Source organism: Erigeron canadensis, chromosome 7 (genome assembly GCF_010389155.1).
Source record: "Erigeron canadensis isolate Cc75 chromosome 7, C_canadensis_v1, whole genome shotgun sequence".
NCBI classification, from domain to species: Eukaryota; Viridiplantae; Streptophyta; class Magnoliopsida; order Asterales; family Asteraceae; genus Erigeron; species Erigeron canadensis.
The window spans coordinates 2,182,413-2,251,134 of record NC_057767.1 but is presented as its reverse complement, the minus strand read 5'-3'; the positions used below and the strand labels follow the sequence as shown (position 1 = coordinate 2,251,134).

Genomic DNA, 68,722 nt, shown 5'->3' with positions numbered 1-68,722 from the left:
GTGGTTTGTTGCTTACATGTGATATCTGCTCTTCTTGGTTGCTTGTTGTATACAATTCAAATACGTTGGAGTAAAATGGCAGAGAAGACTATAAAATCCACAAAAAAGCTAGAAGTATAGAGGGCAAAATGAGCAGCTCAGGTAGGTTTGGTTGATTGCCAAAATCTGTGTGGGTCAAAATCGGTGATTTTTAATACAGGCTGAAACAGTCGGGTTGGGCTAACCCATCACCAATTCTTTTATTCATTTTACAAATTATATAGATACTTAATATGTCATGTATGATTAAAAAACCAGTTATAATAATATTTGAAATTCTTTTCAATCAAGTTATTTATAGAGAATCTGTGCATTTGAATGCAAATGGGTCATTCTCCTTTTAGTTAAATAACATTCATATATTGAGTCATTGACCCCTTTTATATGCAAATGGGTTAATTTTGCCACACTGAGGTTGAAGTAGTAGGACTAGGAAATCAAACAATATAAGACACAAAAAGTTGATATTTTTCAGGATTTTTGAATCTTCTTCTTTGTTTGTAAATTGTCAATTGTGATAACTAAGATGTATTTGATGCAGGGATTAAATTATGTTGCTGCATTATTGTTACTCATGATGAAAACGGAAGAAGATGCATTTTGGATGTTAGCAGTTCTTTTGGAAAATGTATTAGTCAATGATTGTTGTTCAAATAATTTATTAGGCTCCATGTAGATCAAAGGGTTTTCAATGATTTGCTGAAAAAGAAGGGTCAAAGTCAAGTGCCACATCAGCCAAACTGATGACGTGGCATCAGTGACATGGCACTTAACAGGCTCCGTCTGTCAAAAATTAACGAGATACCCTTTATTAGGAAATTTTTGAAACTAGGATCCTTTAAATAGATGAAAACAAAATAGGTTACCTTTAATAGGAAATTCGTGTAAATAGGTTACCTTTTTATGGATTTTTCCCTTGATGTAAAGGTGTTTGATTTAAAATGGGTAGTACATATATTTTATAATAAAGGACTAATGGTGCAATATAATATTAAGGCTTTGTGGTAATTTATATCATTAAGAGTAATTTGGTTAATTCGCATGTCTTTTTTTTAAACTTTCAACATAAAGGTATAATTTTTATAAAGCAGTATATATGGGCTATGAGATTTAATTTTTATGGTCAATGTTGCTAGGAAAATTAACTAATGCTTGAATCGAAGTGGTTAACACGTTTGTTTTTGCTATTGGGATGATAGCCCAGTGGTTAGGACGTATACTTTTGTTTTGTCATTGGAGTGATAGTCCAGTGGTTAGGGAGTTTTGGACTTTGTGGTTTTTTCCTAGGGGGTTAAGGTTTCAAATTCTGCCACATGCAAATGTTAGTAATGTTATACCCATCTACACATGAGAAAGCAAACCCTTTAGGGCATTGTCATGATTCGAACCCAATGTGAACACATCAAAGTTTATGTGTTCGATCCTTCTGCCTTGCGAAGACAAGAGAGCAGTTTGTGTATGTCTATTCACTTTGTACGTTATTCCAAATAGTACTTCATTTAATAGTTTAATTTAAATTTTAATGTACGTGTTTTGAAACCGACTGGCAAGATGGAAGGTAATTTTATGAATTATGAAAGTGAAACATACATTTTTTGCATATCACATTATCTTTTGAAGTAGTTGTATAGTCTTCTTAAAATTGTGGTTCGTATCTAATTGATTTCTTATCTAATTTTTAGTATCTGGAAACCATGAAGTATACATGGAAAATACAAAGTTTGAATATTGCTCAAACTGATAGAAAGAAACTCGAAAATCAGAAAAAAAATCCCAAATAGTCGGTCCATGAGTCAAATGTCCATCTCTTGATATGCTTTATGATTTGATGGATTCCAGTAACACTCTTAGACATGGCCCATGGGCATGGTCCATTAGTTAACTTGGCCTGATTTAAATGAAAAGAAGTATTTTTAATTTTTGAACATAAATGAAAAAAGGTTTTAGATACAACATTGTTGCTTCATGAACAACGTACTAAGTAGGTTTCTTTTATTTATTTTTTTTATTTTTTATTTTTTATTTTTATCTATACTGCTGAACTCCCTTCTAAAACTCTAACAATTTTTTTAATTTCATACGTTATTACACCACTCTGCATCCTACTGAATACTTTAATTTTCTAGTATAGACTAACTTATAGTTAATTCTTTATACTTACCGGTCTTCATTTCTTTGTCTTTCATATATATCTTGTAAAGGCAAAGAGCATGTCATACCATATACTCCCCCGTCCCATATTAATTGACTTATTTTGAGTTTTTGAGTCTTTTTCTTTAAAATTTGGCCGTGAATATTTTTGTTTGTGTTATATAACACTTGATATAACATATACGAATTGAATGAGTTTTAAATGTATTTTTCATTGATACAACTTTCATCAATCAATATATAACACAAACAAAAGTATTTATGGTCAAACTCGGAAGAAAAAGATTTGACCAGTCAAAATAAGACAATTAAAATGGAACAGAGAGAGTATATGATTGACTGATTTATTTAGTCTTAACTTGTTGTGATGGTTGATATATAGTTTACCCAAGCTCTTTGACATACTCGCGGGTAGAATTGCAACTTTCGGTTAACCGGATTTATATATAATAACCGAAATCGTTTTTTTTTTTTAAAAATAACCGGTTTCGGTTAACCTATACCGGTTAATAACCGGTTTGTGTTTGGAAAAACCTTAACCGGTGTAATCGGTTCCGGTTAATAATAACCGGTTAACCTATTTCCAGTTTTTTTTAACCGGACACATCATACAAATGATTCAAAAAAGTTAAGTTATTAAAGTCTTACCTTGGAACCCATCTCTACCGACTTCCAATCCATCCCTATTAAAAAAAACACTCCTGCGAGTTTTGTCACATGGATTCAACAAATCAAATCAAATCCCATCAATTTCTGGTTCTATTATCTGAATCTTCATCGGGGGTTCTTGGTCCTCGTCGTCAACAAATCAAATCAAATCAAACAAGATCACACACCAGGAAAAAACCCAAACCGGTAAACTTGAAGATGGAGAAGAAGTTGAATGGGTTTTTTGTGGGGTTTTTTTATGTCATCGATTGAATAGGGAAGAAAAGGTCTAGAAAAGGAGTTTAAGGAATTAAGGCAGCGGTGAGTGTAAAGTAAAAGGTATGAGACTGGCTAGTGTTAATCAGTATATATATATTATTTGTGTATGTATGGTAGGTTAACCGATTAACCGGTTTTTTTTAAAAAAAATTAACCGATTACCGGTTAACCGGTTATGATCGGTTTCTATTTTCAAAATGTCAAATCGATTCCTAATTGTCGGTTTTTCCTAACCTATAATCGATTATCACTGTATAGGTTACTAACCGGTTACGGTTATAGGTTAACTTTTGAATCGGTTCGGTTAATCGGTTTTTTTGTACACCTCTACTCGCGGGGTACTGATTTCCTCTTGCTTCGTATGTCGGGCCAGGCCTGTACATCCCAAGCGGCCAAGCCCACATGACCAAAAGACCGCACATTAGTTTGCCTTCAAAATATGGCGTATGAAGTTCAATTCAAGTAAAAAGAAAAAAAAAGGAAGAGGTGGTTAGTTGCAAATCTTTATTAAAGGCGATATAGAAAAATGATGCATGTAACATGGGCCTAGTTTGAACTTTGAGTAACATAAAGCATTTTAATTAATCAACTAACATGATAGTTTAATAATAAAATATTTATATAATAATAATAATAATGTGAACGTGAATAATGTCTTTAAGTTCAACTCCGGGCAGGCCCCCAAAGTGCGTAAGTTTGAATGCATTCTTCGTCGCGATGGACGGACGGTCCCAAACAATTAATCAATTAAACCCTATTTTATTATTAACTAGGTTTAGCCCCGTGCATTGCACGGGATAACATAAATTTCTATCAAATAGTTCAACAAATATTCAATATAAAAAAAAACTGTTATCAAAGAACGAATATATTTTTTTATGTAATGAAGTAAAATGTCAGATGACAAAGTAATAAACATTATTAGAAGGAAAAATTATAAACCTCAAGATAAATCTTCACTTTTTTTCATCCTCTCTCATCCCTTCCACAAGCAATGAATATTTCACCATTCTCTCACCGTCTATGTAAGAATTAATCTTGACTCAGTCATATTATTTAGTTTGAGTTGGTTTTATTTAAGTTAGTATTTGAGTTGGTATTAGTGTTGCTTCAAATAAATGGTATAAATAAATGGTATAAAGTCATGGGGTTGACCGAATTATATGCAATTGAGAATATGGACGTTATGGGTCATACCCATGACCAATTCCTTAGATAGAGTTGGTAGTTTATTTGCTTATTTTTAGGATCACATGAGATGTAGTTTTGCCTATTTAAGGCTTACTCTGTCATTGAATGAGAAGTAAGTTTCACTTTTGTTTTCTATATTTTTGTGCGTATTTATACTCTCTTTTCATATTAACATACATAATATACATACTGAGTGAGGTTGAGAATGATAAAATTAAAACAAAGAAAAAGATAAAATTAAAAAGGTAAGAGGGTGAGGAAGAAACCAGATTTACACCACCATCACCACTTTGCTACCCACCCTTTTGGTACCTACAGGGCGGGTGATGTTCCAACTGGTCACCGGTTGATCAACACCTTGCCTCCTTAAGTATTACGTCCACCCTCAAAGAATTAAACATAGTGTATATAAAAACATAAATTCAATTTAAATTAAGACAACATTTTTTTATGTTCCAAGTAATCTAAAGTTTATATTTTTGTAATATATTTATGTTGGAAAATAAAAAATATATAAAAAAATTATATCTCAAAAGATATTATATTAAAAAAATTAAGAATCATTATTATTTTTTAATAAGAATTAAAAAGATTTTTAAAATATGGAAACTTTTATAAATTTAGAATATGTCATTAAAATATAAATAATATTTTTAATAATTTTCGTGGGATTTTTAGACCGAATATCTATCATGTTTTCCAAAATATAAACAAAAATCTCATTAGATCAAGTGGTTTATGTTTCACATAAAAGACTTGAGGTTGTAGGTTCTAATCTTGTTTATGACTTTTTAATATGCTATTTATTTATAATTAATAAAAGCTATGTGGTTGTTGACTGGATGATGATTTGTTAAGTATGTACAGGTGTCAACTTACGTGTCAGTGTTTAAGAGACTAACGACATGAGATCGCCACGTAAAAAAAATATGATGTGGTGAGCTCACATCATCAAATTGAGATAGAGTATTATATAGATATAGACTTGCGTTGGATTTTTTTTATCATTATTTTAGCTACTAGTAGGATGGGTACCCGCGTGACATCTCTCTATATATGTTAATAATATATATAGTCGTGAAAAGTTGTATGTAAATTAAACTGAAAAGATACCCAAAAAGATTGCGAGAACAAACTCAAAATGCAAAATGCAAGCAATAAAATGAATAAATAAATAATATATATTTATATAGTCAACAGAATGGAGGAAGGGTGTGAGATGTATATATATGTAAATAAAGAACTAGCTTCCCCGTATTTGTTTTATTATTGATTAGTAGTAGTATTTGGATCTAATGACAGTACCTTCACATTCAGTGGTCTTCTTTTTGTTGGTCTCCTTCTTGTTCAGCAGTTGGATTGTAGTGTGTCGATCGATTGAAGTAGAATCCCATCATCATCATAAGCATAATAATAAGAATAAGAATGCGGCGTTATTCGTGTTTGGAGACTCATACTTTGATCCTGGAAACAACAACTACATCAACACATCCACTCTCGACCAGTCCAACTTCCCTCCTTATGGCGAAACATACTTTGGCTTCCCCACCGGCCGCTTTTCAGATGGCCGTATCATTCCTGATTTCATATGTATGTAATTACTTAATTCACCCTCCCACCGGCCCTCCCTTCCTTCCTTTTTACTATATATGTCGTACATTCTTAATTTGTCTCATTTCTATTTCTATATATATATGTGTGCTTACTTTCCACCTGCCTCTAGCTCGTTGTATATGTATATTCTCATAACTACTCCTACTACTACTACATACATATACCGCCCATTAATTAAATTTTGAAAATTATATATTTATATATAGCTGAATATGCAAAGTTGCCATTGATTCGTCCATACACGGAGCCCGGCCTGAGTTGGGAAAAGTACATCATATATGGAGCCAACTTCGCATCAGCCGGAGCTGGAGCTCTTCTTGAAACCTTTCACGGATCTGTAAGTACCATTCACTCACTCTTATCCCCACCATTTATAAACACTTAATCTTTGACGAATTGAGATCATATTTATTTACTTTTAGTAAATATTGTACTAGTAACTAAGCACTATTGGATTTGGATACTGTATATATCCTTATGTTAAGGTTCAACAGACTACTACTAGCTACTAGTATATACTAGTACTACTTTTCTAATATATTAATATAAATCATTAGTTGTTTCTATTGATATGATGGAAAAAGGAAAGTTGTTTAGAGATTTGGCTTTCTAACTGGAGGTTACACAACATTTTTAGACCACTCATTATGTTTGGTGCATTACCAACCAAACCACTTTTTATATGTTGACCCCCCACACCCACACTTTTCCCAATCTCTTCTCTTATAGACTAATTATTAATTATTTTTCATCTAATTGATTGAGTTCACGCCTTTCTCTCGCTGTAAATATTTTATAGATTAGCAATGACCAAATATTTCAAAACACGACCGGAAATTAAACTTGATACTTCAAAATTTAAGTTTGGGTCGGGGTGAGCTTAGCAGGGCATGAGGCGGGTTTCCAAATAATTAACGAACACTGATATTTCAAAACAAAATCAGGTCATGTTTCGAGTTCGGTAACGAGTATAAGATGCCACAATGTTGTGGTATTTCAAGTTTGGGATGACACTATCTTTAAGGGGGGTGGGAGTGGATACCCCAACCCCAATCTTCCCCAAATTTCCACATCACCATCTTTCAATAAAAACCTTCCACCTCAAACTTCCCCAATTCACCCCAAATCATCCCAAAATGGTGGCGCCACTCACCCCAACCCCAATTTCCATATCATCTTTTTTATTTCCATTTATTTTTACTCTATAAATTTAAAACATTTAAAAAACATTTATTAATAAATAAAAAAGTACATAATAATACTTAAAAAAAAATTACGACGGAACCAAAAACAAGTCCAACAACTATTCAAATGAAAACATTACACGAACGAAACTAAAAAGGGCATTGCCATCCATGTCTTGCGGCAATTTCGCGTTTCTCGCTAAGAACGATTTCCAACATCACGGGATCGGTTATATGAGCATGCGAGTTGGTGAAAAACAAGATGTCCCGCTGTCTTGCGCGCCTCTCATCCGTCTCGTGTTTTTCATCCAAGTATCTCGTCTTCCTTTTGGCGTACTCGCTAATGTCATCCGCCACAGTTGAGGAGGCGGATCCGGATGCGGATGCCTTCTTTTTTCCCTTTTTTGCTGCCGCTTCCAATGGAGGGTTTGGGTCTTCATTCATGTCGGGAATGAAGTGCCCGGTGCTGGCCGTCTCATATTCTCCAGATTTCCTTTTTGAAGAGTCGCTACGTGAAGGTCCCATGTCTTGGTATATTTGGAAACATTCTTGCTCGGCCCATTTGTCGTGTATCTTCACAACATCCCATGCGGCGTGGTGAGGAAATTCCTTCTTGGTGCGGGTCTTGAAATCCGCCATAGTGACTCTCATAATATCCAAGTCGTTGCACCCGCTTCCCTTGGCTTGTTTCTACAAAAAAAGAATACCATATTACATAATAATTATTATTAACAACTACGAACAAAACTATATAATTATTAACAACTACGAACAAAACTATATAATTATTAACAACTACGAACAAAACTATATAATTATTAACAACTACGAACAAAACTATATAATTACTAAAAACTAAGCAAACTATATAAGTAAGAGTACCGCTTGATTGTATAGCCCGTTGAAGAGACCCATGGTGGCGTTCATTTGTTTCCACTTTGGCGTTAACCCATGAATGGTCCGTGTGGTCGGGCCGACAAGTGAGGTGTAATGCTCAAGTACACGACGCTAAAAACCATCCGCTTTTTGTTCATTTCCATATTTTTTGCATTCGGAAATTTGAACCCAAGCTTGTGCCAAAGCAACCTCTTGTGCCGGCGTCCAATTTTCACGTTTTGTCTTCGTCTTTTTCCCGCAATCTTGGACTTCTTGCACGTCATCATCTTTTTGAACATCGTCTTGTTGGGTTTCCGCTACAATTTCAACTTCTTCGTCATCTTGATGAACATCTTCCTCGATCGGAATAAAATCGTTCATTCTATCCATGTTTAAGAATTGGGCGTTGGTTTGCGTAGATGGGCTTGAACCGTAGCCAAACATTTGTGGAGACGCCGGTTGTGGATAATAAGCGGAGGAGTTGAAGGTTGAGAAAATTGATATGGTGATGGATTAGAATAAGATTGATTTGGAAGAGGTTGAGAATATTGATTTGGAGGAGGTTGAAATGATTGAGAATAAAATTGATTTGGAGGAGGATTATTTGGTGGAGGCATGAATTGATTTGGATGAAAATTGGCATGCATTTGTGGATCATTTAAGCGATATTTTGATTTGTTGAAAGGATTTTTTTTGGTTTTCTTTGGATCCATTGGTAATGGGTGTTTATTTTTTATAAAGAAGAAGTGTTTTTTTTATATAAAATTGGAGGGTTTTGGATTTGAAGTTTGTGTTGTGTTATGTTGTTTAAAAATTGTGTTGGATATATATAGTGAAAAGAAAGATGGGTGAGATTAAAAAAAAAAAACGGTAACAACATCTAGCCGTTAGCTAGGTCCCATGTCCATGTGGCAGCTTCTGGTTGGTTGTTTCAGATCCAATGGGCCCCCCACGAATTTCTCTCTCTTCGGTGTTCCATCCCCAAAACCGCTCCCCTTTTCCCCACCCCACACCACCGGCGGCGGTGTTCCCATGCGGGGCCGCCCTTCACCACACCCCACCCCGCTTCCACTCCCATCTCTCTAACAGCCCAAACCACCTATCAGATATTGAGTCCGCTTTAGTCTCAGCAGCACGGTTTTGCAAATACAAGTACAATTCACTAAAAAATAATACTAAATAGGTATTTCATAACAAAATATAAGTTTTGAAGTTTACAAATAACAAAACATAACATTAAAGTATCATAAAATAATTTTTAAAAAATTTCATAAAAAAATAATCAAAATACTGGTATTACAATTCCGGTAATACCGGCCGGTATTGAATAGTGAAAATGTTTGACAAAATACCGGGATAGTTGTACTCGGGTACCACCCGGTATCCGGCATTCCGGGTAATACCGGCTGGTACGTACCGCTATTTAAAACACTGTCTTAACAGCCCAAGCCATCATATTAGATGCTCTTCGCTTTGGTCGCAACCTCACAATGTTGCTTCTCTCAAAGCGTATCTGATAGGAAGGTATCCAGCCCCTTATAAGAAAGATTTTGTTTCTTTTCGCGACCAATATGGGATGTTACACTAATATTATGCCTCATTGCCTTTCCTTTTCTTAGATGGCCAAAAGATTTAAAAATGATCACAAAGATAAGACAGTTTAACTGCATAAAATCTGAATCGAGGGCTATAATTTAATATTAAAATTGTTACACTATAATTTTTGTATTAAATCTATTTTAATATTTTCTCTTAATTAGTGTCGAGAAACATCTAGTTATTTGGGAAGTTATAATATTGATGGAAAGTCAAATCAAATCAAATCGTGTCTATATTTTAGGAAATCAGATCCGGAAAGATCATACTTGTATTTAATCAATGGAATTATAACTTGTTAATTTAGTTAATAAGCTTCCTATACATATAACTTTAGTATAACATGTTAAATTAGAGATTCTTTTTCCGTACCATATTAATCTTTTCACCTAAACTAACACTTTATCCGCGCAATACGGCAATGGTCGTAATGCGGTGGTGAAGGTGACTGTTGATGGTAGTCGAGTGGCGTAGATAATTAATGTTAAAATGATTGATGTAAAAGGTCAATGGAGATATTTTACAAGATAAAGAATATAATTTAATCATTATGTTAAGAAGGTAATGTAGATGAAATTTTTTTATTTTTTTATTTTTTTTAGAATGGCAATATATTATTAAAATAAACATAACGTCATCTAGCAAAGCACTAGATGGCGTCAGAAATAGTACACTTGCAATTACAAAGTCATGGATAAGCGACAAATAATACTATCCTAGACTCTTCTTAAGACTTGAACGGCGAGGTATGCAAAAAGGGTCAAAAAACTCGCACCATTAGATATGAGAAAAACCCTCATCGACAGGGTCCGAGCCACCGGTTTTCACCCTGTAGATGAAAATATTTTAAAAGGCACTAAAGTAAAAATGATATATATTTTTCAACATTTTTAAAAATAAAGTGTTATTTCTTTTATAATATACTATAGATAAATAAATATTTGCATGACACATTTTTGTTGCAACTAGACACATACTCGCACAGTGCAACGAAGATAGTGGTATAAGCGGCAGTGTGGTGATAGCGGCAATGGGTAGTGGTGGTGGTAACGGTGGCAGTGTAGTTATAATGTAAAAGTATTGATGTAAAAAGAGGTGATACGTGTAGGTATATTAATTTTTACGGGCTGGGCGATTTATATTGTAAATTATTTATTAGTGGTATCATAGGTATATAAGATGGAAATGTTTTTTTTTTAATGAATAAAAAAAATAGCATAATAAAAGAAATGAATAAACACTTTTTATTAACTTTTTGAGAAAATGAAAAGTAGTGTAGATCTTGCTTTTAAGGATAAACACTTTGCTTATAAATAAAATTATTTTTTTCGGTAAATAGAATGAATGCATGTGATAAATTGGTATGTAATGGTAGGAAAGTTGCAGATACATCCAAGACATAATTCAGGCTAAACTCCAATACTAAAAACAATATAGGCCAATTTAATCAATGGTCCTATTATTATAAGCTATACATGTATTGTTTCAACTTTTTAGTAATAATAATGGATGGTGTACGTATATTATTCAATGTAGTTTGTCAATCATACATCTTTCTGCTCAATCTCACTATTCTAATTAGTCAATAATTATATATATATATATATATATATATATTATATGGAAAATGATCCGTAATGTAGACTTTATCTAAGCTTAGGTGTTGCCACTTTAAAAATAGTTATCAATTAAACTTTTAAATTTGATAAATATACATACCCCTTGAATTTTACATAACCTCCCATGAATTTTACATAATCCCCCCCTGCTTTACTTAAGATATGTACTGCATGTTTTACCTAACCTATCCCTATATATATATATAATATATATATATATATAGGGTGAGGTTCATGTGAGAACCATTCACATATGTACAAAGGTGATTTTTATTATAATTTGATATGTTCATATGTGACAAATTTGTTCACATACACCATTCACATATGAACGTCAAGTTATAATTTAAAAGTTTTCATGGTTCTTCCAATTCAAATGGTTTTTACTTGAGCCTTTTCCTATATATATATATATATATATATATATAATTAAACTGACATTATTTTAAAGTTTTAAAGTCCATGGCTTCCTAGTGATTTTTTGGTGATGGGCTAAAAGCCTTGTGACCATAAGGTCATGGGTTCAAACCTCACATAGGGTGTTTTCTCATATTTAATGAGTTACCTAGTGGTGATATGATCGTATGATAACCTGAGAGTCGATGATATTCCAGTGGTCTGTCACTTATCCAAATTTGTCGTTAAAAAAAATTGCAAATCATAATGATGAGTCTCACATCTATAATAAGTCAACCAATTAATATATACACATTTGAAAAATAGATTATCGATCATTTTCCAAATGAAACGGTGAAATCGTTAAATTCTTACCAGAGATGTCAAATTCAAATTTAAATAAAAAAAACAAAAGAAATAATAAATAGAAATGATTATTTTTACAACAAAAACCATATGTTCTAATGTTATGTCTCGATCGAGTTATCATAACTCTTTTTTCTTGTTTTCTAAGAAAAACTTAGGAAAACTAAACAATTTATACAAAATATCCATCATGTGATTAGACCCACAACCCAAGAGTGTAAACGAGCCGAGTCGATCCGATACAGTGTCAAGCTCGAGCCCGTTTCAACTACAAAACTCGAAGATTGAAACTCGACTCGAGCTCGACCGAGCTTTAATTTTCAAACTCGAACTCGAGCTCAACTTATGTATCGACACTTTCAAGCTCGACTCCGCTCGACTCGATTAAGTATTAAATTAAGTTTTAAGTCAAAATTAGTCTTATAAGCTCGACAATTTCAAGCTCGACTCGATTAAGCTCGGCTATGTAGGATAGTAATTATGTAAAGTCATATAATATTAAAGGATAAAATTGTAAATAAGCACAAATTCGATTAAGCTCGCGAGCTTTTCGAGTAGGTTATTTTGAGGCTCGAGCTTGACTCAAAAATCTACTCAAGTAGCTCGAGCTCGGTTTGGCTCAGACCGAGTCAATCTTGAATAATTTACGAGTCGATTTCGGGTGGCTCACGAATTGTCTCGTATCGTTTACACCCCTACCACAACCTATAGCCAGGTTGATATATAGGTTATCATCCATACGACGAATCATTATAATATGACTTTTGGTATCATCAAGATATATATGCCGTATAATTAAGTGCTTGATCATATCATATGGTGTACGTGTTACCATTGGTCAAATTTAAGATGACATCATTAAATTAAATGACATTTGAGGGTAGTATCATGAGCGTTAAACTTTATCCATATATATTTTTATGAAACAAGTTTACATTTACGACAACATTATGCTATACTCAAAAGATTGATGAAAGGCGAGAGTATGAATTCTAGATAAGATTTAGTTAAAAGGAAAATGCTAAACGCAATCTAAAGGTTACACTTAACATCCATAAAATAATTGTACCTTGGATATCTAAATTTTATGTTATATATACAATTATTTAATGGCCCTACTCCCTAAAGGCTAGGTTCAGCATAAATTAAATGTACTTGCTGATCATCATCATGTGCTTTTTTAATTAACAGGTAATCAGTCTTCAAACTCAAATAAGGTATCATAAGAGGGTAGAGAATCGGTTGAGAAAGATATATGGCAAGACTGAGGCCAGAAAGATATTGTCAAAAGCTGTCTACTTGTTTAGCATTGGAACAAACGATTACATAAGCCCCTACTTGATTACCAATTCCACCCATTTCAACTCCACCAAGTCTGATCAGCTCATAGAAATCGTGATCGGGAATATAACAACCGCGATTACAGTAAGCGCATTCACTAGCTTAGTTACATGACAATATATTTAGAATTAATTAGGACGACGGAGTAGTAATTGTGAATTTGGTTTTCAAGACTAGCTGCTGATTTTGACATGCAGGAGTTGCACAAAAGAGGAGGCAGAAAATTCGGGTTTCTCAATTTAGGCCCATTGGGTTGTATTCCCGGACTCAGGATCATTCTGAATCCACCAAGTGACTCTGGTGGGTGCATTAAAGCAGCTTCATTACTTGCAAAATTACATAACCAAGCATTCAGCGAGGCTCTCAAAGGATTAGCAAAGCATCTTCATGGTTTCAAATATTCGCTATACAACGCCAATAGCTTCCTCCAGCATAGACTAAAACATCCATCAAAATACGGTAAAAATAACGTGCAATCATATAGCATGTATCATCTCTATATCTCTAGCTATCTACCTAGTACTTGTTAACTATATATGTATTTAGTTGAAACTAAGTAAGTAATTAGTTGCCAACTAACATTAATTATGCATGTTTAGGTTACAAGCAAGGGAAAACGGCTTGTTGTGGGACAGGGCGGTTTAGAGGAACATACAGCTGTGGAGGAAAGAGGCCGCCAGTAAAAGAATTTAAAGTGTGTGAAAATCCTAAAGACTATCTGTTTTGGGACTCTTATCATCTCACTGAAAGAGCTTACAAAGAAATGGCCTCTCAAATGTGGAGCCAAAAAGCCAACACAGGAACTTACAATCTCAAGACTTTGTTTCAATTGCAATAACATCATCTATATATCGATTACGAGTACAATTTTTTGTAACTATATATATCTTAGAATTAATATAGAAATTTAACTGTATTGATCAATTTCATTATTACTGGATGTATATGTATATATAGACATATTCAATCTTATCTTGTAAAGGAAAAGGACTACATATGAATATTGGTTTGACTATATATATACACATCTATTTATTTTAATATGCCCTATCCTCCAATTTCCATGTGGTGCGATTGATAGACAGGGTCGAGTCAACTAAATTATATATGGCTTATAATAAAGTTGAATGAAAATATATGGTGAAAGACTAAAAGCTGAGCACTAATATAGCTTTATTAATATTATTAGACATATATAATTGATGGCTACGCTCATCCTGCTTGTTTCTTGTGTGTCGTTGATATGATAAGTATTTGTTTGTCACTTTCTATCCATTACCCAACACCTCAAATGAATGGAGTACACTTGAAAAGATTAGGGATCAAACTCTTCTGATCAATAATATCTTTGAAAGGTTTGTTCGACTTCATTCTTAGAGAGAAGTACCTTGTCAGACCATAATCCTTTCCAAATATGATATTATCACGGATAGTGCCAGAGCGAATACAGGGAATCTACATATCCAAGCAAAGATAGGTCAATATATAGGTTATAAATCTATGACTCAAAGAAAGTATGCGCTCATCATATTTAGTGAAGTTATCATAGACCCACTTGAATATATAGATCCCTCCATAAGCTTCAATAAGGATGATTTACCTGAACCAACCTGAAAACATGCATTTCATTGTGTAAAGCTATTAGATATCCTCCATATACAACAAGCATGCAAAATATTTATCTTACATGTGTCTTTTTAAGAGTATGACTAAAAGTCATTATTAGGATATCGAGTACAGCCAAATGGTAATCAATAGTAATAGTCTAGTAAAGGTGTCAACGTCGACCCAGTCTTGTAAATGGGTTGATTTGGGCTATAAAGTATAAACTATGTCAAATAGGTGAAATAAAATAACTAAAGCTGAATCTAGAACGGGATAAACGGGTTAAAAGAGACCCTTTTTTAATACATACAACCTCCTAAAAAATGGTCAGATATTGAGATCACTATTAAAATGAACAAAAATGTGCTTGATTGATGGTCAATCACTCAATCCAGCCAAAAGAACTCCACTTACTTTGATACGTTATCCAACCCACCAGGCCCTCTCATTTTCCAGCTCAAGATATTAGTCCATAGTAATTTAAACGAGCAAACGAAGTGGTAGACTCCTAAGAACAGAATTGACCTCTCCAATAACAGCAACCAAAAAATCCTTTGGAATTACAAGATTCACATGATTCAGAATCGGCTCATTGACTTCCTGGTCACAGTTTGACCACGCATAACAGACATCTTTCATGAAAATATCCATGAGGTTCATGCTCATGACATGAGAGGAACTTGCTCAGTCGTCTTGTAAATATGACTACCTGCGTATAAATTTTAACAGAACAAAAGTCATTGTCTGTTAACCAATAAACTTTATCTTGAAGCTGTTCGTTGACAAGAGAGCATATGCATAACTCATGTCTATCAACCCATTAATGACCCATGGGAATGAGTTCATCGGGAGTATAAAATTGTTATATAGAGCAAGACATGTAACAACCTGCAAAATTCGACGGTAAAATCAACAAAATTTCAAAATGCTAATAAGAAAAAACCGCAAGGAACTCCATGTATTGAATTAACTGTTTATTATACCCTTGCTAGGTTAAATTGATTTCCCATCATTTCATAAAGTCCAAGTACTTCCTTGTCTAAAGGAAAGAGGTCAGACATGAAGATTCATTGCATTAGGATGTGAGGCAGTTTCATGATCGCAAAATATAGTCTAAGCTCCGACTATGGGTGGCAAGGTGGACGGATCGTGTCAAAGCATGTTCCCGTCAAAACGGGAGTTTTTTTACAAAATTGGTTTGGGCCTTGGGGTTGACTAAAAACACTTTTTGTCCACTTCTTTTATAAATAAAAAGGTTTCAGTATTTTTAAACTTTCCAGAAAAGTGATTAGAAGCTTTCATTTGACAGTTTTCTTTTAGTTTTAGAGCTAATTTTTTGTATTAAATGTTTGACCCGTTAAAGGTAGCACATAACCTTAATCTAGCTATTCAAATATCGATGAATTGAAATGCCATCTGTATCAATATACCTTAATGTAGAGAGTAATTCTTACTGACAAATATTTGACTTCTAAGGATCATGTTTTCATCAACCAGCTAGTAAAAATAAGCTCCCAACCATACATTTTCAAAGTTTGAATGGTTGTCAATAGCTCTCCTGTCCTTGTAACCCTGTCACAGTATTACATGTCATAATGTAGACTTATAACCTAATATAGAACTTTATCACAAAGACTTCAAGATACAATTGTCTTCAAAAGACAACTATTAATAATACGTAACAGAAAAAATTGGTTTGGTAACTACTAGGAAGATATTTGCAAAGGCGCACACACCTTTCATACTTTTGCTTCATCATGTTTGTAGCGGCACTGGCAATCAACTCAGCAATCCATTTATTTAATACAAGTTTGTAACTTCATTAGTATGAATACATAGATATATCATGTACTATAAAAAGAGAATCTCTAAAAGGAAAACAGATCAAAGGGTCGAGGTTTACCCACAAATTAATTTGAGATGTATTAAACTCAGGCTACTAATTAGCTTAGAGTTTAAGAGCTTTATGAGGAATGGAAGGCTACATGGAAAATGAATTAAAGGACAATGATGATGCAGAATTAAATGATCAGGAAGGCTAGATGAAGATCAACGCATTTTTTACAAAAGAACAAGAGATGTAAACGACTGACATTAATTTCAATGAAAGGTGTTTGAAGGAGATAGAAATGAGATTGACAAACACACACATACAAAATACATAGTTTCAAAACAAACATACTTCCAATACACCTAGTTCCATGCTAGATTAAAAACGATTATTAGAAGAAGAAGAAGAACAACAACAACAATCGGACATGTCATGATACATAACAAACGGCTGTATCATCATTGATTGCTTTCAATACCCAAGGAAGTCCAACGTACAATGCGGTATGGGGATCCTTAACGGCAGCCATGTTGAAGATATCCCCCATCAAGCATAGCCCTAAGCGCCAGCTTCATGAGGCTTACGATCCTCAATCGGAAAGAAGCCTGACATGACAAGATCGAGAAACATATTCATAAAGGAGCTGATGATGATGATGATACATATATGGGAATATAAAAGGAGTATATATATATATATATAAAAGGAGTATATATATATATATATAGGGAAAAGGGAATATAAGGCTGTCCGGCACCTAAGCTTAGGTATGGAACCCCTCACATACTAATATTTTATTATTTCTTCTTTAATGAATAAATGCATGGGCCCCATGATTTTTATGGATTAAAAAAACAATATGTGAGTGTTCCACACCTAAACTTAGATACCCGACAGCCTTATATTCCCATCCCCTATATATATATATATATATATATAAGGTGATGTGGTATATAATAAAAGGAAAAAAGAGGTGGGCGGGCGTACCCTGAGAAGGTGAACAAGATCGCATGGTGTCAGACCTTGGAGAAATTCGGAATCGAATTCTCTCAACTTGGCTGCAAGGAGACCCAGATCCTCATCATCGTCCTCGTCGTCATCGTCGTCCTCGTCATCCTCGTCGTCCTCGTCGTCGTCCTCGTCCTCGTCGTCGTCGTCGTCCTCGTCGTCATCATCATCCTCCTCATCCTCATCCTCATATTCATCCTCCTCATCATCCTCATCCTCATCCTCATCCTCATCCTCATCATCCTCATCCTCATCCTCATCATCATCATCATCATCATCATCATCATCATCATCATCATCATCATCATCATCCTCCTCATCCTCATCCTCATCATCATCATCCTCATCCTCATCCTCATCCTCATCCTCATCCTCATCATCATTCTCATCATCATCCTCATCATCATCCTCATCATCATCCTCATCCTCATCCTCATCATCATCCTCATCATCATCATCATCATCATCATCATCTTGATGGGCTTTCATGATGTTGAAACGTCCCACACAATATTTATTAACCAATAAAACCCTGTCCATTCGGATATTCAATCTTCCAATATAGCCTATATCTTTGAAATCCGCCACACAATCACAACAACAACCGGATTCAATCCCTGCGCGGGGTTTGGGGGAGGTAAGTTGTAGACAGTCTTACCTCTACACAAAGATAGAGAGACTGCTTCCATAGGTACCTCCGGCCACAAAGGAGTGCAAGACGGAAAATGAGAAATGTTTAGGAAATCATATCTGTTTGCCAAGAATCTGAAAAGCAGAAATACCTGTCCGCTGTGTCCGACTACTATGCGGGTCAAACGTTTATCAATCATGCATCCTACCGATATCTTAGAAACATGTTTGACAATACAAATACCAATACGAAAGCAACCATATTGGGCATATTAAACAACATAAAAGTAGCAAACTTCTACCTAAGTCGAACAAGTAGTGGGAAACCACCAAGACAAACATACATATAAATAAGAAAAGACAAAACCTGAAAAGATCCCGATTGAGCCAAGACAAAACCTGAAATCCGCCACACAATGATAATAATAATCCCCATCTATGATTTCCAAATTCCTACAGAGGACTACAGATTCATAGAAACATCTCGGATTCAGAAACGCAGCCACACCGCCCGGACAACAAAAACCAAACCTCGGCTCCTCCTCTTCCTCTTCTTCTGATGATGATTTGCAACCACCCTTATGTTCCATGGTCGGTCGGTCGGTCGGTCGATTAGGTTTTTGATTAAAACCAAAAAAATTATCGGGACCGATTACGTTTTTGATTTTTTTTTCTTCCCTTTTTTAAAAATAACAGTAAATAATTAGATAAAGTTGATTTACACCTAATGGTACTCCATGTGGGAGCCCATGAGACCCAAATGGAAGCCCATGAAAAAGAAGAACCCAGATGGGAGCTCATGAGACCAATCCACCAAAATAGAATTGGCTTGCATACCGGCCTTATTTAGATAAGTTGTTACACAAATTATTATGTCAGTAAATAAAGTTATCGGGACCGGTTACGTTTTTGATTATTTTTCTCTTTCCTTTAACAGTAAATAATTATGTCAATAAATACACCAAATGTTACTCCATGTGGATCGATCCTCCAAATGGGAGCCCATGAGACCAATCCACCAAAATGGAATTGGCTTGCATATTGGCCTTATCTTTTTATCTTTATTATTACACTAGCTAATTACCCTGGTTTCAACCCGGACTTATTAATAAAAATTTTATAATATCAAGTTACGTCGATATATAAGAACTATGAGATAGTTCAACCCTACTCATAATCTTAGAATAGTATACCTTATATTTCGAATATATATAATTAACTTATTAACCCGCATAACATACAGATAATTTAAAAAATCTTTATTGATAAACTATTTAGCTGATAAAAATTTAAAATACCATATTAGAGTTTTCAAAAGAAAATAAAAAATAATTTGTTTAATAAAAAAAGACATCATAAATAACAAATATAAAAATGAAATAAACTTAATGAAGGAAAATGCTTATAATATCATAACTAAATTAAACAAAAAAAATTAAACTTTAAATAAGATGATGTCATAAATTAAGAAATTAAAAAAGAATTAAGTCATATAAATAAGTCTGATAATGACAAGTAATAAGCATTATTTAAAAAATAATGATGTCATAAGAATCTTGTTTTATATATATAATATAAGAGATTATAAAAGTTATATCATGTTGTTGAAAAGTTAGAAAAAGAAGAGTTTGAAAATGACTAATTTGCCCTTAGTGAACCCTCCTTTATTAGTTATAAAAAATTATCTAATTGCCCTTAATGAACTAATTTTACACCCTAAAGTTTTCATCTTTTAAAATATCTCCATTACCACTTTTACTTTTACATCTACACCATTTGACACCGCCACCACTTTCGCCGCCACCATCAAACCGTTGTCGCTGCCACCACCGTCCCATTGCGTGGATATCGTGCTAGTTAATTTAGATAAAGTTGTTACGCAAACCATCCCTCATTCAACATTATTAATTAATATTGATTAATATATCCAATATATCCTTATCACTTTAATTTCTTAACTTTTTTCATGCATTTTATTTTTTTTGTTAATAAATATGTTAATCAAAGAAAATGAAAATACCTAACATCCATTCACATAAAAATTCTCCAATTTTAATTCATCTTTAACTAGTTAATTATTCCGGGTTAAACCCGGGTATTTCTAAACAAGTTTCGTAAATACATGTTTATTATCATAATGAAATATAAAAAAAAACGTAAGTAAAAATGTCTATATTTTAAAGGCAAGTAAGCAATGTTATTATACATTAGGTTTATTTTACATTAGGCTTAAAAAATTTAAAAACTTATAAATGAAGGGACTAAAAATTTAAATTCAAAAGATGATGTCACAAATTAATTATATAAAAAATAATTAATTAACAAGAAAAAGTCTAATGATGCCAAATAAGATTTTCTTAAAAACATATTATTTTATCACAATCTTACTTTATTTATATAAGAGATTTTACCTTCATTCATTTTTTCCTTTTTCTTTAATAAATAGATGTTAAATTATATCTAATAACTTTTTATCCGATTATGTTCAAAAGAATAAGTCTAGGTAAACATGATTTTTGTCATCATATATGTCAATTTATTGTTGTCGTTCTAGCCACTTCAGAAAACATACGCGCATGAAGATCACTCTGATCATAGATTTCGTCGATTCATATCCGATCTCATTACCCAAATTAGGTTCTCCTTTTAGAGTTGGGGATTGATTATGTGTAAGATAATTTTTAGGTGTGTGTGTTGGGTTGTTGTCGACTATAAAATCCAAAACCGAATTGATGTGTTTAAAAATACATGCTTTAAGATCGGAGTTGGGTCTTGTTGAGATTAGTAATTTTGTAGGTTTTAAGCTAATGGTGTATTTCATATGAGAGGTGGTTAGTACAAGTTGAATGACGATGATAACAGAACTTTGTTTAATATAAATCAACTAAAATAGGAAAAGAGAAAAAAAAACCAAACATGTTGAACACATAAGGGTAAATTAACTGAAAAAGAAAAGGCTATGTAATGTTAAAAATACACCGCTTAGATAAATTTTAAGTTACAATGTGGTTTAGATAGCCAATTTTAATAGTAAAGTGACCTAAATGATCATAAAAAAAAAATTATATAAGTTGAACATTTTATGAGATATTCTCTCTCTATATATATATAAACCGTATATCGTTTTTCGTGCCACACTATTTGTAAGCAGTATTAGTATCTGTCGTTAAATATCTTGCAATAACAGTCCTTATTGTTATAAGAATTGACGGTTGTTAAGTTCTGTGTGGGTGTTTGCAGGGAGTAACGATAACGATTGCAAATCAGGTACTTTTCGCTAAAAAGAAGTTGGGTCTTTTTCTTCAACAGGTGTTAATGATCATTAAATGTTATTTTAGTGTCTTGCAGGAGTTACAAAAACTGCTGCAAATCAGATATATTTTTCTAATGGGCGTTGGAGTGTAGTTTTTTGTGAAGTTAGTATTGTCTATCTGTCACCCAATTTAACAAAAAAATATTTTTGCATTATATTTTTAACTATAGTTGTCGTTCTTTTAGTTTTCGGCTTTTTAGCTAAACATATTTGCATTATATTTTCTATAATGATTAATATGGTACTTTTCATATTATTTTTTTTGTATTTTACATATAACTGTACAATCTTAGTGCGTTTTCATTTTTCGTTTTTTTACCTTTTTGGCAAAAAAAAAAGTTTAGTTGCTACATGATTAGCTTTTTTTTTCTTTCAATTATTCATAAAATTTATACATGATTACTATATCTTACGTTTGTACACGACAATACATATTCTCACCTGCATAAGGTCTATGAAAGCAACGTTATGTCTTGCGAGGCAAAGTCCGGGTGACATAACTAGTAATGTTATATTTTGATACTTTTTTAACTTATTATTAAACTATTAGTCAATTAATAAGATATTGATAACTATTATTCAATACTGGACTTATGCCTGCGCAATGTAGTGGCGGTCGGGTAGTGGTAGCGACGACGGATGGCGAAGGCAGTGGTGACAAGAGGCGGCGGTAACGTCAGGCAGCTGTGGCGGTGACGGTGGAGGAGACGACAATGGAGTCGGTGATGGTAGTAAATGTAAATTTAATTGATGTTAAAGGTGCAGTGGTGGTTTTGTTATTTTAAGGGTTGAGAGATCTATATTATTGTAGGTATCTTAGGCGAAGACATTTAAATTTATGAATAACGAGTGAGATCTTTTCTTGGTTTTCAAAGGTTGAAAGTTTTTTTTTTTAAAAAAAAGAGTCATTTGCTTTATTAGATATGATTATTAGATAAGACATATGTCCGCGCGATGCGGCGGCAGTGGCTGGCGGTGGTGGCACCGACGAGGGTGATGGTTGTGTAGTTATTACTCTAAATCTATTTTTTCTATCGCTTAGTTCTTTTCTTTTGTGCTTTATATCCGTAAAATCATTACCAATATTTTTTTTTTATAAACTACTAAAACAAGTTTATTCTTTTGATATATGAAAAAATTTCAAATTTTAGAAATTATTTATTATCTAAATATTCTAATCATATTTTCGTACAAAAACTATAATTATGAAAAGTAAAATCAGTTTTTACCTATTTATATTTTGATTGTGTTTTAATATTGTGATATTCATTTTATCATCCGTTTAAAGGTGACATTCTTTTATGTATAACTAGCATTATGCCCGCGCGATGCGGCGACGGTTTGGTGGTGACGACGAGGTGGTGGTGACGGTGGCCGTGGTGGTGTTGTTTATGGTGGGTGCAACTGTATAAGTAATTTGTATAAATGTAACTGATGTAAAGTGATAGTAGATATAATTTAAAAGATAAAGGATTAATGATGTAAATTAATTTATAAATGGTAAAATAGTCATTTTCCATCTAACACTTTTATAAGAGAAAATGTGATAATTATTATAAGATAGTATAGATAGTATAAAGTTTGTTTCAAGATAATGATTTATTTATCGATCTGAATTGTTTATGTTGTGTTAGTTATTTATGTGATTTTGATTTAACATTTTCCTTTAGCCTACAAGTTCAAAATATGCTTTGTACTTGATAGTTTTAAATACACATATATTATTTGATCAAATGTAAATTTTACATACGTATAATAATTTATATATATATATATTCTTTTACTAGAGTTTTTCTTTATATTATTTATTAAAGTTTTTCTTTATATTACTCATTGATTTTTTCTAATGTGTTTAATAACAAGTAATATTTTATTTCATCGGTATACGATAATATTGAATATTTTTAAATATGTTATTATATAATTGTTTATATGTTATATATTTATTTAATTACGCAAAATTCTATAATTTATCACAAAATCCCATAATATATTGAAACGAAATATACAAAATATATGTTTTGAGTTTATCCGTCCATTGGATGAGACTGAAAACTAGTACAGTATATTGCATATTCTGCATACTTTTTTTCCATGATTTTAAATAAAAACACTTATTAACTTTTCTGACTATGTGTCTTTTTGTATCTACAAAGTATTATCGTTATCAGTATCAGGAAAATGATTAACCCTTTTAAAAATTCTTTTAATGATGTAATTATGACATTCGGTGGAATCAAAAGATAAGAATATATAATCTATCTATCTATATATATCTATATATATATATATATATATATATATTAAAACAGTAGGATCCTAGCATTTTAAAACATTCTTCCCAACTTAAAGCTAGCCTTAAACATTGCCACATAGGATTTTGACATACGTGGCATCTTCATATTTTTTTATTAAAAAATAAGTTATAATCTCACAATTTAAACTTATGTTCAGCAATAATATATATCAAAGAACCAAAATTAATAAAATCTATACCTTACCTAAAAGGCTCAAACTAATAAAATATATTGGCAACCTTTATATTTGGAATTCTAAATATCTATTAGTTCATAAAATATTTATTTTTGTTCATTCACAAATATCCATCTATATTTATACTTTTTATAGTTGTAAATTTTAAAAAAACAATATCAAGCTCCCTACTATTCCAAGTTCATCACCTTTTATTCTACGAGTATATTTTACATGGTTCTTTCTTTTGTTTTAAAGTAGTACTCATATGGGAATACCATTAATATAAATTTTAATTATATATTTTATTACATTTAATTTACTTTGTTTTTAATTTATGTAGGTTTTTATAGAAAAAGTTTATTTATTTTCAATGAATTGATCCAATTCACATCGATAATTACTTGTTTGAGGATTGTAAGGATTTAGATAACTCAATTGTTTTAAATTTATTTTAGAAAAAAAAAGACTTTTATAATGATTTGTTTCGTGTTGGAAAAATGAATCGAACTGCCAAAGATGATAGTTTCAAGAATAATTGCACAAAATTATCATACCTCAAAATTTAACCCAACACAAAAAATAAGTCAAAAAGGTCCGATACCTAACATGGGTTGGATATATATATATACAAACAGTTTAAAACCACCGCACGTCGTGCGGGTAAAAAAATATAGTATATATATATCTATATAATTATTAAAACAGTAGGAATCCTAAGGATTCTAAAGGGTCTAAAAAATAAAACCTATTTTATAAAAATGCCACCTAGGATTAAAACTTATGTGTCATTCTCATACATTTTCCTCATTATTTCATGGTAAAAAAGTGATAAATTTGATTATATATTAAAAAAAGGTTAAAAAAACAAAAAACAAAAGACAAACAAACCGTCCAAATAGAAAACGGCGAAAAAGTAGTATACCATAGGCGACAAAGTAGTTCAGCATTTTTATACATTGTATCATATTCTTTGGTAATTATTTTCTTTTTCAATATACCAATAATAATAATCATAAATTAAATTAAATTAAAATAAAAAAAATAGATATAATTCTAATTGCATAGATACATATTCATAGATCTATATCCCGTATATATTCATCACATATATATCCTCTTTTCTCATAAGATCTAATCTTTCAAATTATATAAACCCTTATATTATAGGAATTCAAATCTTCATAATTAGGAATATGATATCATTTACGCAAAAAATACATCAATGTTCATCTTATATATATATCGATCAAAAGTTTTTGAAATTATCTTCTCCTTCTGTATCTCTTTTTTGCTCGAAATCTGTAAGTTTTTAATTCATTTATTTATTTATTTTTTAAACTGTTTTTTACAAGTATATCATGGTTGAATTAGCTGCTGTGTAAGTTCTCATATTGATTTAACAAAAACATGTAGTTTTAAGATTAATTGACTTATTAATTATTATCTGTTATCATGGTTGAATTAACTGTTGTGTAAGTTCTCAAATTGATTTAACAAAAACATATAATTTTAAGATTAATTGAGTTATTAATCAGAAAAAATAAAAGGCAATCAGAATGTTCCAGAAATTAACCATGAAGGCATGAACTATAACATAATTGATTTCCACAAGATAAACATGTAGATTAACCATTTACTAATGCATAAAATAACTTTTTTAATTAGCCGCGCATCGCGCGGGGTAAAATAGCTAGTATCTATAATAAAAGAGTAGGTTGAAGTACATTTGACACCTCATTCTCCCTTGTTATGCTTAATACTCCATCCTAATCCGCCTCATATATTGAGGCACGCTCTCTTAATTTCTTGATTAACTTCTCTAATCTAAAATCCTAAATATAGGTTTGTTTTGATTTAAGATTTTTTTTTAATGATTATTAGGTTATTTATCAAGAGGATTTATCATTTCTCATAAATATTAACTAGATTAATACCCGATCGGTGACCGGGTAAAAAGACAAATTGATATATGAAACGATCGGGTAAAAAGATAAATTGATATATGCATCATACATTGCAAAAAATATACGTCAAATTATTAGAAAATGTATTATGAAAGAGAGAAAAAAAAAACATATACTTTAATTGTAAAGATTGTTCTATTGATATTTTTATAAGTCTTATGATATTAGTATTTTTTTTTTTGGCATGTTTATTGATATATGAAGTTTAATATGATAGATTCAATATAAAGTTCAGATAAACTTTTACACACGTGTAATTTTGGGTATATCATGTTAAAGTTGTCAATAGTCAATCTAACCCGATACTCAATTTGAAGAAAAACAGTTTTAGGTCAAGTATCTCAACCTGCCAACCCAACAACTTGATTTTTTTCATGTTAATTCGGGTTGGCTCCTTTGGTTGTCAGGTCCACCTAGTGGTGTACAAAAACGGTTTTTTACTCAATTCGACCCGGTTTTTTGGTCAATGAGGCCAAAACCGGATTTGACCCAACCTAACCCGGTTTGATACCGGTTTTTGGTCAAACTTTGACTGGGTATTGACCAGGTTTTACCATTTTTTTTTACCAAAACTCGTGCCAGACTCAATCTCAACCCGATATACGAACGAAAAGCCAAACCGGTTAGTAACCACCGGGTTGGGTCAGACCCGATTGTTGACCAGTTTTGTGTTCAGGTTCGGGTTTCAACCCGGTTTTTTGTACACCTCTAGGTCACCTCCCAACCTGAAATATTTTTATATTAATTTGTTTATAATTAATACTGATCCGTTTGACAAAAAACCACATATTTAACAATTCAACCCGTCAACCAATTTGTCTAGAAAACAACTAGTTTGACTAAATTGATCCAATAACAACCCATTTAACCTAATAACCCACAAACCTACAGGTTGACGCAAGTTGGGTCTTGGTTGTAATTTATGATATGAAATTTTAGTGAGTCTGATTAAGGTTAAAGATTTATAACCTGTCATCCCAATTGAGGTGGTTCTAACTGACAAACGTATGTCATATATTATATATAAAACTATCTATGAATCTTTATGTAGGCTAAAAAAAACTCTTATTGTTAAAAAAATGTAATTATAAATTTGAGAAAAATTATACACTATAAATAGTTATAATTCTTGCATGAACAATAATAGTGGATTACATAATCCCACTTCTTTTAAACGAACTTTAAAAAATCACATGTTTAAAAATATATAGTAATAATGTTGATAAGCTACTATTTCTCATTATGTTTCACAATTGTGTTCTAGTTATATAGACTGCAGTCAATTTACCAACCCATATATTAATTTGGTTTTTATTATGTTCAAATTAAATTAAAAATAAATAAAAACTATTATACTCCATATTTTTTTTAAATAATTTGTTTGTATCTAGCATTAAACATCTTCTTTAAATTCCAAATATAATTACTAATATATTTGTTTTATATTCAACTTCACTAGTGAAAAGATTCTTCTTAAATAAATTTTAAATCATTTCTAAAAATAGACTCAACCAATCAAAACACAAGAAAATAAAACCATCAACCAATAAGAAGTTAGAGAATTTAATCTTTTTTTCTGTCAGTTCTACCGGCAATATATATATATATATAATATATTATTTTCTCTCACTAGATATTAAAAACACAAAAATTATATAAGTAAACAAAAATTAATCATCTTGAATTAGTTATTGTGTGGATACAGATAGATACAGATACACACATACATACACACACACAGAGAGAATTAATCAATCAATCAATCGCCGGACACCTCTCTCTCTCTTTCTCTCTGTCTGATATTCATTTATTTAATTTTTGTGTGTGTTGAAATCAATCTATCATCACCGGATTGTTGTGATCTGCTACTACTTATATAATCTCAATTCTTACTTGTTTTCATTCAGGTTTCAAATCTGACCTTTATATTTCTGCTCCATTATTATTATTATTTTGTTCTCTCTTTTTAATTACTCATATCTTCGTCTTCTTCTACGCAATATATAATATATATATATCATGTATAAGAAGGAATATGAATAAAAATACAAGCTGGCTGGCGTGAATGACAGGTTTCCGAGTTGACCATCTGTTTTGATAAGTAGCCCGAGCTGCTTCCGGGCTCGGGCTCTAATTATGGATTCAGATTCTTCTTCTTCTTGTTCTCATTCCGTCACCACAACCTCAACAACAACAAAAACATATGATACGCCGCCTTATCATCTTCACAAATCTCGCCTTTACGAGACTCCTTCGGTATGTATCTGCTTAATTTGCTTTCCCAAGTTTTAATTACTACTTTACTAATAATAGTAAGATTCACCAGCCACTTTCCCTGCTGTGAATCTCTAGAGATATATGTAATGCCTGATTTACCCTTTTGTTCTCTTAGAACTATTATATCATTGGAAGCAGTAAAAACAAATCCGTTTGGAGGGTCTTAAAGATCGACAGGTCTGAAGCTTCCGAGCTCAACATTGTTCAAGATTCTACCGTCTACACTGAACCTCAATGCGCCGAATTGATACATAGGATCAACGTTGGGAATAAGTCTACTGGCGGGATCAAACTTGTTACCTTGTGTTATGGCATTGTTGGTATACTTTCTTTCTTTCTTTCTTTCTGGTTGGCGGTTTTTACATCACTCCAAAGGATCTTACCTCTTGTGTTTGTATCTTTTTCATCAGGATTCATAAACTTCTTGGGACCTTATTACATGCTGCTCATTACTAAAAGAAGGAAAATTGGTGCAATTTGTGGTCATGTTGTATATGCCATCGCCGAGAGCAAGATCTTCCCGATTCCCAATTCTACTATTGCTCCCAATGTGGATCATTCTAAGAATGAGAACAGGTCTTTCGTCAATTCTGCGTGTAAATGTAAAATGTACTTGGTAGGAGATGTCACGAATTACTTGTTGTATCATCGTCACAAACATTCACTTGGTTTTTTACAATATTATCTTTCTTCTTTCTACTCATAACTTGATATATTGCGTTTTGGACTGTTAGTCTTTCCCTCTGAGCTTCTTCCTCTGATAATTAACGAGCTTACCATGGTTGAGTGTTATATACCCTTGATGTTATCTCCAGATATTCCAACTTTAGATGACCCTGTCCTATTTTGATAGTCTTACCTATATAGCTTGCCCACCTTCTGTCTGTTACATATAATTACCTTGCCATATATTCAATGCCAAATTTTTGGTGACATGTAGTAGTGCTTTTTTCTTTTTTGTATGCGACTGTAGTCATTATCATTTCATAGGAGGCATTTTTGCAAGTTTATTTTCTCCACATTACAGGGGTGAAGTCCATTGCTGTTGTGATGTTAGTTTAAACTGTTGAATGAGACAAGGTATCATAAGGGTTTTACAGGAATAGCAGTGTTTATAGTGACTGTATAATTATTGTCTGTTTTTTAAGTCAATAGCTTTTGTATTTTATATTATATACCTCTAAGCGATCAATTGAAGTTGTTGACATTTACTTTGCTTTCAATGTTTTTTCTTTGAATAGATACATGAAGCTCCTTAGCTCAGTGAATCTTACAAAAGACTTCTTCTTCAGCTACTCCTATCATGTCATGCATAGTCTTCAAAAGAACTTGTCTGCTCAGGAAGCAGGTCAGGGTGCAAATGAAACAATGTTTGTCTGGAATGAGTTTTTGACATCTGCAATCCACAATCAGCTGAACAATAATATCTGGACTGTAGCGCTGGTTTATGGGTTTTTCAAGCAGGTATCTTTTTTCACTCGAACATTCTAGAACAGTTAATGAGAGACAAACAGAAGTGAGTCGATAAAATCAAAAAAGCACAGTCCCCATAACCCTACCCCCAACCCCTCCAAAAAAAAGAAAGAAGAACACTGTTGTTATATACTATTGTGTTAATCACATTTTCGGTGGAAGTATTGGCCTCAAAAATACTTACCTTCTCTGGTTCTTAGTGAACAAACTAGATTATGTTAGTCTTTTCTAAATGCTAACAAAAGCAAAAGCATGTGCTTATCATTGTTACATTCCAATAGGTTATTTTGGATTGGTGCAACTAATACCTATACTCCTTTATAAAAATTATCACACCCCCCATTTTTAGAAATAGTTACACAATAGTTACATACGGAATTACTAAATTACCATCAGTAAACACCCACTATGGAAGAGTTTTTATAAAACACCAAATTTGTCCTTAATGAATTTATATACACTCTAAACCTTTATTTAAATAATTAACACTTTAAGCCCTTAATATCTAAAAATTTTTCCCTATCACAATTACATCAACCTACACCACTTGACATCGCCACCATCACCAATAGTACCATCACCGACACCACTAGACCACCTTCCCCACCACCGCCGCCGCATTGCGCGGGTACCATGCCCGTCATCTGTTTACCACATAAGTAAACATTTGTCCAACTCCATTCTTTCTAATTATTATGGCAAACAACTTTCAAAATATCCACATCCATTTAATTTTCTTGCCATGTGGCTGCTTGTAGTGTATTATCAATTTAAAAGTTTGTCCAACTCCATTCTTTCTAATTATTATGGCAAACAACTTTCAAAATATTCACATCCATTTAATTTTCTTGCCATGTGGCTGCCTGTAGCGTATTATCAAATTAAAAGTATCGAAATAGAAAACGCTTTTGCACTTTATATACTTTTAACTTTATCTACTTCCTGGTGATCGGGAAGCATATCTTATTAACATATCATTTTTTTCACCTTTTTCCCCTTAAAATCAGGTCAAACTATTAATATCTGGAAAGGAATTCCACTTGACCCTCATTGCTAGACGATCTCGCCATTATGCTGGGACCAGGTTCTAACATTCTTAATTTCAGATCCATTTTTCTGGCTGCATATGGAATGAATGGCTGCTATGAATCTATTTTTTTTGATGACAATGCACATTTACCACTTGATTCATGGTTAATGTTTGGAACGTATCAAAGTATAGCTTGAAATCTATAGTTTGTGTCGAACTTTAAATAGGTCAATTGCGTGTATTCAACTTTCATATATTAATATTGTATGTATATGGATATACGTGACATCCATTTAAGCTGCCACATCTGGTGCCATGTCACCAGTTTACATATTTCTAATTTGTCAGATACATACAATATAAATGTTCAAAGTTGGATGCACACACTAGACCAATAAGTTGTCTACATACTATAGTTTTTGGACTATATTTGGTTACATTTCTGTCACTTAACCCTTTGATATGTAGCTGTATGCTCTTATAGTCTTATATGTATAAACCTGCATAGTAAGGGTTTCAGATATGTCATGCAGAAGTAGATTGCAGTCTCCTGGGCATTTCTTGGAGTTTATAACATTATTACTGTCTTTTAATCATTAATAGAGTGACCTTTGAATTTGCAAATTAGTTTCATTATTCTATTTCTTATCCTCTTTGCTATCTGGTTGAAAAAAGGGAAACTTGTGTTGATAGTTGTATAATTTCCATGAATTCTATGTACTTGTTACTTATTTTCCTACTTCTGATGTAGATACTTGAAAAGAGGGGTGAACGAGAATGGCTGTGTTGCCAATGATGTTGAAACGGAACAGATAGTGTTTGAAGATGTTCCAGAAGGATCTCCTGTTCAAGTTAGTTCCATTGTTCAAAATCGAGGTTCAATACCCCTGTTCTGGTCGCAGGAAACCTCAAGATTGAAAGTGAAGCCTGATATAATTTGTAAGAATAACAACACTCACACTGTCCAGTGTAAATGTTTTTCAGTTTATTAACAATTGCTTGTTCATTTAGTGTCAAAAAAAGATCAGAATTATGACGCCACCAGGCTCCACTTTCAGAATCTTTACAACAGATATGGGAATCCAGTTATTATATTGAATTTAGTTAAGGTAAGAAAAAACTTCTCTATAGTGTTCTATATAGGGGTGGCAATAGTGTTGTGTTTGGGTTGATGGGTTGCGTGTTAGCGGGTTCATATATCTCAACCTAGACACAATCCATTTAGTATTGAACCCAAACCCAAGTCAACCCATGTAACTCATATTAATCAAAACCTACACGGCTACACGATAAAAACTGTAAATTGAGGTGTTCTATATTTTAGATCCACACATAATGTAATATGTGTTGGATGTTTATTCATTAATCCATGTTTAGGGGTCGGTATATAATCAATTATTTGTCTACTTAGAGTCATATAGATAAAGTGTATAAGGTAAGGGGTCTAATGTGTTAATATAAAAGTTAATAAACGAATGGTAGTTTTCGGTTAGAGGAAGTTAAATGAAGGGTCGTGACTTTTATAGGAAAAATCACAATGGTAGGTAAATATGGAAAGTTGTGACTTTTCATGAAGAGTCACAATGGTTCGTATTTGTGTCTAAAAATACAAGTGTCTGTGTGTTGTAAAACTCAAAAGAATTCACTATATACATAGTGTGAGTTTGTGTGTCTTGAGTTTTGTTCATAGACATGTTTGATCTGAGCCCGAGATGATCTGCAGGGCCAACAATTTGGACCAATTATTTACATACACATACTTTTTATTGGGTAAACACAAATAATGATTTGGATATACATATTGGATATTAAGATAGAACTATAAGAAAACATAAAATAGTTAACTAAACATTTTCATATTGGTAGTTTTTAATGGGTTGGCGGCTTAAGAGGTTACGAAGGTCAGTCCAAACCCAACCCGTTTATTAAACGTGTTAGCTGTGTCGGCCCATTTATGACACAACCCATGCTTCATCCCGAACTTGCTTACTTTGTGTCGTGTCATGTCACGTGTTGTGAAGTTGCCACCCCTAGTTCTATTCAATTTAGGTCTGACATTTAGAGTCTATGAGTTCTTTCATACATTTGTGTCACCGTTTTTCTCAACAGACTAGGGAAAAAAAACCCAGGGAGTCCCTTCTTCGCGTGGAATTTGCTAACGCTATCGAGTCGATTAATAGAGATTTACCGCGGGAAAGTCGCTTGAAGTTTCTTCACTGGGATCTAAACAAATATTCCAGAAAGTAAGTATTTTTAGATTTTTTTTCCATTTGTGACCTCTTTTTGACATTATTCTCTAACACAACTCGATTGATCTTGGTTTCTTCATAGATCTACAAATGTGCTGGCACTTTTGGGTAAAGTGGCAACCTATGCATTGGACCTAACTGGCTTCTTTTATTGTCGAGTAACCCCAAGTAGAAAGTCACAAAAGTTATCAAATCAATCCGAGTAAGTTACTTTTGACATATTTTACTTGTAATAGACTTTTTTAGCTTTTCACGGTTTTTATCATATTGCTCGGAGTCGGATCATTGCAATCACTATCAATGCTTGTTTATGTGGATTTTGACCATTAGCTCTTCTTATTAATCATTGATACAGAAACGGAAGTGGTGGAGATCACTGTTTGCAGAACTGTGGTACTGAGAACAGTGATGGTGACATCTTGTATAATGTATTTAGTGTTGATAGCAACAATGAAAGTAGGAAACTCAGTTCCAAGCCTCCTAAGTATCAGACTGGGGTCCTGCGAACGAATTGTATCGATTGTCTGGATCGAACAAATGTTGCCCAATATGCCTATGGTTGGGCTGCACTTGGCCATCAACTGCATGCATTAGGATACCTAGATGTTCCAACTATTGGGTTGGATTCTCCTCTAGCCGATAATTTGATGGAAGTTTATGAGAAAATGGGCGACACACTTGCTCTACAGTATGGTGGATCTGCAGCTCACAATAAGGTATTAAACTAACTCAATCATTACCCAAGATCATTTTAAATGTCAATTCAGATTTGGGTGTTGTAGTATAACCTTGTTGACAGTTGATACAGGCTGTGGTCAGGTTTATGCTATAAGCTCATATATGGAAGAGCTTATAGCATGGTTCAGTTGGACTTTTCATGTTTAGTAATGTTGCTACGCAGATATTTAGTCAGAGAAGAGGTCAATGGAAAGCAGCTACCCAGTCCCAGGAGTTCTTCAGAACTATACAACGCTACTACAGTAATGCTTATATGGACGCTCAAAAACAGGACGCGATCAATGTGTAAGTTAAATCAATCTCACGTTGTAGTTCATTCCGTCAGTTACAGTGAAAAACGTTGCTAGTTTACCCCAAGTCATGTGTCCGGTATATTTTTCTAGACTACAAGACGAGATTTATATACGTATTGGTGTTGTAGGTGTTTTAGATTTTATTATCTCACAAATTTAAAAATGTTGGTGCTTGTTGGTTTGGGATTCTAATGGAGCAGGTTCCTGGGTCATTATCGCCCACAACATGGTAGACCCGCATTATGGGAATTGGACTCGGATCGCCATTACGTTGTTGGAAACGGTGGTTCTAGTTCATTTGAGGAAAATGCAAGGTGCATTGCTTTGTTTGATATTTTTTGTACTGTTGTTGGCATAAAGTATTCCTTAAACCGATATAGAATTGGTACTTTGAGATGAAATCTGATTTCCTGCATTTGCAGGGCACCATTTCAAAGGTCACTGTCAGATGGCAACATTATCAGCGATGCCACCTCACCCATGGATCGTGGACAGAGGAATGGAGAGTCTGAGCATTCATATCATGAAGGACAAGATAGTAGGAAGGGTTTATCAGAATCATCACCTGAAATCTCAACTTGTGAAAGTGATTCATCCTATCCAAGGTTTGCTCTTGTCATCTATTGAAATGTTTCCGTGATTAACATGTCAGCTTCTTTCGTTTGTATCGGAAATTGAAAAGCCATTGGTTAGTTCGGCTTTAAGGCTTAAAATCTATGCAGGTATATGCCTGCAATGTCTCGTCAGCAGCTTTTCCTAGATGCCCATGCTGAAGATTATCCCAACAGTGATCGCATATTCTACAACAAACGTTTGGATTCTTTTAACTGTTCAAATTTTCTGGATGTTGATATGATTTCTTCATCTGGAAATTCATGTGAAGAAGAACCATACGAAAGGTGGTAAATCGCCCACCTTATGCATTATTTAATTTTAGCCAACATTCCATTGCTACCCTTACCAACACTAGTAATGTTACAGGTCACTTCTCACAGGCTCCCCTTGTGGTGGTCAATCATCTGAAAATTTAGTCAATGGAACGGGCCCTCTACCATGTGGTTCTGAATCATGTCTGCATTTAAAAGTGAGTTCTCTTTTTTGTTTACCAAAGTTTATGTATTTTGAATTGTATAGCTCATAACTTATTCATTAGATTGTCTCATTTCTGTTTGTCACTTAAACTAATACTTGCTTGTATATTCTCAGGAAGAAAATCAAGGTGGTAGGAACCTTAGGGCAGGCGAATACCCTGATGAGTTTGTGAAATGGGTTATGGATGGAGGATTGCTTTTCCATTGATCAGTTTTGCCATAAATAAAAAATAAAAAATTCTTATCGATAAACCGATTGATTTTTCTCATCCAAAGGATGCAGATTGCCCTTCAGAAATAAATGGTTGGAGATATACCATAAAAGGAATTTTCATGAAAATGTAAAATCATCCCAAAAAAAAAAATTAAAAAGAAAAGATAAGGAAAAGAAGTATCCTGGTCGTGTCAAAACAACAAGGAAGTTGGGATTTCCAGAGTCCCACCACGGTAGAAGGAAAAAAAAAAAGATTGCTATAGTCAGCATTTAAAAATCTTAGGAGATGTGAATTCTTGTAAATATTTTGTGCATTATTATTGTATTATATATGGTCCTTGGTCGTGCTGTTGTCCACACTTACACAATCAGTTATTGAACAGTTTGATAGACATGTAATATGTTAATGCTCTAAAACGCTTTCAACATACTGATTTCGACGGTTAAAAGTGCACTTAAAGTTCCATTTCTTGGGACTTGTTTCTTTTGTTCCGATACTTGGTTTGCATTGCTCGGGTGTATTTGAACAATTGAACTTGGACTGTTCAAACTGCAAACCTGATCTTAAGATTTTACCCACTTAAAACATGATTTTAATCTCAAAAAGTTATTAAACAATGAGCTATTGGTTTAGTGGTTCAAGATGAGAGGTCGTCTCTTTGGGATTGAAATTCGGATATTGGTGGTTAATTACAAAGTTGAAAAAAAATGAATACCGACAACTAAAATTTGCGGCTTTGCAAAAAAAAGAAAAAATTAAAAAATAAATAATATATATATCATACAAGTTTTCATGATACTACATATGTTATGAAATATAATTATCTATATCTATATAGTAACTAGATGAAATTACTCACTTCTATACATGACTTCATATGTTCATTATCTTCAAACATAATTGTCTGACATGATGTCAAACTTAATGTTAGTATGAAATCTTCCATAATGCGATAATCTCCGGTTAAGCATACATACCAAAGATATGTTTGGTAGAAATGAATGAAATACTTGCAATATTAATTAACTTCATTTCTGCCAAGTAGGTAATGAGTTTTTTTCCAATCAATATCTATATCTATATCTATACTCCCTAATAAAGCAAATCTCTCCCTCTCCTAATTAATTATTTCTGTCTTTAAAACATTTTATTTGTCCTTGGACATTTTTTATTCCCATAATACCCTCTTCACCCTAAAATCAGGCACGCTTCAACCACCGTCCCTCTTTTGTAACCCGCAATTTTGTTAACGCTGATATGAAAATTACTACCATCAACCATTGTCACTCCCGCCCACCGCCGCAGTATACCGGCGCTGCATCGCGCGGGTATCCATCTAGTATTTGTTAAAGTGCAGGGGTGTGAAGATGTAACTTTCATTCGACATGTAACACTGTGACAGGGTTACAAGGACTGGAGACCTATTGACAAACATTCAAACTTTGAAAATGTATGCTTGGGAGCTTATTTTTACTAGCTGGTTGATGAAAACATGATTCTTAGAAGTCAAATATATTTGTTAATAAGAATTACTCGCTACATTAAGATATATTGATACAGATGGCATTTCAATTCATCGATATATGAATGGGTCGATTAAGGTTATGTGCTATCTCTAATGGGTCAAACAAAGAAATTAGCTCCAAAACTAAAGGAAAACTGTCAAATTGTTTTATAATGGTCGAATGCGTCAAAAGCCTAGATTATATTTTGAGTTCATGAAACCTTCTAGTCACTTTTCTGGAAAATTGTAAACATACTGAAACCATTTTATTTATAAAAGAAGTGGACAAAAAGTGTTTTTGGTTAACCGCAAGCCAATCTGTAAAAAAAAATACTTGTTTTGAAGGGAACATGCTTTGACACGACCCGTCCAACTTGCCACCCATAGTCAGAGCCTAGACTATATTTTGCGATCATGAAACTGTCTGACCTCTTTTCCATAGACAAGGAAGTACTTGGATGCATATGTTCCGCAGGTTTGATGATAACTTCACTAAATATGATGAATGCATACTTCTTTGAGCCATAAATAATTTATAACTTATTAACTTATCTTTGCTTGGACCTATAGATACCCTGGATTCTCTATGGCACTATTCATGATAATATTATATTTGGAAAGGATTATGATCCGACAAGGTACTTCTCTCTAAGAATGAACTTGAACAAGCCTTTAAGATATTATTGAACGGGTCACATCAGTTTGACCGCAAACACTTCTGTGAAAAATATGATACGAAATCTATAATACCACAAAACCAATCTACTTATGAACAAATTGATTTAGGAGGCATCATGCTTTAAGCAAGTTTCAGTGCTTACTCTGTTAGAAATAAAACATAGCCTGAAGTGACAAATTTTCTGTACGGATACGAAAAAATTCGAGGCATGTGGTGTAAATACAAACTTTGGTTTGAAAATTTGCAAATCTACGAAAACAGGTGTCTTAAGACACAGGTTTTGAGTGTTTCGGACAAAGCCGGTGTCCAAGACTTCGGTCTTAGCATACGTGGCGTGACAAAGAGCTGATGAATTAACGCCTTTGCATAAAACAACATTATGCTTAGCTGATTCCAAAGCAAAGAGCTGATGAATTAACGCCTTTGCACCAAACAACGTTGGATGAGAACATCTACTTGCACCATGGTCACACCTCAAAAAGAATAAAACACACATCGATAGGATAATAAATTACTTGTTAACACGACATCATCATGAAAAATACAGAAGCTAATTACCAGTGACATCCAAAGTATGACCACGAGTTGCAATTACTTAAAATCTTCTTTTTATGCACAGAATCATTCCAGAAATAGATATAGTAAGCTAATTTGTAGAGTACTGTTTTGGAAGACAAAATACGCAATCAACACTTCATCGAGCGACAGGCATAACTTGATGGGCTCAGATAATTCAACTATTAAGTATTCGGTAATCTAATTATATAATTACTACTTCATGCTTAAAGAAAATCTTTCAGAAAACCTGATTAGACTCAGGACCCGTGTACTTATAATCAGCTAGTCAAACTGCGTCATGAACTCATGATTCAAAATTCAGGTATTGATTGAAAAATAAAGCTTTAAAGAGTCTCATATTCTTTTACCTTCACCTTTTCGGTAGATCCCGATAACTCTTCTTGAACAAGATCACCCAAATCTAACCCTTCTTCTTTCGATATATCGGTTGATGGCCTCCAGACTATACTCTTAATCATATCAATTTCACTAATGCATTTCTTAATATGTTCCTTGTATTTCTCAAGCCATGCAGCTGACGAGGCAATCACAGCTATATCACCAAAGCCATCAATTATAAGGCCCAGGACAATCTGTAATATGTGTAATAGTTGAAGTGGTTGACATGTTTGCATAAACATTATTGACAAAAAATTTGAAAATTAGACGGTAAGAATCAGATTTAACCGCGATAATCCATCATATCTATCTCCTTCACTATTTACAACTCGATATTCATTTGTAACTGTAGAAGGAAGCCCTGATGGTCTATCCCTCCTGCGATACGCAGAACCTGCCACACGAAGCATTAACAGAATGCGCTGCGGCACAAAGAAACATCAGACGCCGCGCAAAGCAAAAAGGAAAGGAACTAATCATCCATAAATAAAGGGATTCAGTTCCACCTTTATGAGCAGATAATTAAGGAAATGGTTGAGACAAATCGAAGACCTAGGAAACCCTAGGGAAAAGTCTATTTTGGCGCCATTCCTTTCCCGCTCAAATCCTCTCCTATAAATAGGAGATTCAAAGACCTCCGAGGCACAACACAAATTATTCATATACGCATACATTCACACTCATCTTGTTCGATTGGCGTAAAGAGGCTAGAACCCTACCTTCGGGGAATCGTCAACGAACAACCGCAAAACACCCATCACCCCATCTTCATCCTAACCTCGGTTCGGTGTACAAACAAGCCCCAAATTCTTATGTAACCTGACGGCTGCCTTTATTCTTGTTTCAAGCAGCTTCTCCACATTCAGGGCACAATATTTAGGATCTTTGCCACTATTTAATCAAAATATTTATGACTTTATTACTTACTTTGTACTTTAAGCAACAATAACTCTTGGATATTTTAGTGTAATTGGGTTAATCGGTTATTTTGATCATAATAATACATCATATAAGTATGGTGGTGCGGAGTGCACACTTATATGAATTTATTATGATCTTAGGAGCGAAGCCCCTAAGGGACTGGGGTCCGGGGGCAACGCCCCCGGGAGCGGGGTCCAAGGGGCAGAGCCCCTGGCTTGGGTCGAGCTTGAGGGACTGATTTTGCCAATTGTGCAAACTTAGATTTTAACAGCATAAATGGCAGTTACGGGCCAGACTCCATTCATTCTGTCATTACGAATTCGTCTAGAATTCTCTCCCGGTTTTTCATACTTTCTCTCAAACACAAATCACACAGAACGTTCTTGAATCTCTGGTTGTATCCGATTGAGTAATTTGGAGTGAACCACCGAATTTATTCAATCTGATAGTGATCACATGCCTTCGGAGATCGAATAATATATCCGGTTTTGTTCGTTATTGATTACTTTCCCCAACAAAGATTGAATCAAATTTCGAAGATGACGAACAACGAATCTGGAAAAGATATGATGAAACCCTTTGAGAAATTGGACAAGTTTTCTGGGCAGGACATTCGTCGCTGGCAGAAAATGATGCACTTCTATTTGACGAATTTGAAACTGGTGTATGTTTTGAGTACCCCATGCCTTGAGGCCGTTGAGAATGAAACCCTGGAACAAACCCGCGCTCGTTCAAAGTGGGAAAACTCTGACTACATCTGTCATGGTCATATTCTTAACGGTATGTCTGATTCCTTGTTTGATGTTTATCAAAACGTAGAGTCTGCAAAAGAATTATAGGATGCCCTTGAAGCCAAATACATGGCAGAAGATGTGTCTAGTAAGAAATTTATTGTCAGTAATTTTATTAATTATAAGATGGTAGATACTAGGCCTGTCATGGAACAATATCATGAATTGCAAAGGATGCTAGGACAGTTGGCACTATATGGTATGAAAATGGATGAATCTATTTCTGTTTGTAGTGTGATTGACAAACTGCCCCCTCTTGGAAAGATTTTAAAAATAATCTGAAACATAAGAAAGAGGATATGAATATGGTTCGACTTGGAAGTTGTTTCCAAATTGAACAGTCCATACGTGATATGGAAAAGGCATCTGTTGGTGGTACTAAAACCATGGTTGGTTCTTCTGTGAACATGATGGAGGAGGGTGAAACCTTCAAGGCTGGTAAAGGGAAACGGAAATCTCAAGGCAATAACAACAAAGGTTCTGATAAGAAACCAAAATTGGCCTGTTGGAAGTGTGGGAAACCTGGACACTTGAAGCGTGAATGCAGGTCTGGTAAGGGTAAAGGAAAAGGCAAAAACGATGCTGGTACAAGTAGATCCAAGGATCCGGAAAACCAAGCGGTTTCGTTTTTGGTACCATGTGATCATTCTATTGAGACTTATTATGTATCAATAATCTCTGAAGCATTTTATGTGCAGGATGATGACACTTCATGGTAGACAGATTCATGAGCAACATGTCATGTTTGCAAAGATCTTCGATGGTTCAAGGACTTTAAACCAATTGAAGATGGATCTTTATTGAAGATGGGCAATGTTGCTACTGAACCTATTAAAGGAATTGGATCTGTTCGTTTAATATTTACTTATGGAAACTCCTTATTGTTAAATAATGTCTTGTATGTACCTGGAATTCGTAAGAACTTAGTGTTTGGTATTGTATTAAATAATTGTGGATACAAGCAGGTCATTGAAAGTGACAAGTATATCTTGTCAAGACATGGAATCTTTATTGGCTTTGGATATTTGAATGGCATGTTTAAGTTGAATTTGGATGTTTCATTTGTTAATAATTCTGTTTGCATGGCTTCTACTAGTTCTAGCAATAAGTTTAGCAAATCAGAATTATGGCATGCTAGACTAGGACACGTACATTATAAGAAATTAATTGACATGTCGAAAATGAGTCTAATACCTTCTTTTGATGTTGGTAATGAAAAGTGTAAAACTTGCATGTTGACTAAGATCACTAGACAACCTTTCACTAAAAACGTCATTAGAAATACAAAGGTATTAGAACTTGTGCACAGTGACTTGTGTGATTTTCATTCAACTCCATCACTTGGCAATAAAAAGTATGTGGTTTTTTTTATTGATGATGCTACTAGATATTGCTATGTTTACTTCTGTCATACAAAAGATGAAGCTCTGGATAAATTTAATATTTATAAGGAAGAGGTAGAGCTTTATCATGGTGTGAAGATTAAAACTCTTCGCACTGATAGGGGAGGCGAGTATTATGATCCAGTGTACTTCCAATCTACTGGAATAGTACATCAAACCACTACTCCATATACACCACAACAAAATGGTGTATTTGAGAGAAAGAATAGGACACTAAAAGCAAATGATTAATTCCATGTTGTGCTATTCTAGCCTATGCGAGGGATTTGGGGTGAGGCTATGTTGACAGCCTGTTATCTTTTGAATAGAGTTCCTAATAAAAAGAGTAAGATAACCCCTTATGAGCTTTGGCATAAAAAGATTCCTACACTGAGTTATCTCAGAGTTTGGGGTTGTAGAGATGTGGTGAGATTGACTGACCCTAAGATCAATAACATTGGTCAAAAAGGTATAGACTGTGTTTTCATTGGCTATCCTGAGAATTCTGTCTGCTATAGGTTCTATGTCATAGAACCTAATGACTATGTATCTGTGCACTCTATTGTAGAGTCAAGGGATGCTGATTTTGGCAATGAGGATAGATTCACTTCTTTGCCAAAACCTACAGACATGATTTCAAGTTCTAGTAACTCTGGTACATCTAACCAAGTGACTGAGACACCTCCTGAGCCAAGGAGGAGTGCAAGGGCAAGAAAACCCAAGTCTTATGGTGATGATTTCCAACTATATTTGGTTGAAGGATCAAGGGATGAAATTCACTTTCAATATCAATATTGTTTTAATATTGATAATGATCCAAAGACCTATAGTGAAGCTATGGCTTCAAGGGATGCTGCATTTTGGAAAGAGGCAATTCAGGATGAGATTGACTCTATAATGCACAATAAGACTTAGAAATTGGTTGATTTACCACCTGGGTGTGAACCATTGGGTAGTAAATGGATCTTTAAAAAGAAGATGAAGGTGGATGGAAGCATAGACAAGTATAAAGCCAGATTGGTTATCCAAGGCTATAGGCAAAAGAAAGATATTGATTTCTTTGACACCTATGCTCCTATTGCTAGGATCACCACCATTAGATTATTTTTAGCTCTTGCAGCTATACATAATCTTGTGATTCACCAAATGGATGTGAAAATTGCCTTTCTGAATGGTGAATTGGATGAAGAGATTTACATGAAACAACCTGAAGGTTTTGTCATGCCGGTAATGAGCATAAGGTTTGTAAATTGGTGAAATCTCCATATGGTCTGAAGCAAGCCCCTAAACAGTGGCATCAGAAGTTTGATGAGGTTGTGTTGTCTAATGGTTTTGCATTAAACCAAGCGGAAAAATGTGTCTATAGCAGATTTAACTCTTCTGGTAAAGGAGTTATCATTTGCTTGTATGTTGATGGCATGTTGATCTTTGGTACTGACCAAGATCAAGTTGATAAAACTAAGGAATTTTTGTCATCAAAGTTTGATATGAAAGACATGGGGGAGGCTGATGTGATTCTTAGGATTAAGATCATACGTGGAAAACAAAGTATTTCTATTTCTCAATCTCATTATATTGAGAAGATGTTGGTGAAATTCAATGTCAAAGATTGTTCTCCAATGGACCCTAGTGTCAAACTTGTCCCTAATAAGGGTGTTGCTGTGAATCAACTTGAATATTCAAAGGCTATTGGATCTCTCATGTATGCCATGACAAGTACTAGGCCTGATATAGCCTTTGTTGCTGGGAAATTGAGTAGATACACTCATAATCCAAGTCTGATTCATTGGCAAGCGATTAATCGAGTATTTAAGTACTTGAAAGGAACCATGCATTATGGTTTAACTTATTCTGGCTTTCCTACTGTACTTGAAGGTTATTCAGATGCAAGTTGGATTACCAATGTAGAAGACCATTCTTCTACTAGTGGCTGGGTATTCTTACTTGGAGGTGGTGCTATTTGCTGGCATCAAAGAAACAAACTTGTATCACTAATTCAACAATGGAATCTAAGTTTGTGGCATTAGCAACAGCTGGTAAAGAAGCTGAATGGCTAAGGAATTTAATTTATGAAATTCCATTATGGCCTAAACCGGTATCATCCATATCTATCAGATGTGATAGTGCAGCCACGTCGGCTAAGGCATATAGTCAAGTATATAACGGTAAGTCTAGACACTTAGGTGTTAGACACAGCATGGTACGTGAATTAATCACGGAAGGTGTGATATCGGTGGTGTTTGTGAAAACACAACAGAACTTAGCCGATCATTTGACCAAAGTGTTAAGTAGAGATCTCGTGCGTAAATCGGCTATGGGGATTGATGTGTCGTATTATATACATATTTCCCACATGGTTTTTAGGTCATTTTATGCTTAACTATTAGTTATTTGTATGTACTTTCGATGCTTTATGGTATGCGTGAGTGGTTTCAGGTACATGACATGTAAAACAAATGAAAATGGCTAAAAATGACTTTAGAAAGGATGAAATGATGTTTGTGGAACTTACGGGTGAAGGAGGTGTGAAAAAAAAGATGTTAAAGTGAAGAAATCATGATGGAAGAAGTGTAACTCCCGTTAGAATGGTTAACTCCCGTTAAAAGGACCAAGTATAACCATTTCAGCACTTAACTCCCGTTAGCCAAATCATAACTGCCGTTAAAAGGAAGGTGGAACTACAAGGTCTCGCTGACTGCCGTTAAGGGCCAGACTAACGGCCGTTAGTCACTGAAGGACTGATGGTGCAACAAAATTCTAACGGGCGTTAGAAAAAATGACCAAAAGTGCACAGATTTTCTAGATGACCCATGTAACGGCCGTTACACCTACCTAACGGCCGTTAGTCGCTGCTTATATATATATATATATATCATCTTTAATTGTTTATGGACGGGAATTATTCACTTTTTAGCACTTCAAAACCCTAGAAACGCAAATAACAAATAGGAAGCTCTTGTAGGTCGATTTCCTATCATCTATTTGTTCAAAAATATCCATTTTTATTCAAGGATTCATTATTGCTTTTCGAATTCATCAAGATTATCGGCACAATATGATTTCTTTTAATTTTAGTTGTGTTTCCTTGGTTATTATGAGTAGCTAAATCTTATTTGCACCCGCTTGGGTAGTGAACATGTCATAGGGTCGTTGTGAATGTTACTTGCAAACGTTGAACAAGGTTTTTACGTTTAATCGAAGATCCATGTTTATTTGAGTTTAAATATTGTTTTTATCTTTTATATTTATTGATTGATAATTGTAATTAGAAGTTCGGAAGAAGTCTATGTCATTGTCAATTGGTTTATGAAAAGATTGATCGGTCTATAATTAATCTAGAGTCGTTGGAGTTCGGAAGAAACCAACGATAAAATTTTAAACAATTAAATTTATTTTGAATGTGTTAACACTTATGATAGAGGAATCTGATTAGGTGAATAAGCAGTTCAGAAGAAAGCTTTTATAGGTTAAATCGTGAAAATCAACTCAGGATCTTAATGCTTAATTGTTTTGGATAGAAATTAAACGCGGAAGCGATAACTATATTTAGAGCAATTAAAGTGTCAAGTATAACGGAAGTTCGTCTTGTCTATCTTTTGAGTCGTTCAATAAATGCAAGTAATGTTTAGACCCGATGATTGGCATGGGAGCTGATCCAAGTGGGTGTTCTTTTAAATTATTGTTCGAAATTCAACAACAAAATATTCTCTTGCGATTAATCCTACGGGATTACTGATTTTTCAACTAACTCTTGCAAAGTGGCAATTCGGCCACAAAACCCCCATTTTTACTTGAATCACTTAATTTCTACAATTGCTTATAATAGTCCTTATGTTCGACCTCGTACTTACCGAGTCACTATATTACATACGAACGGGTACACTGCCCGCAAGTGTGTAGTAGAGAGTTACTAGGTATTTCGTGATATAAATTTAAAACTAGAAAATAGACATCAGGGATGGGATTAGAGTCCGCCAGAAATCTCTGATAATAAGATACCCAATTCCCATCTAGTATGACGCTAGATGTTGAATTCAATGTGGAAGGCTTAATATTTAGAGATTGGAACACATTAGAGTATACATCCCAAGGTATGTGTTCAGACCTGCAAGTTAAGGAGGTTGAATGTTTATATTCTTAATAGCTCTTTTGACAAATTGCATATGCAGGTGCAAGATTAAAGGAGCTACCTATATGAGCATGAAGTTTAGCCGCTTCAAGAAGCTGGGACTTGGCTTTGTCATGCTTATGAAGGATAGGGACATAGGCTAGTAAAACATATGTCAAGATAGAACTACTATGTGTGTAAACTTTTGTGTACATTATCTTCGTGTATTCAAAATGAGTTCCCAGGGTTCAATCTTTAGCGACACCCTGGTATTCGAATATATGGAATGTGTAATGTATTAATGTGAAATTCAATCATCACGACATTTTATTTATGCAAAAGTTTGAATGTTTGAGATATTCTTAGTTTATCATGGATTACACTAAAATAGGGGAGGATTGTTGGATATTTTAGTGTAATTGGGTTAATTGGTTATTTTGATCATAATAATACATCATATAAGTATGGTGGTGCGGAGTGCACGCTTATATGAATTTATCATGATCTTAGGGGTGAAGCTCCTAAGGGATAGGGGTCCGGGGGCAACACCTATAACTCTGAAAAATACTTTGATCGCTTCACGAGGAATTCCTCTAACAGGCACAATGGGATCATTTGCAGCCTATAACTCATCACGAGTAATTTCTTCAGAAACTCTAAATCACTGGCCGGGCTATGCTCATAGATCACTTATGCGCTCTATTTTTAATTTTGTTTTTAAAGTTCTTGACATTAACTGTCGGTAATTTTACATGGATGCAAAGTAAAGGCCGGCATACATGCGGAATAGAATCTGAGCTGCTAGACTTAGAGTAGTATTCATCCACTGACTTAAATCAAAAGAAACTGCAAGGTAAGCAAATAGTCCTGCAAGAAGTGCCCTTTCATAATCATCCAGTTCAAAAAGTAAAAGAATGCATACCTCATGTCAATGCGTCAACGAATTCCCTATTGGATTTGCAATTGGCAGCTGCTGGAATCTTGTAATCATAACTCATTTCCTCAATTAGAAGAGCATGCCTGCAAATAAAACTCCTAGATATGACATCAAACATAAGAAGAGGTTAACTGTAGTCTGATGGGGCCAAAATGACACTTTGAACATAGAACCTAATATAGTTTAGCTCAACTTAGCAGAGGATGAAACGTATCTTGGTATTACGTACATATTAATAAAAGGATGAAACGTATCTTGGTATTACATACATATTAATAAAAACTACTAATATTCAGAATGTATTAAGAGATCCTTTGTCAGCAATAAGAACCTACTTTTGAATATTCTGTGCAGTGAACTTGGAAGAGCTTGTTATAAACTATGTTAAAGACGTTCTGTAAGTCTTCATCTGCAACGACCAAAACAAAAGGATTACACAAGGAAACAGTACCAGAAAGGGGACAGCTACCAGATTCGTGCGATTACAATCAAAATCTATAAATGAAGCTGAATTAGTTATAGTTAACAATATTAAAGCAAAACCATATGAAATGGTTCATGTGAGATCCATTTGGAATAGAAACAACGATGAGAACCTTTAAATTATAACTTGATGTTCGTATGTAAATGGGATCGTTCACATATAAGTTATACTTAATATTATCTATGTTCATAACTTCATATATAAATGGTTCTCAGATGAACCTTACCCTATTCATATATGAAGTTATGAACAATGTCTAAAATATTATATTTTTTCATTAATGGTAATATTATTGTTTCGATTTAGTTTAATATATATCTCTGTTTCGAAACAACTATATTACTGATAACGAAATCATAATATTAGACATTTAATCAAAACACATTTAATATGCTCTGCCATCATGATCAATTCGACATCCTGAAACATATTACTACAAACAAACCTCAAATTAATGCCAACATAGATACGAAACCAAATATTAGTAGACAAATTAAAAAAAACCCTGATTGCATACATCAATTTCACAAAGCCCATCAACAAATTCCCTGAAATCTCAATTAGAATAATCACCAAAAATAATCACCTGATCAATGTGGCTGGAAATGCACATCAAAATATGTCCCGATTCAAGTGGGAGTCCCACATGTAATTTGATCATCATGTAATACATTTCAGGGACGATATTAGTCAAAATAAATAAAAAGAGCAAATGAAGCAAATTAGATTAAAAATGTATATGACAATGATTCTCCACCAAAATAAAAATTAACAATCTTCCATTCTAAACACACAAAAGCATAAGACAGTTCAAATATATCCCCCGATTACCAAACAAAGTCTGGAAATCGTTTCTTCGTTGCCTTCTTTTCAAGCAATTCTTTTCTTTTTTGGTCATCAGATTGATGGAACATTGTTTCTGAACAAGCTCCTTGATCATCAGACTTATGGATTTCGGCTGAAACAACATCGCCTTGTGCATCTTTGTCAGATAACGTTCACGTCTGGCAAGCATTTTTTTCATTGCGTCGTCCTCGAGAATGGAAGTTGGGAATGATGGAACTTCAAAGGGATGATTACGTACACCCGCTCTTCAACAACAATAAAGTCAATTGGTTAATAAAATGAACGAGGAGCTCCCTCGATATATCAATTGTAAAACTAAGTAATCCGAGTGAATGAGAATTGTAGTGTGTGTGTATATATATATAGTAGTAGTAGTTGAAACAATTATTAAGTATTAGAGGAGGAAAGAATTGAAGAAACAAAAAATGAATGAATGAAAGTGAAAGAAGGAATGGAATAGGCTGCTCACCTATAGATTGAGGAGCAAGCCGCTGCCAGGCACACGAGTCTGCAATCAAATTCATAACCACAACTATCAATTAGAATCGATCATCAGGCAGGCAATACATACATAAATAGAATTAGAAGAGATAGGAGGAGGAGATGGAGGCTAATTAACCGATCACGTCTAGTCTAGAGAGAGATGAAAACCGATTCAAAGCCATATCTTTCGGAATCCTTGATTGAGCCACCCCATGGAATACCAGACATTCCTTCCTCCTTGCTCCTCTTCCTGTATCAATCAATTTGTTATTTTGTACTATATCATTCATTCATTAATAATCGTGTCTTCCTCCATTCCAGATCATCGATGATGATGATGATGATATATATTTGTTTAAAAAAATTTGATATACAATCTAACAACAATATATCTGATCGATCGAAATTGAAATACAAAAACAAAGAGAATAATTTATTATTACTTTTCTCGAGTAGCTAGCTGCAAATCAGAGAGAGAGAGAAAGAGAGTAAATAAACCTCTAATCTAACAACAACAACAGCAGCAGCAATGGAGATGATGCCGCCACAATTATTATTCTTGTTATTAGTAATACTGTACTAGTATTAAAAAAATTATATATATATACACCTCTAATAATAATCTAACAACAATTGAGATGATGAGAGTATTATTATTGTGTTTGGGGCCAACTGATATTCATATAAAAAAAAAAAAAACGAAAAGAGAAATTACCGGTGAAAGTTTATGATGAAAGGGTTATACAGAAGGATCGTAAACAAATAAACGCGTTTTGGTTTCCTCTCTATATATATACTCTTTTTAGAGTTAACGGCCAAAACCGTCCTTGTGGTTTACCCTGATAATCAACTTTCGTCCTTAACTATCGGAAATGATACCGACTGTCCTTTTGCAAACGGACATTTTTTCCAACCCGTTAACTCCCTCACAAGATATTCACGTGAGGATATTTGCGTCTTTTTTCACCTTTAAAGGACCAATTTGATGATTTGTCTAGTTTTATTATATACTATTTATACTAAAAACCAGATCAAAACCCAAATATACACATATACTTTCTACCTTATACCCAATCCGGCCACCACTATTTCTTTTCATCTTGAATCCAAAACGTTCCAAAATTAGATATGCATCTATATCTATCTACAATGTGAACCTTTCCTTACAGTTTTATCAAGATCTAGAAAACAAAAAGATCGAGAAGTATGTCACTTTGTTGTAGATATAATATCCCACCACCACTCACGGCAAGATCTAAAAACAAAAAAAAATAGTATCTCTATCTCTACTACATTCTCAAACATTTATTCTCTCAAAAAAAATTTAACTTTCAACTTTTCAACAACTACTCATTTTTCCCTCTCCTCAAATCTCAACCAATCATTTTTTTTCCCTCTCCTCCATAAATCATTTTATTTCTCTATTTCGTTCAAATTATTTTATCTCAAAAACCGTACATCGATAAATTATAAAAATTATATGGGTGTTCTTAAAATTTCATGCTCTTTCATTAGAGATGTCATTCGATATACTTTCGATGAATTTTTAACTCCAAGGGCGGAGCCTAGACGGCTAAGACATTTGACTATCACACTTTAAGAGTTATTACTCTCTCATCTTACCGCCGCAACGCACGGGTACTTACCCTCGTTTATTGATATACAAACTCCAAGCAATGTTTATATAGCCATCGTTATCATCATCAGCCATCATATCGATTCTGGAGTATACCCGTAAAGTTAAGCTATTATATTATATTATATTATATTATATTATATACTCTATTAAGAGGAATGAGCTTATGAATAGTAACTCTCCTGCTTGGCGAGTTATTATTCGTTCACGTAACATCCAGTAAAATTTTACCAAATCGCATTTCGTCTGTTCTTTTTATTACGAACTATTTATTGGTTTTTTTCACTCTTTTTCCTTTTGGGTTCTCAAACAATATATTGCATCTTTTTTATGCTTATATACGCATCCTGTTTGCACTTTCTAATACAGGTTACTTATTTGTTTTTTTTCACACTTTTTTTTCGTCTGGGTTTCCAAACAGTATATTGCAACTTTTTTATGGTCATATCCCGTAACGTTATGTACCTTTATTTGGTTTATTGCACACTTTCTTCTTTGTGGTTTCGACTAATATATTGAAAACTTTCATTCAACTTTTTTCTTTGTACATATTATATATATGTATTTGATACAATTAAATAAATATATTTTTCATATGATAAAAATTTTAAGATAACATATATATAACGACATATCATAAGTAACAAAATGTAATCACAATAATTGACACTCCACAACACTCAGATGGAAGCTAATGTGATTTTGCCATTAAATAAATCTATATATTTGAAATAAACTTATCTATGACACAATGATTTTTATTTAAGTAGTTGAAAGTTCAATACAAATACTCTAAAACAACACAACCATTTCAAAACAAAAATTGAGCTCCCCGCAACGCGGGACTCAAATTATACTAGTTATTATTGTCAAGGAAAGTACGTAATTAGTCATTGGCCGGCCTGCAGCAAAAAACAAGTAGATGGCGCTGGAGGCTTGAGATCATATCGCCAAAACATTGTAGTTGTGTCTGAAGGTCGATTAGTAACCTGCAGCTTTTATTTTATACAAAGAGTCAAAGACAATACAAGCATTATATTTTGGTATGTGTACATACTTTGTGAAATTGGATTTTATTGAGAAAGAAATGCTTTATCTAGATTAATTATAAGCATGTCTAATTGGTCGTTTGGAGTTTGGACGAGGATATACATAGTCCCTTTTTATTGCTATACATATATATTTCCTGGTTTCCGATTAAAAGAAATTATCATTTAACTCATTCAATTATCGATTTCTGTGTCCATAAACACAAGCTTCTCTACGGCATGCCCCCTTATCATCACAGCAATTGCTACAGCTACAATTACTACAGGTTTTGTCGGCAGAGATGGTTGCTGATGGCGGCGGACGGTGGTTGCTACAGCCTACAGCTACATAGGGAGCGTTGTTACAACTGGTTGAATACCAAAGAATGCTGCAACACAGGGAGGGATGTTACTGACTGCCGATTTGCAGTACCACCGCCTACTCTCTTCATCCTTATGTTGCCAGCTTTAGATCAAACAAAGAATATATGTTGGATCAAGAAACTGGTAGCATAATAGCTTCATAGGTTCTCCTTGTTAAACTTTAACCGTATCTAACACAAACAAAACATATAGGATCTATCTGAAAAAAAAATCAACTCTTTCATACCATAACCATCAAAAATTTTCAACATTCAGAGGTATCAGATACTCATATGACATATCATAAAACTAGGTCCATCAAACTTAGTTTTAAACAAGACTTCAAAGTAAATTCAAGAAAAGATGACACGTTTAGTTCATTCCCATTCAGTGGCAGCAGCACTGTCAACTTGGGGTACAGGGGCAGCAACAGCTTCCCATCCATCACCAGATGCTGGAGCTGAAAGCCAGAAAAATAATAAACTTAGAAAGGCAACATTTGTAGGAATTACACACAAAAGAAAAAAAGAAAAAAGAGATCAAGTTCACAACTGGAAACCTAAACAAAACAAAGGGGCAGAAGATAAAGATATAAATGAACTCCTTACCTTCAGCTTCACTCCATCCACTTGCAGCCACAGGGGCACCAGAAATTGGTGCAGCTAACTCACCAGCCCACTGTGCATCAGGAATTTGGGATGACCATTGGTCACTCATTAGTGCACCTCCTGCATAATCTGTATATTCAGCAGCAGCAGCATCTTCCTCTTGTTGTTCCTTAGCCTCCTCAGGTTCTCTGTAGAAAAATAGATCAACCTGCAAAGGCGACAAATGTAGCTTAGTTTTCGAAAACCCCACGATTCTAAAAGACAATTACCTAAAGCCTGATGCATACCATGACATCCCACTTATGCCCTTGCTTGATCACACCCCTCATTTGGAGGACCATTCTTGCTAGAAGCCAAAACAAACATCCAATACTGTGCTTCCCCTTGTTGTTGGAAGGGATGCCAATATCAACGTATCTCATGGGAGAATCAGTATCACAGAAGGCAATTGTTGGGATATTTCCGAGTGCAGCCTCCTTGATTGGCTGTCACAACAATGTCATCAGATTATAACAATGTAGTGTTGACTCTAGATACTCATGTAACATAAATAGGCTACAAAGAGTCATCAAAGATATAATGAACCTGGTGGTCAGTTCGTGGGTCAGTCAAGATGAGGAGACGGGGCTCACTGAAAGAGGTTTGAAGTTGGTTGGTGAAAGTACCAGGAGTGTGACGACCAGCAATGGCATTGCAACCTGTGTACTGAGCGAATTTCAACACAGCCCTTTGACCATATGGTCTAGCCGATTGCACAATGATATCTTGAGGGTTCTCAATTGCAACAATCACTCTAGCAGCCATCTGAAGCTTCTCCCATGTCTTTCCCAAGTTAATAATGTAGATTCCTATACAGAATTTTAAACATACATGTCAGAATATGAAATTGTGCCTACACACAATTTGAGAAACAACTGACAAGTTGTTCAAAGCCTAAATTTATTGTTGAAAGTGAAACCCAAATGTTGCGAAAGAAACTCATTAACCAATATTAATTTAGCAAGTTAGTAAAAAAAGGGCGTAATAAGCAGATGGGATATAAGCAAAACCTTTTTCCGTTCCAACCCTCTATAACACAGCAAGCTGATACATAACTTAAAAAACACAAACAGTAAAAAAAAAATTAAAATAAAAGCCCAAAAATATTTCTGTTAAACATATTCAATAGTGGCATTGGAAAAAAGCTCCAAATGTGTATAGCATCCAAAAACTAATTGAAGGCAAAAAAGATTACAAGTGTACTTGTTGTTATTTATAATTAAATAAAAATAAATAAAAAAAGAACAAATGAGTGTGCTATAAAACAGACATAATCATCCTCTTAAGAATGTAGATTTTCAGCACTGAATACGTATTTATCAGCTTTTACAACCCCCATAAACAAATCAGCCTTCCTCGGTATTCAAAAAAGAAATAAAAATCACATATAACAAAATCTACTAATGCTAATTAATAATAAACCCACACAGTTGCAGCATCGAAAACATTTTAATCCATACACACAAATACAATTTATATTTGTAAATAGCCAACAATAACCAGCAAATTAAAATAATAAAGAACACTAGTAATATAGAGGAATACCGTCATTGCGGCGCTTAAAGACGTAACGTTCCATTTGAAAATCACAGTTTTTAGTGCCGAGATGAACTTCCGCAGCCAACATCATCCGCACATCTGCTTCCTTCGTCGACAATCCATCCGCCGCCATTTTTTATTATTTTTTGGTTCTTCTTTTAGGGTTTGTTGGTGGGTTTGTTTTCGTAGAGCAGCCAAACAACACACACAAACACACTATCGCTCTAATCTTCTATCTTTAAAGAAAGAAAAGGGCAAACCCTAACCCAGCCCATTAATAAAATATATATATGTTCACTTCAGTCCTTCTAATATTCATTTTCATACAATTTCCACTTCTTTCTTTCTTTCTTTTTTCGTGTTGCTATTCTATTCTACCAATGTTTCAACGAAGGCCCCCCCAATTTCTCTTCTTGCAATTACTCACCCTCAACGAACGTCAACTGGCTTAATTAATGTCCATGCCCTCGCTCGACGACAAACACACGATGAAGATTTTGCCATAGTAAGTATAATAACATAATAGTCTCCACCACATCAATAGAATATACTTTAGTTTCAAAAAAGCGATTAGTTCCTTCGAATGTAAGAAACTTTGAACAAATGTTTATTGTAGGAAATAACTAAAGCTGTGTATATTGTATGTAAACAACTTTGAAATAATGTTTATTGTATGTAAGAATTTCGTTTCAACCAATTACAATCTGACAAATAGCACATGTATATGGTTGCCACGTACGTTTTCTTACATACAATAAACATTTTTTCAAGTTGCTTACATACAATACACATAACTTTAGTTTTTTCCTACTATAGACATTCGGTCAAAGATAGTTACATTTCAGGAAATTAATCCCTTCAAAAAACAACTTGAGTGAGGTTAATTTTAAATTTATGGTGAAAGATGTAACCAGTTGTTTTTTTCAGTTTTCTTATCAGCACATCAATACCCCAACCCCCACAATGTGGGCAAAAAATAAAAAACTACAACGAGCATCGACAACTAAAATCAGCCTAATGGAGCTGATGCATATGACCGTGGGGAGAGTGTGGACCATTATTTTTAAGTGTATATTTATAAATACACTAATAATAGTAAAATCACACGCTTTTACTGAAAAAAATAATACATTAGTTAAAAAATACATTAGTTAAAAAATACATTAATAAAAGGGAAAATGTTATATGCTTTTAACATGGGCATTCAAATTACATGTTAATCAAATTACATGTTAATCATATCCTGACTCTGTGCTTAAGTCGTTGCTATTAAGGAAGTTGCCTTTTTTATGTTATTAAATATAATAATGTATTTAGTTTTTATTTATTTAATAGATTTTAGGAATGTTTAGACTTGAAGAACAAGTTGTAATTGGCTATTTAAAGCCCTTATTGCATCAATAATAAATCGTCAATTCATACCTCAATGGTTGCCTCGTGATGTTACAGAAATTGGTTTAGATGGGAAGGAGGTCGCTATCTATGTAATTTTTAGGCTTTTGATTAGATGTGGGAACATGGGTGGTTTGTTTAACGGGTTCAGGTTGAAAATGTCATCTTTAATGCTAGTAAACACGGGTCGGATTGTCTGGGCAAATACTAACGTGTCCATTTTATGAATTTTCTTTATTATAAACGAATTAAGATCGAGCTTGTATTAAGCTCGTTGACATGTTCGTCCATAAGCTTTAATTTATTAGATCATTTGTCCCATTTGGGATAGAAAAAAAAAAAACCAGATTAACTGATCATATGTTTTGTTTGACAACGGTGTACATGTGTATATATGTACGAAAGATTAACTGGTTTTCTTTTTAATCTTGTAAGGCCGGTGACCCCTGCCATTTCAGAGGAAGTAAAAGATCGAGGCTTTGGTTAGAACATTAAACCATAGTCACATAAAACGCTCATAGACCCACATATCTCGTATTGGTACAAAGTGTACCGAAACGGAAGTCGCTAGCGTTCCAATCGCTAGTGGTACGGTGAACCGAATCGGGTGGTACGACGAACCAAAAAGTAAAATAAACACGACCCATTCCCATTGGTACGTCGAACCAAATCGAAAATATAAACGACTCAAATGCAGGGGCGGATGTACCTTGTAATCTATGGGGGGTAATGCCCCCAATAACTTCTCATGAACTAACTATATATGTAACACCCGTCGTTTAAAAATAAGGATTTCCAAAAACTTTTGCCTAGCGGCGTTAAAAGAAGCGGAATTAACTTTAAAAGTCCAAACTCATAAAATCTGTTTTTTTTATTCATTAAATGGTGCTACTACCCATATCATCAAAATAAGTCTAAATGGAAATCCATCGGTTGCCCAACATTAAACAACCGAGTACATTATCAATACAAGTCATTAATATTTAAACATAAAGCAAATGTCTAAAGCGAGCAGCCACTATGGGTAAACTATAGCTAGCTTCAAGATCATCTACCCATGTCTCACATCTACCTGCTCACTATTGTTGGACCTGAGGGCACAACACATTTAAAAGAGCAAGTGTTAGCTAACGAATTAGCTAAGTAAGATAACACATAAGTTATAAAACGTTTGTCCATTTAAAACATTATATAAAAGTCATATTAAGTCGTTAAGGCACATATCCTCAAACATATCATCACACTTACATATCATATCATCAACATCATTCATATTAGGATGGGTCATCCTAAATGTGCCTAGTCATCTTTTGCATCATCACATATCACATTTGAACATCTTTATAATTATGACAAAAATCACGCATCTCATATAACATATGCATCTCGTTAAGTGTGACATAAGTCGCACCCGACTAGATGAACCACCATTCAGTAGTACATCAATGTCGTTAAGGAACGGCAAGCCAATCCAGGAGTAATCCGTATGTTCAATGACAATGGGGCTGATAAGACCTCCGTATTACTCTTCACGTTGTACCATGTTGCAAAGAGCCACCCAAGCAACCACATCAACGCACTTAACTGGGCTAGGGCAAGTACGGGTTAAGCTTAACACTTTCACATCAAATTTACGAGCTCGATTTCACATCACATATAGTTTAGGTGTTTACACAACCTAAACAATCATCATATAAACATCTTTTACGTTTGGGCCCTTAAACGTGCACGTGTCATGGCAACTTAATATGTCTAGTGAACTAGATGAACAAGCCATGTAATCATGCACATTTCACATATCATCATCATACATCACATTTCATAGCATTTCATTTCATATCATCACATCGCATACATTGTTACATCACGTGCATCGTCATATATCATTGCATATCGTATATCATTACAACATTGCATAACATTTATCATCTTAGATCGTACATCATTTCATATCATATCATCTATTAAGCATACATAACATCTCATAGCAATATGTATCATTGGGGTAGCATTTCAGGCTTTTATATACATCTACATAGCCCATATCACCTCCCGTATAATCCCAAATACCCATAAGCAAACAAGATACCATCTGGGATGTTATTATATGAAAACTATGTTTATGTTGAACCCTCAGCGTGTCAAAGTAGTGTATCTTACCTCGTAGAAGCACACAACAAATGATAACGTAAGTTACCGAGCTTTGCAAGTATTCCCGACTACCTATAATCATTAAACGACATAATGAGCTAATAAGTACCCACTCACTTATGGTCATGACTCAAGTCTAAATACCTATAAACATGACTCGTGACAATGCTTGATGCATCGGAGGTTCGTTTAATACTTAAAGCTTACATAACTCGACGAAACTCGACATTCACTCACTAAATTAACCTTTCTGGAAACTTGACATCATCATCATCTTTTAAAAGTATTACCATTAGAAAGTAGACTCTCTCACGATTCCGTGGATAGCTTATTTGTTAAAAACGGAGTTACGGTTCAAAAGTTGTGGCCATTTGAAAATTCTGTCGCTGTTGCGTCGCAACTACCAAGTTGCGTCGCAACTAAAGGTCACTGTTTTCTAGTTGCGCGGCAGCTTAGTAGCTGCGGCGCAGCTAGCCCCGAATCTGCACAAACCTTATTGTTTAACCTCCAAAACTTAACCAAACACACCCCAAACGACCCATAACCTTATGAACGACTTTTGTACCTCAAAATTCACCATTTTAAGACCATAATGATGCAATGAAATCATTGATTAATCCTTACTTGATTTGCATCACATAATTAAACGTTTTAGGTCAACGAATCAACGTTTAAGACATCAATTGATCATCTAATGACCTAAATCAGTTATGGATCTGATTATATGATTGAAATGATATAAAGTCAATGTCATTATACATTTACTACCTGTAGATTACAAAAGGGATGCAAAAGGCTTGATCAACACACCCGAAAACGTATGAAGTCGCACAAGAATTGATCAAGGAGAGGAGGGACGGCCTAGGGCTTGAAGAATGTGTTTTTGGAACTGAATAATGACAGGGATTAGGGTCTAATTACCCCTAAACCTGATGTACACACTTTTCTAAACTTACATTTAAGCCCCTTCACTTCACATCTTTACATCTAAGGCTTAAACAACCTAACAGGAATACTTACTAACACTTTAATCACAATTAATCATCTTAAACACATTAACACATGAATCATTAAGGCTTTAAAACCTTACACATAATGCACATTGATCGTTGTCGTTGGACCGATCAAAAATATAAACTAAATACCACTAATTAGTTAGGGTAAGTCGAATATCGTTCCACAGGGAATCACGGGAAAATGTTAAACAAGTTTACAAAATTAATTAATCTAGGCATAAACTTAAAATCGATTACTTGATTGATTTAGTTAAAACTAAAAATGATTATTGACTTAACACAATAATTCAATTAAACAAAATAGACCATTCTCATGCTCCCAATTATGTTTTCAAATATGTAATCTAACTTATACTCATTGGAAACCACATAGACATAATTCGTATAACGTTTGGATTGAATGAATTCAAGAACTAGACTAATCGATTGTGATGATTCACGATAACGGAAACCGGGGAATTGACACAACTAGATTTCTAATTCATTAAAATAAACTATGAGTTCATAAGAAATTCATTCAATAATCAATGATCAATTAACAAATTAAACCAAATGATAGATGAATTTCATTCAAGTCATGAACAAATAATCATTCAAACAATCCAAACAACATTAGATGTAAAAGACTAATAAAGAATTAAACATCTAATCCAACATGAGTATGAGAAAGATTGAACATAAATGACTTACATAATTGTTCACATGAGAATGATCAATAGAAAACCTAGCCTATCATCTTCATCATTGAATCTTCAATTTGAATTATCATCTTCATGAATTGGTGATTTGATGATGATTTTGGGGTTTTCTCTATGTTAGGAACTGTTATTGTGAGTGAATTTGATGAATGGTAACTTCCCAAGTCGTCAATTGAATTGTATATAACTGAAAGTTAATTAAAACCATAAAAATCGGGTTTCTGATCTGCAACTGGCGTAACCTACTACCCCCTGGGCGTAAGTTACGCCCCTTGGAATTTCAACTGGCGTAACCTACTGCCAAGTCTGGCGTAAGTTACGCCCTTTGTAATTTCAGAATTCCACATTTTTTTGCTTCTTGGTTCCTTGACTCGTTTCTTGATTCAATTAGCTCCATTTCATCACCTAGTGCCTGAAACACTTAACAAACATAAGGGTACCCCTAATCGTCTATTAAGCTTCACAAAACAACTTGATTTTACATCTTAAAATTATGCATTCTAGGCGTTTATCACATTCCCCAACTTAACTCTTTTTGTCCCGAAAAGACATTCATCATGTGTCAAAGCTAATTTACAATCCTATAATACTTCCTATCATCAAAGAAACACCATATAAGAATTATATCAGCTATACATACTTGTAAAACTCAATTTTCAAGCAACCTTCAAAGTACACTTGGGCAAAACTAAGCAATGCAAACCAAACTACATAACACAACCAACTCATGAGACTTACAACTATCAAAAGATTTACAACTAGTAAATAAAAATATATAAATGTGCAATTAAACCTAATAAACCTCAAATTCGTCACAATACATGCATCACACTCTCACAATGTGCACTCCCCTCAGTTCATATTTGAGTGAATTAGCAAAAGATGTGCCAATATATATATGAATATGAAGCTCTCAACTCATTATTGCACACTAAAAGTCATAGGCTAGTACACAAATCGAATCAAGACCTCATAACTCAAACTATTACTTCGGTATTCATACAAGATTGATGGAATGAAACACGGTAATGATTCTCAATTGGTGATTTACTAGAATGATTTTTGAACAATTCACTTTTGGTTCTTTTGAATCAACTTACATGGATAATTGACTTGAATTTGACTTTTTGCCATATACTTTGATTTTTTCAACCGGATATTTCAATTTGACTTCAATTTGTTCTTTCTTTCGATTCATCATCATAAACAACATACTTTTGAACTATTAACGGATTTCATGACGAGGTGAAGTGGACTATGGAGTGATTTGTATGATCGTTTTATGATTTTAAGCACATAATTCAAGCTAGAGGTCTCGACACGGTGAGTATACTAGTTCTAACCTAATGTACAATAATGATTCACACAATATGATGATCACGAAAAATAATGCTACGCTAACAATCTAAATCAATCGTCGACGAGGCGTTTTTCTCTCATGAAATTGAAGGATATAACGGATAAATAAGTGTGATGCATGCATTATGACTCACAATTGGCATATTACCTTCAATTGTACATTTCTATGTTTTTACTTGCTAGCAACTCTATCAAGCGGCTTATAAATCAATCATGTCATGCAATCTAGCCTATACTACCTAGCTCCACTTACATATACTCATCCAATTACAAGAAAATCTCATTTTACAAATATGTATAACTAATATAACTCGAACATTTTGTCTCTTTGATTCAATTCCATAGTACAAGAAAGTAAATTAACAATAAATTAACAAGAAATTTGAAATCTACCTATGAATTGAAAATGCAAAAGCACAAAAACAAAAGCCTACGCCTAATTAGTCACATAATCACACAAGAAATAACAAAAATAAAAATGAAAAGAAGGTACCGATCACTGTCGTGGGCCTCGTAATCCAAAAATCGATTCCATCAAACCCCGATAGAGAGATTGGGCTTCAAATGGGTCCGACGCTGCTGGTGGTGCATCCGAAGTATCCTCGACCCGACCGACACAAGAATGTCGGGGAAACCATTCAGAATCATAACTTTGAGGATATGCTGGATGAGCTGCAGGATTAAACGGCTGTGTATAATCGTATGGTGAGGGAGTTTCTACATAATCAAGACCTGCAATGTGGTCCTGATGATGGCGGACCTGCTCATAATAATCGAACTGCTGTCTTCTATGTTGTTCATGAGCATACGCCATAGCTAATTCATAACTCCGCCTCTGTACACCACTCTGAGCAGTAATATCCCACATACTCCTCTCATAGGAGGTCCACTGATCATACTCCTGAGGCCTATCATAACCAAAACTCGGCCCTGTACCTCCTATCCTAGCTCCCAGCAAACCATCTCTTCTTCCTTGAACACCTTCTTGAGGCCTACTTGATTCACCCTTTGACTAGCACCCATTGATTCCACAAGTGCTATTGCCTCTTCCCGAGTAACCCCCTGCTTAGGGGCTACCAAGTACCCACCAACCTTCAAATCCTTAAGGAGTCTAAACTGTGGATGATCTTGAAACTCCCATTCATTCCCTTTCAACAATCTCTTCCTTGTATAAGGAGTACCATCCAAAAACTGTAAATTAGTATCCTTTGGGACTACCTTATTGATTTGAAGTAGGCGAGAAATAAGTTTCGGGTGAGGGATGACAAGCTTGTTCCTCTTGTTCCTTGCCTCCCAAATATTAAACATCATAATCTGTCTAAGTGATAAGGCTAGGTTCCCCGTTACCAAGGCATATAAAACAATAACATCCTGATGCCTAACCATACTTTTATCACTGGTTCTGGGGCAAACATTCCAAAGTAACATTGACATTATCAACCGGAGCAGTGGTTTCAACAAAGAACGCTCCAACCTAAATGTTGTGCTCAAACTGTCTCTTCTAACATCAAAAATCTCAGAAAGCATATCAATCCAATTAGGTGGTGTTTCCGCCCCTGCCAAATATTTCTCATCTACATAATCACAAGCCCTTCCCGACGTAGCACCCGTGTCAAATTTTGCTATTTTATCTAAAGTAGCAAAAGACATTATCACCTTCTTTCCATTTACCGTGCCTACTAACTTAGAAGACACAGGAGGGTTACTACCATGAATTAATTCTAAGGTACTTAACCAATCCATAATACCATTTAAGTACACCTCAGAATTATCATTATTGGTCCAAACCAAGGCTTGTTTCCACCCCATTTGCTCAAAGGCCTCAATCATCCCAAATCCCCGAAATTCTGACAAATCAAGTGGCCTTTCCCCCAACAATTGATCCTCAAGATGTCTAGCCTCCCCCATTTTTTCTTTAAACAAATTGGTTGCCATTCAAGAGGTAATGTAAATAAGGGGATACCTTGACGCCATTCCGGTTTATCCACTTCAACTTCCATTTCATCACTTCTCTGCTGTGAGTTTTCTTCTTCTGATGATGATGATGATGATTCTTGAATAACCACTTGCCTTCTCTTCTTCTTTTGTTGACTAGAAGAAGTGTCACCTTTCTTGCTTAAATTCTTGACCATCTTTCCTGCCTTCTTTAGAGCATCCATGTCAACAACTAACACAAAGTAACAAACTTTAGCAAAGGTTAGTGAATTAAACAAAAATTAAGAAGAAATTTCAAAAAATTCGAAATTAAACTCACATGAATCGTGAAAATTAGGCTGAAATTAAACAAACAAAGATAGGGGTTTTGTAGCCCTCGAAAAGTTATGCAATTTAGCCTAAAGAATTGTTAGAATTGATGAAGAATTGAAAAAGTAATTAGAGATTGAAGGTTAGGGTTTTGTGGAAAATAATTGGGGAAGAAAGAATTGAGAAATAAAGATATGTTCAGATATGTGTGGGTGAAAAGAAAAAGAATTCTGGTTGTGGTTGTAATTAAAAGTTTTAAAATTTTATGGATTTTATAAAAAAATTCGACCTTCTGTTACCGTAATTTACGCCAGGAAGGGTCTTAACCTACGCTGAGAAGGGCTGTAATTTACGCCAGTTGTATTCAGACATACGTCTCAGTCACACCTACCGTAACCTACGCCAGATGTAGGCGTAGCCTACGCCTAATCAAAACACTTACCGTAACTTACGCCGGATAGGGGCGTAACTTACGCCTATCTGGAAATAGCTATTTTGGCGTCTTCGAAGGCGTAAACAGAGGATTTTTGGCGTAAACTAAAATAGCCACTTCCAGGGCACCGTAACCTACGCCAAGGCTGGCGTAGCTACGCTAAATTGAAATTTTGCAAATCCTTTGTACCGTAAGTTACGCCAGTTAGGCCGTAGCTTACGCCCTTATGAATTTATTTTTTTTTTTTTTTTTTTAACTACAGCCACATTGATTGCAATTGGTTATAAAAATAGACTCCCTTCCCCAACTTAAAGGCACATTGTCCTCAATGCACGCCCGAAATTAGAGATGAGTTACTCAACTACGTAACTTGCAAAACGTTTTCCTTTTTCACCCAAACTGACCTTCCCCAACTTAATTCTCAAACATAAGTGCTGGGAATTAAGTTTTCATGTGTGATTATGCTACAAAACACTCAAACAAATAGATACAAATGCAAACAAGCTAACTTACCGAAAATGAAGCTAGAAAACAAACAAACAACGGGTTGCCTCCCGTTTAGCGCTAAGTTTATTGTCCTCAGCCCGACATTACCTCAATTTGATTCATGCAAGATCATAAGATGGTGGACTTGAGATGAAGTTCACCATTTCCTTTGTAGAGCCATTAATGTCACTTGCATCCAAATAAGGCTTCAAACGGTGCCCATTGACCATTTGCTTCACTCCATCCTTTGGATCCTCAATTTCAATTTCACCAAACTTTCCAACTCTTGTAATAACATATGGACCCATCCACTTGCTCTTGAGTTTTCCCGGAAAGAATTTGAGCCTTGAATTGTAAAGCCACACCTTTTGGCCAACTTCGAACACCTTTTTCTTTAATTTGGCATCATGAACCGCTTTCATCTTGTCTTTGTATGTTGATGCGCATTCATATGCTTCATTTCTCAGTTCTTCCAATTCGCACAATTGCAACTTTCTTTCCTTACCTGCACTCTCAAAATCCATGTTAACGGCCTTAACGGCCCAAAAGCCCTATGTGCAAGCTCAAGTGGAAGATGACAACCCTTCCCATAAACCAACCGATATGGTGTAGTGCCAATAGGTGTTTTAAAAGCGGTTCGATAAGCCCATAAAGCATCATTCAATTTTGTTGACCAATCCTTTCTATCGGGCCTAACCGTCTTTTGCAAAATTTCTTTAATTTGCCTATTGGAAACCTCAACTTGACCACTCGTTTGTGGGTGGTAAGGAGTAGCAATTCGGTGGTTCACGCCATACCGTTTGAGAAGTTTGCCAAACTGAAAATTTTTAAAATGAGATCCCCCATCACTTATGATCACACGAGGAATTCCAAATCTTGAGAAAATGTTACTTTGAACAAACTTGCAAACAACGGTATGGTCATTGGTTTTAGTGGCAATGGCTTCCACCCATTTTGAAACATAATCTACGGCTACTAAAATGTAGTAATTACCAAAGGAATTAGGGAATGGACCCATGAAATCAATGCCCCAAACATCAAAAATATTAACAACTAAAATAGGTTGCATGGGCATTTCGTTTCTTTTGGTAATACTACCTAGTTGTTGACACCTAACACACTTTTAACAAATTCAGCGGCATCTTTAAAGATACTAGGCCAAAACAAACCACACATAAGAACCTTATGACCTGTCTTTTGGCCGCTGAAGTGACCTCCACATGCAAATGAGTGTGCATGAGTCAAAACCTCTTGAATTTCTTCTTCCGGAACACATCTTCTCACCAATTGATCCGGGCCCACTTTAAACAAATCCGGCTCATCCCAAATGTATTGCTTTGCTTGTGCCAAGAATTGTTGTTTCTTTCTCTTAGGCCAATGTTCCGGTATCTTACCTGCAGACAAGAAATTCACAAAATTTGCATACCAAGGAACAATAGAAATGGTTAGTAAATGTTCATCCGGAAACGTTTCATTGATCTCCTTGGTTGATCCATCATCCATTGATTGAATCCTTGACAAGTGGTCCGCTACCACGTTCTCACTTCCTTTCTTGTCTCGAATCTCCAAATCAAACTCTTGTAGTAGCAACACCCACCGAATTAGCCTTGGTTTTGCATCCTTTTTCTCCATCAAATGCTTCACCGCGCTATGATCTGTGTACACTATCACTTTGCTACCACAAATGTAAGAACGAAACTTGTCAAGTGCATAAACAACAGCAAGCAATTCTTTTTCGGTGGTTGTATAATTCAATTGGGCATCCGATAAAGTTTTGCTTGCATAATAAATCACAACGGGTTTCTTGTCTACCCGTTGCCCCAAAACAGCCCCGATTGCAAAATCACTTGCATCACACATAATTTCAAATGGCATGGACCAATTTGGTGATTGCAAAATGGGGGCTTCAACCAATTTCTCTTTCAAGGTTTCGAAAGCTTTTAAACACTCTTCATCAAAAACAAAAGGTACATCTTTTAGTAACAAATTACACAAAGGTTTTGTTATGACACTAAATCCTTTGATGAACCTTCTATAAACCCGCGTGTCCAAGAAAAGAACGGACACCCTTAACATTAGTTGGAGGGGGTAAAGTAGAAATCACTTTGATTTTGGCCCGATCAACTTCCATGCCTTTATTTGAAATTACATGACCCAAAACCGTCCCCTCTTGAACCATGAAGTGGCTCTTTTCCCAACTTAAAACCAAATTTGTCTCAACACATCTTTTCAAAACTTTGGTAAGCTCATCAAGACAATTATCAAAGGTTTGACCAAAAATTGAAAAATCATCCATAAAGATTTCTAGTGATTCACCGACCATATCTGAAAAGATACTCATCATACACCTTTGAAAGGTGGCTGGAGCATTACACAAACCGAATGGCATTCGCCTAAAGGCAAAAGTCCCATAGGGGCATGTGAATGTGGTCTTGTGTTGGTCATCGGGATGGATAGCAATTTGATTATAACCTGAATAACCATCTAGAAAACAATAAAACTTCTGACCTGCAAGTTTTTCGATGATTTGATCAATGAATGGTAATGGGAAATGATCTTTTGAAGTAGCGGTATTCAATTTCCTGTAATCAATGCACACCCTCCACCCGGTGATGGGTCGGGTAGCAATTTGCTCACCACTATCTCCTTTCACCACTTGAATTCCGGCTTTTTTAGGTACTGTTTGTGTTGGACTCACCCATGTACTATCCGAAATTGGGTAAACTATTCCAACATCCAACCATTTTAGCACCTCCTTCTTCACAACTTCACGCATATGAGGATTCAACCTTCTTTGAGCATCACGTGAAGGTTTTGCTTCAGCATCGGTGATTATCTTATGCATCACAATTGATGGACTAATACCTTTCAAGTCGGCAATTGTCCACCCAATGGCCGCCTTGTTTTCCTTGAGCACTTTTAGCAATGCCTTTTCTTGCACTTCTTCCAAATTTGATGCAATAATCACCGGTAAAGTTTGTTCTTCTCCCAAAAATGCATACTTCAAATGAGATGGGAGCTCTTTCAACTCAACTTGTGGTGGACTTTCAATGGAAGGCTTGAGATGAGTATCAATATGATCCGGTAGACTTTCCACCAAGTGAGTCCATGGTGGTCTACCTTCTTGAATTGCCATGATCTCCCAATCTTTCTCTTCCTTCTTCAATATTTCACTATGCTCCGCAATTAACCTGTCAACTAAAGCACAAGACTCCCGTGTGTCCTCCTCATTTTCATGAGAAATACACTCATCAATGACGTCCGCCATAAAGCATTCGTCACTAACTACGGGGTTAGGAACACTAGCAAAAACATTCAATCTAATCTTACGGTTGCCAAAGGTCATTTCAACCGTACCCCTTCTACAATCAATTAATGCATTAGCGGTGGCCAAAAAGGGTCTACCCAAGATAACTGTGGGTTGCCTAACATTACCGCTTGGTGCAAAATCAAGTACAAAAAGTCTACGGGGTAGTAAAAATCCTCCACTTTAACTATGACATCTTGGACAATTCCCCTAGGGAGTTTGAGTGACAAATCAGCCATCACCAAGGTGGTGTCGACTTTTTCCAATGGTCCAAAGTCATATTGGTCATACAAAATACCCGGTAGGATACTCACACCCGCCCCAATATCCAAAGTGACCTTTTCATCTTAAAATCACCAACTTGAATTGTAATCAAAGGTGCTCCTGGATCTTGGAGTTTGGGTGGGAGTATGCCCATCACAACGGCACTAACTTCCTCATTTAAAACAATTTTCTTTGGAAGCTTATGATGCCGTTTTTGGGTACACAAGTCCTTGAGGTATTTAGCATAAGCCGGAACTTGTTTGATTATGTCAATAAGAGGTATATTGATTTTCACTTGTTTAAAAATTCCCACATTTCTTCCTCATGGGACCTCTTTTCTTAAGTGTAAGCCTAAGTTTTGGATCAATCAAAGCCAAAGGAAAGGAATGGTATTACCCTCCATATCCTTACCTTGTTTTTCAGAAAATTTTCACTAGACCTATTGTTTTTACCTCTTTAAAAGACACTTTTTTACTTGGTTTAGGCAAAACAATTCCGGTTCATGCTCACTATCTTGGTCATCATCAACTTCCTCCACCACACCATCTACCAGTGATGATGAAGGTTCAACTTTATTATCATAAATCCTACCACTACGAAGAGTACTTACATTATTTATCTCCACATTCTTGATATTCTTTGAGCCGCTACTTTGGTGTTGTGGATTGATCTTTGTGTCACTTGGTAGCTTCCCTGGATCCTTTCTCAACGCAGCCACATCTTCCGCCAATTGACCAACTTGCTTTTGCAAACTTTCAACCGTTTTGTCCCGAATCTCATTCTTTCGATCCATTTCCTTCAAGTACTCCATAATCTCCCCGGTTGATACCTCATTACCTCCGAATTCCACCTTGGTTATTACCTTGTTGATAGTTCCTTGGGTAGCCTCTATTGAACCCTTGATTTTGGCCACCTTGATAATTTCCTTGGTTGTAATTTCGGTTTTGGAACGGTTGAGATGGTGGTCCACTGGTTTGGTTGTTTCCTTGAAAGTTCGGGTTGAGTTGGTTTGATGAATTCCCATATCTAAGATTGGGATGGTTTCTCATTCCCGGATGATAATGTTGGAGTTCATGTCAAATGGCCTCTTTTCTCCAAACACTTGATTCACCTCTTCAACTTCTTCCGGGAGTAATGGACATTGCAAAGCCGTATGCCCAAGCTCATCACAACTCTCACAAATCGGGTATTCTTGAGAAACTTGAGCAACACCCCTATTTTCAGCTTTCCCCAACTTGGCAAACTTTCGCTCCAATGCCTCAATTCGATCTTTTGTTGCTTGATCACTTGTTGATGATAATGAAGCAATTGGATGCCTTGCCCTCCTATTTGATTGAGCTTGTCTCTTTGAATTCACACTCATCTTCTCCAAGAATTCCCAATCAACATCTTCGGGATTTGTCAAGAAAGTACCATTGCTAATAGAATTCACATCTCTTTTCTCTTCCGGTAACAAACCATCATAGAAAGCCGTGATCAACTCCCATTTAGCAATCCCATGGTGTGGACAAGTTCTCAACAACTCATTAAACCTCTTAAATGACTCATGAAATGTTTCACCCGATTGTTGTTGAA

The 68,722-nt window shown here is 34.6% G+C and overlaps 5 protein-coding genes and 1 long non-coding RNA gene across 8 annotated transcripts; 3 read left to right on the top strand and 3 right to left on the bottom strand.

Annotated features, from left to right (window-relative positions):
* The first annotated feature begins 5,491 nt into the window (after window positions 1–5,491).
* Window positions 5,492–14,343, top strand: LOC122608036 (GDSL esterase/lipase 5-like). The gene is made up of 5 exons (XM_043781119.1): window positions 5,492–5,898; window positions 6,129–6,259; window positions 13,151–13,384; window positions 13,498–13,759; window positions 13,900–14,343. Exons 1-5 carry the CDS (start codon window positions 5,604–5,606, stop codon window positions 14,136–14,138), a joined length of 1,161 nt encoding a protein of 386 aa, XP_043637054.1. The 5' UTR covers window positions 5,492–5,603; the 3' UTR covers window positions 14,139–14,343.
* Window positions 14,344–27,881: 13,538 nt separating this feature from the next.
* LOC122606723 (phosphoinositide phosphatase SAC2-like) lies at window positions 27,882–35,919 on the top strand. Of its 2 annotated transcripts, none has more exons than XM_043779583.1 (17): window positions 27,882–28,033; window positions 28,199–28,382; window positions 28,519–28,723; window positions 28,814–28,979; window positions 29,645–29,867; window positions 30,884–30,960; window positions 31,658–31,845; window positions 31,918–32,015; window positions 33,016–33,149; window positions 33,238–33,357; window positions 33,511–33,871; window positions 34,057–34,178; window positions 34,387–34,500; window positions 34,624–34,791; window positions 34,909–35,085; window positions 35,168–35,270; window positions 35,393–35,919. In XM_043779583.1, the coding sequence occupies exons 2-17, from the start codon at window positions 28,263–28,265 to the stop codon at window positions 35,483–35,485; spliced, it is 2,469 nt and encodes an 822-aa protein (XP_043635518.1). In that variant the 5' UTR covers window positions 27,882–28,033; window positions 28,199–28,262; the 3' UTR covers window positions 35,486–35,919. The 2 variants fall into 2 exon arrangements, with proteins under 2 accessions (XP_043635518.1, XP_043635517.1); XM_043779582.1 differs by having other exon boundaries at window positions 34,609–34,791.
* A 2,658-nt stretch (window positions 35,920–38,577) lies between these two features.
* Window positions 38,578–39,042, bottom strand: LOC122607171. The gene is made up of 2 exons (XM_043780099.1): window positions 38,902–39,042; window positions 38,578–38,826 (listed from the first exon to the last, which is right to left on the bottom strand). Exons 1-2 carry the CDS (start codon window positions 39,040–39,042, stop codon window positions 38,578–38,580), a joined length of 390 nt encoding a protein of 129 aa, XP_043636034.1.
* A 1,050-nt stretch (window positions 39,043–40,092) lies between these two features.
* Window positions 40,093–41,063, top strand: LOC122607168. Its single transcript, XM_043780097.1, has 3 exons — window positions 40,093–40,333; window positions 40,478–40,569; window positions 40,686–41,063. The coding sequence occupies exons 1-3, from the start codon at window positions 40,093–40,095 to the stop codon at window positions 41,061–41,063; spliced, it is 711 nt and encodes a 236-aa protein (XP_043636032.1).
* Window positions 41,064–47,951: 6,888 nt separating this feature from the next.
* On the bottom strand, window positions 47,952–49,334 carry LOC122608553. 2 transcript variants are annotated; one of them, XR_006325247.1, is made up of 4 exons: window positions 49,300–49,334; window positions 48,721–48,834; window positions 48,571–48,609; window positions 47,952–48,346 (listed from the first exon to the last, which is right to left on the bottom strand). It is a non-coding gene; the product is annotated as an uncharacterized LOC122608553 (long non-coding RNA). The 2 variants fall into 2 exon arrangements; XR_006325248.1 differs by lacking the exon at window positions 49,300–49,334 and adding an exon at window positions 49,083–49,237.
* Window positions 49,335–51,828: 2,494 nt separating this feature from the next.
* LOC122606847 (40S ribosomal protein SA-like) lies at window positions 51,829–54,026 on the bottom strand. The gene is made up of 5 exons (XM_043779725.1): window positions 53,804–54,026; window positions 52,805–53,067; window positions 52,507–52,704; window positions 52,220–52,427; window positions 51,829–52,071 (listed from the first exon to the last, which is right to left on the bottom strand). The coding sequence occupies exons 1-5, from the start codon at window positions 53,928–53,930 to the stop codon at window positions 51,989–51,991; spliced, it is 879 nt and encodes a 292-aa protein (XP_043635660.1). The 5' UTR covers window positions 53,931–54,026; the 3' UTR covers window positions 51,829–51,988.
* Window positions 54,027–68,722: the final 14,696 nt, after the last annotated feature.

Excerpts from the sequence above, each read along its gene's own strand:
- LOC122608036 (XM_043781119.1), top strand. The coding sequence starts at position 5,604 with ATGACAGTACCTTCACATTCAGTGGTCTTCTTTTTGTTGGTCTCCTTC. Across the intron at positions 5,899-6,128 it reads TATCATTCCTGATTTCATAT|CTGAATATGCAAAGTTGCCA; the intron begins GTATGTAATTAC and ends ATTTATATATAG. Across the intron at positions 13,385-13,497 it reads ATATAACAACCGCGATTACA|GAGTTGCACAAAAGAGGAGG; the intron begins GTAAGCGCATTC and ends TTTGACATGCAG.
- LOC122606723 (XM_043779582.1), top strand. The coding sequence starts at position 28,263 with ATGGATTCAGATTCTTCTTCTTCTTGTTCTCATTCCGTCACCACAACC. Across the intron at positions 33,150-33,237 it reads CTAAACAAATATTCCAGAAA|ATCTACAAATGTGCTGGCAC; the intron begins GTAAGTATTTTT and ends GTTTCTTCATAG. Across the intron at positions 34,501-34,608 it reads TCATTTGAGGAAAATGCAAG|GGCACCATTTCAAAGGTCAC; the intron begins GTGCATTGCTTT and ends CTGCATTTGCAG.
- LOC122607171 (XM_043780099.1), bottom strand. The coding sequence starts at position 39,042 with ATGCTTCGTGTGGCAGGTTCTGCGTATCGCAGGAGGGATAGACCATCA. Across the intron at positions 38,827-38,901 it reads GGTTAAATCTGATTCTTACC|ATTGTCCTGGGCCTTATAAT; the intron begins GTCTAATTTTCA and ends CACATATTACAG.
- LOC122607168 (XM_043780097.1), top strand. The coding sequence starts at position 40,093 with ATGACGAACAACGAATCTGGAAAAGATATGATGAAACCCTTTGAGAAA. Across the intron at positions 40,334-40,477 it reads TCATGGTCATATTCTTAACG|ATACTAGGCCTGTCATGGAA; the intron begins GTATGTCTGATT and ends ATAAGATGGTAG. Across the intron at positions 40,570-40,685 it reads AAATGGATGAATCTATTTCT|TCCATACGTGATATGGAAAA; the intron begins GTTTGTAGTGTG and ends CAAATTGAACAG.
- LOC122606847 (XM_043779725.1), bottom strand. The coding sequence starts at position 53,930 with ATGGCGGCGGATGGATTGTCGACGAAGGAAGCAGATGTGCGGATGATG. Across the intron at positions 53,068-53,803 it reads CTTTAAGCGCCGCAATGACG|GAATCTACATTATTAACTTG; the intron begins GTATTCCTCTAT and ends AATTCTGTATAG. Across the intron at positions 52,072-52,219 it reads TGGATGGAGTGAAGCTGAAG|CTCCAGCATCTGGTGATGGA; the intron begins GTAAGGAGTTCA and ends TCTGGCTTTCAG.